The sequence below is a fragment of the Notothenia rossii genome (genome assembly GCF_949606895.1).
Source record: "Notothenia rossii genome assembly, chromosome: 10".
Classification (NCBI taxonomy): Eukaryota; Metazoa; Chordata; class Actinopteri; order Perciformes; family Nototheniidae; genus Notothenia; species Notothenia rossii.
This window is the reverse complement of record NC_136908.1, coordinates 29,397,169-29,469,257: the sequence shown is the minus strand read 5'-3', so window position 1 is coordinate 29,469,257 and position 72,089 is coordinate 29,397,169. Positions and strand designations below refer to the sequence as shown.

General features: G+C 41.3%; 4 protein-coding genes across 6 annotated transcripts; 2 read left to right on the top strand and 2 right to left on the bottom strand.

Moving 5' to 3' along the window:
• Nucleotides 1–28,778: 28,778 nt before the first annotated feature.
• Nucleotides 28,779–34,654, bottom strand: LOC307022741 (putative nuclease HARBI1; the record flags this gene model as incomplete). The annotated part of the gene is made up of 5 exons (XM_079655633.1): nucleotides 28,779–28,994; nucleotides 29,087–29,292; nucleotides 30,807–31,345; nucleotides 31,432–31,574; nucleotides 34,635–34,654. The coding sequence occupies 4 exons, from the start codon at nucleotides 34,652–34,654 to the stop codon at nucleotides 29,089–29,091; spliced, it is 906 nt and encodes a 301-aa protein (XP_079511759.1). The 3' UTR covers nucleotides 28,779–28,994; nucleotides 29,087–29,088.
• On the bottom strand, nucleotides 34,470–36,729 carry LOC307022348 (zinc finger BED domain-containing protein 5-like). The gene is made up of 2 exons (XM_079655110.1): nucleotides 35,395–36,729; nucleotides 34,470–35,156 (listed from the first exon to the last, which is right to left on the bottom strand). The coding sequence occupies exons 1-2, from the start codon at nucleotides 36,685–36,687 to the stop codon at nucleotides 34,680–34,682; spliced, it is 1,770 nt and encodes a 589-aa protein (XP_079511236.1). The 5' UTR covers nucleotides 36,688–36,729; the 3' UTR covers nucleotides 34,470–34,679.
• Nucleotides 36,730–41,730: 5,001 nt separating this feature from the next.
• On the top strand, nucleotides 41,731–45,122 carry LOC307022347 (zinc finger MYM-type protein 1). Its single transcript, XM_079655109.1, has 4 exons — nucleotides 41,731–41,852; nucleotides 41,952–42,018; nucleotides 42,158–42,241; nucleotides 42,380–45,122. Exons 1-4 carry the CDS (start codon nucleotides 41,792–41,794, stop codon nucleotides 44,682–44,684), a joined length of 2,517 nt encoding a protein of 838 aa, XP_079511235.1. The 5' UTR covers nucleotides 41,731–41,791; the 3' UTR covers nucleotides 44,685–45,122.
• A 10,748-nt stretch (nucleotides 45,123–55,870) lies between these two features.
• On the top strand, nucleotides 55,871–69,007 carry LOC307022536 (H-2 class I histocompatibility antigen, Q10 alpha chain-like). 3 transcript variants are annotated; one of them, XM_079655358.1, is made up of 12 exons: nucleotides 55,871–56,064; nucleotides 57,036–57,308; nucleotides 57,999–58,283; nucleotides 62,199–62,483; nucleotides 62,942–63,079; nucleotides 64,233–64,259; nucleotides 64,340–64,369; nucleotides 64,636–64,674; nucleotides 65,495–65,542; nucleotides 65,828–65,866; nucleotides 66,664–66,711; nucleotides 66,808–69,007. In XM_079655358.1, exons 1-12 carry the CDS (start codon nucleotides 56,010–56,012, stop codon nucleotides 66,864–66,866), a joined length of 1,326 nt encoding a protein of 441 aa, XP_079511484.1. In that variant the 5' UTR covers nucleotides 55,871–56,009; the 3' UTR covers nucleotides 66,867–69,007. The 3 variants fall into 3 exon arrangements, with proteins under 3 accessions (XP_079511484.1, XP_079511485.1, XP_079511486.1); XM_079655359.1 differs by lacking the exons at nucleotides 64,636–64,674; nucleotides 65,495–65,542; XM_079655360.1 differs by lacking the exons at nucleotides 65,495–65,542; nucleotides 65,828–65,866.
• Nucleotides 69,008–72,089: the final 3,082 nt, after the last annotated feature.

Below are 72,089 nucleotides of genomic sequence, written 5' to 3'. Positions count from 1 at the left end.
TTTTAGCACATTACTTCCTGCAGTGATTCAGAAAGTATTGTGTTTGGGCTTTTTATTGTGAAAGGGAGACCACTACTCAGAACCAGACATAATTTCATAGAGAAAGCAAGTCTTATAGGGAGCCAATTTAAATGCTAATGTCGTCTTTATTTTACATCCATTACAAATTTGTGCAATCAACTACTTCATTATGATAAGTTGTCTACAGCCACTTTAAATGCAATCAAATGTATACTTCTAAGTGCTTACAACTTAAAAAATCTTTACGTACAAATGACTGTATATTGAATATATTTCTGTACCCAGTGTTGAACAGGACCCAAACCTTTGAGAGATGAAAAAGGACACATCTGCTTTAATCAACTGCCAAGTAGTCAAGTCTGCATTTGTGTCTGTTCATTTGTAAAACGTGGAATTCGGTTTCTTTTTAATGACCTAGGCGGATTTTGGCTTTTTTTCTCTTGCCAAGATACTTTTAGACACACTTTGAGGTATGCAAAACCTTAAAACTAGAACACTGATGGCTGGCTTACGCTGCAAACTTCATCACCTTTTAACAAGAGAGTAAGTATATAAAACGTTATTTTGTATATTTTACACATTAGCAGAAACAGAGAGAGATGGCATTGAAAATATGTACATACACATTACAAACATGTAGATAGTAGACAAAAACGATAGCAGACAAAAACTAAAAATAATTCCCCAGCCTTTCTGTGTTTTGATCAGCTCTGAATCCGCATATTTTGGTCTGGATATATTGACACCCCCGAGTCTCCTCTCAACCCCCTCCTACCTGCTTTTTCTATACTTTTACAGCCTCAGCCGACTGCAGGACCTTGGGTGTTAAGAGACAGGAGTCTTCATCTCCATGTGAAGACATCCGTGACTGATTCACACACACACACACACACACACACACACACACACACACACACACACACACACACACACACACACACACACACACACACACACACACACACATCAATCTGGTGCACTTTGAGAGCAAAATGAAGAGATCAATGGATACATCTCTCAACACCCATATGAAACAGAACTGTAAGCAGCTTTTTCTATGGATATTTTTCAGATCACTCCCCTTTTAAACGTTATTCTTGTTTTACTGTCATTTAGGCTAGTATTTCATTTTTAGTGAGTGAGTTACTCCGATGAGTACCAGGAGACAGCGGTTGGTACTCTGGTACAGTTGTGGTGAATGCATCTGACGTACTTGAACCGAAATGTCTACATGCATAGCAGAAGATGGCATCTTTTTTACATGAATATTCCAATCTCTGTTTTGAAACCATGAGCTGCATGGCGGTAAGTTGTCACAGTCGTCTCGCTGATTAAACCCATATCGAGGCGTCTCTTGGCCATTTTCTTTTTTGGAAAGATGACTTGATGATTGGAAATGACTGGCTTTTTATCTGCACGGGGTTCTTTTTTTTATCTCACTCCACCCCCTCGGTCTTCTGACATCACATAATTGGGGCGGGCCCTTCTGTCACTTTTATGCATATTAATGTGATGGAAGCGGCATTTTGTTTTAATAGACTTGGGGGCGGGCCCACCTGTCACTTTTTATGCATACTAATGTGATTGAAACATTTTGTATGACACACCATAAGGCGCAACAGTGGGGGCTTTTCACACCTGTGAATACACATCAACCCCCTCCTATCGACGGATCTCACACCTACTTGGGATATCACACCTACTTGAGATCTCACACCTCGATCAAAGGGGAGGCGGGACTTAGCTCATTTGCATAATGGGGGGAGGTGTGACCTATCACTTTTTTATGCATACTAATGAGACAAAAGCGGGATGAATATTACTACTAGCAAGTATAGGTTTTAATCAAATACAGTATTGCCCCACAGTTCCAATCTCATCCATTCCACCCTGGTTATTCCCATTGCCAAGTGTAGATCTCAATATACAAAGGGAGTTAAACGAAAAGAAAGGACTACCAGTATGGCGCATAGTCCAGAATTATTTTGCAGGATATCACTCAGAATCAACAATCATATTTACAGATGGTTCCAAAGATCCAGAGACAGGGCGTGCACGGGCAGCAGTTTATATCCCAGTGAGTAATTCACATATCAAGAAAAGGGTAACAGACCATTTGTCAGTATACACCACAGAGTTGTTGGCATTGGTACTGTCATTGAAATGGATAGAGGAGAAAGAAATACATAATAGTGTAATTGCATCTGACAGCTATTCAGCATTATCGAGTATACGATCAGGTAGATCTTGATCTAGAATGGACATAATAAATGAAATATATCTAATTTTATATAAAATGCAAATCAAAGGCATAGCAACTCGTTTCATCTGGGTTCCTGCTCATGTTGGTGTGGAGGGTAATGAACAGGTGGATATTCTGGCCAAACAAACACTCAGAAGTATGAACATAGACATAGAAGTTCCACTCAGTAAAGCGGAGGTTAAAACATTCATACAGAAATATGCACAAACAACATGGCAAGATCATTGGGACCTTAGTGATACAGGAAGACATCTTTACAAAATTCAAAGGTATGTGGGGGATGGAAGGAAGGTGGGGTTTAAAAGAAGGGAGGAAAATGTCATTTCTCGGATAAGAATAGGTCATACAGGTCTCAATCATACATTAAGTATAATAGGAAAGCATCCAAACGGAAAGTGTATACACTGTAGCCAGCCAGAAACTGTTGAGCATGTTTTACTGCTTTGCAGGAAACATAGTACTCAGAGAAATGTGTTTTTCCAGGCACTGAAGAAAGCAAAATTCCATGACTTGTCGCTATCAGGACTGTTAGGGAAAACATCAGGCAATATATATTGTGAGATTATTAAGTTTCTAAGAGAAATTGATCAATTTAAAATAATCTAGAGTTTTGGTTCTTTGTTTTGTTTCTTTTGTTTATTGTTTACTGCTTATTCTCTTGTCCACACTCCAGTCCAGTTGGTGGCGGTAATGCACCTACAAGTTGGTTTGCCAACCGCCAATAAACACGAAAGAAGAAGAAGAAGACGCAACAGATATACCGATAGCAGCATCGTTTGTCCAGCGGCTTAACGGTATACCGATACCGTCCAATCAGGTACCGGTATTGACTTAGTACCGGTTCTCGGTACCCATCCCTACTCATGGCAAACGTAAGGTTAAGTTAACGTAGCGTTGTAAGAAAGCAAAACGAACCTTTGTTGGGGCAGAATCTCTGCTCCGCGCCGTTCCTATATGAGCGGGTTCTCAAAAAAAGGAAAAATTCAAAGCAGCCAGGATAAGGGTTAAACAATAATCTGCTTTAATGGTAAAACATACAAATACATCACCGAATCACGAAGCACTCTGCAGAGTAGTCCGGGCTCAGGTTCTACCACCGTGTGAGACATGTCTCAGGAACGGCCAGTCAGAAACAAGAGCCCCGATCTTCAAAATGATCACAACATTTATACACAGAGTTCACTTCTGAGCGAGCTAGACAGTGAGTTGGCAGTGTTCCATTGGTCGGTTTCCCTTCTGGGCGGGATCCCAGGTAGTAAGTCAGTTTGTTGATTCCATCGTTTGCTTCACAGTGTATGTGTGTGTGTGTGTGTTTCTGTCCCTCTGCCCTCAGGCAGATCCCCCAATCAATGATTTGGAGTCATGACAGAGGACTCTTTGACAGGACACATACTCATTCCCCCTAAACATCTTCAACACACACAAACATCGTATCATGTATCTTTAACAGAAGTTAATTGTTCTTGTGGCTTAATGGCTTCCCTGAACTTCCCTTCACCCCAAAGTCAGCTTACTAGGAATGAATACATTTTATTGATAAGCTCAAAAGGACCTTTATCTCATTTACTGCTGGGTGACCCAAGTCTCAAGGCCTGCAGGATGTGTAGGAGATAAACATGAATTCTACAAGACTTTAACTGTCCTGTATCTGAGGCACATCTCCCTTTGGGCTAATCAATACAGGTTTTAGCAATTAGCAGAGGAAGCTAGAGACTCAGGGCCCCAGTCCTTGCTGGGAACTGCAAAGCAGATGTCAAAGGTCATAAAACCACCCTTTTGACTACACATGAAAAGTGGAAGAAAAGACTATTGCTTTAATTTATTATTACTAAGTAGTGGGACATTGTTTCAGGAATATATGAAAAGCCTCTCTATTATTTAAACAGTAAAAATTTACTTTCAAATGTAACACCCACGAATATATAAGGTGACATTAAAATGAATATACCAGATTGAACTTTCCTGCCATAACACGTTACTTTACTACTTCAAATAATTCAAATAATACTTCAATTCCCCCTTTTGGTCTCACCCCACGAGACCAACTCACATAAGACATTTGAAACACAGCTACTGTCATTCCTTGCCACTGTGTCTGCTCCCCAACAGTATACCTTTGTGAACAGAAAACAACTTTCGATGTCAGTGAAGGAACTATCAGAGTGCGAAACTGAGTGCCAGAAAGCAGCATCCTTGCGTGTTGTTGAATCCTCAGGCCCCCCCCCCCCCCCCCCCCCCCCCCCTCAGCGGAAAACGCCAACAAGGGCAGCTGATAGGGAGGGGGAGATGCGGCCTTTCCTTCAAAGGTGGAACTGATGAATCTGATCAGAGAGAAGTAGACTCCTCTGCTGACTCGAGAAGTCCCCCAGCTTCCGAGTCGTCTGCTGTCGGGATGTCCGCGAGGTCCTTCTCCTCCAGTCCGCTGATGCCAGCTTCCGAGTCGTCTGCTGTAGGGATGTCCTCGTTGACGATAGCCAGGTCCGTCCTGATGTCCTCCATGGTCCTAGCCGGTGATTTCCTCGCCGCACACTGGCTCCAGTAGTACCAGATGTCCCCCTTTGCTCCTCGGCGGACGGCATGAGATGTCCTCTGGGTCACTCTGTAGAGCCCGGAGAACCTGGGGTTGAGCCACATAGACCTGATGACCTTCAGCCAGACGAACTCCGCTGTGTCGGTCTCCTGCTCCTCGGGTCCCCCTTTTGGCGTCAGGAACCTGTGTGGAGAAATCTGATACCCACCCCTCTAGTCTACGCTCAGGGCTTCTGGGCCCTCAGGTGTTTGACCCACCACTGGTAGGCCGCTTCAGAATTCTAATACTTGGCCTGTGTCAACAAAATAAACCCCAACATCTTCAGGTGAACTAAATAACATTTCTCAATAGCTCTGAATTTCTGATAAGCATCTGTGTTATTATAAATGAAATCCTTGAGATCCTATTTAAAATCTAAATATAATATGAACTGCTAATATCTCTGGTAAAGAAACACACTAATGTTATGGATTAAAAACAACTAAAATCACGATACTGACAAAGTGAATAATTTCCTGGTGATACTGCTTCTACCCGTCAGTGCTTAGATATTATCAAGCTGAAAAATGAATACAGAAATCCAACATACTGTCATCAAATGTCTTTCTATTATGAATTTAAATTAAATGTACATCCCCATAATGATCTAAACAGTCTATGGCTTTTACTTCTTTACCAGGCTAGTTACAAGATGTTGTCTAAATTAAATTCTATCTCAATACATTACTATGTTTTAACTTAGCTGTAATATGTTCTTTCTACATTTCAAACCTCAGTTACTTTAATACCTGTTGAAATATTACAAAATTGTTTCATTATCACAGGTCACCTTCTCTGGTATTCTCATTCTGGAATTACCTCTCTCAGTAGCCCCTTGGCCACTGATTCTGCATCTGTGTTACCTGTTATAACTCAATCAATATTAGAAACATGTCAAAAATGTTTAGGAAACCTCTCGTTTCCCTTGGAGCTCCAGAATAATGTGTTAGTCTAAAAACATGCTTGGTTAGTTATTGTTTTAGAATCATGCAGTTACACTGATCACATGCCGGCATTCCATTCACACTCACTCTGTCAGGTTGTAAAGTCAAGTTTGGTCAGCCCCAGAGTCTGTCATTGATAGTGCTTTTCTCAAGTCACACTGTCAGTCAGGGTCAAAGGTCATTTGGTCTCAGTCTTTTTGGCCATGTGTCGTGCTCTGCAGAGACTTTAATATTCTACTAGCTGGAGTTGTACTAGTGACATCATTGTGTTGATGTCAACCAATGCAACAAAGTTTTTCTCGTGTTTGCAGCACCATTTTCTTCAGATGTTTAACAAACAAATGATCAATACACTTTATTAATATACCGCCCCTAGGAAACACAATACCTGACAAATGTTCATGCAAGGCATTCTTAAGTGAACCTGCAGAAAACGGCCTTTTGAATTAATATTCCAAATTAATCAATAATTATAACAATAATCAATTTTATCCATTTGTTTACCCTTAGAAGTGAACATACCTCATAATGTTACATCAGGATGTTAAACTAAGCTTTGGCCAAATCAATCATTATTACTGTTTCAGATTTAACTGGAGGTTGAACAAACAAAACCTTTTTTTTTTTTTGTTTACCTCATGCAAACCACTAACATATTTTCCAATTTCAGCATCAGCCTTGTTACTCTAAAATTACGTCTTAAATAGGAATATTAGAAATGAAACAAATATTTAATCTTCAGAAATGTTCTTAACAAATGGAGAGTAATGCCATCTCTCTATCTAGTGAATAGCCAACATATTTAAAAATGTCAGATATACAAAAATAAGCCTAAATACTCTATTACTATCAAAGTCTAAAGCTAGACCTAAGCAGAACAGTTTTTTAATGGACAATTTAATCCAAAAACAAAACAAAACTGGACTTGTGTTTTTGTGATGTGTTCTTCAAAATACATTAGTAAATACCTTGTGAAGTATTCACAATATAACTAATCCTCTCTAGAATATGAAATCCATTCATCTTTAACCAGATACTATTTCCCTATTTATTTTTAGTTCATGATAATAATGGTATAACGTCCACACGTTTACCCATAGCTAGTCACTATGTCAAGATTATCATGTGTGACATAATAATCAGATGTCTTGTTTGCCAAACAAGGATATTAAACTTTAACCTTTTCAGTATTCCAGACCATCATTAAACAATCAGCCTCCCTTCCTAAACGCTTAAGCATATCGTTCTACACCACCTTCTGATAAACTCTTGCACAGTTATGCTGTAAAATCATTGCATGATTTCTTCAGAGTCTGAACAGACTAAGACCAGCCTGTCTCTTGATCTTGTCGTATTGAGAACAGTCAATGATTCATTGTCCTCTTCAGCTGTAGTCAGTGGCAGGGCCCCCAAAAAGCTAGAACCGGCCCTGGTCAGTGGGCTCCAAGGAAACTCTCTCTGGCATTGGGATGTTCTGAGGGGGAAGGGACCTCTGGATCAATGTGATACAATCAGCAGACACACGTTGTCCTCTGTACAGCAGAAATCCCCAAAAACTGCAGTACCTCTTCACACCACTGTTGCCTTGACAACGAGGCACAAGCAAACTGTCAAAACCTCCTCAGAGATGTGTTCTTTGCACAGTTCTTCTGTTTCTGTAATGAGCAACTTTTCACCAACACACTGATTCAGAGTACAACCTAAAGGTGGCGCACAACTATCCAATGCTGCTGTAATCACAGCAAATCAGCTACTGAGAAAAACTCAATGTAAATCTCTCCCCCAGCGGGTTACAAAATAAAACAGTTGAGTGTCTATATGGTCAGGAATGCTGAAACATGTGAATGTTAAACCCATTAATGGTAACAGTCTTCCTATTCTTCATTACTTCAGTTCTCAGTTAATAGGCAAAACAAAAAACTTTTCTTAACCACTATATATTCATCTTTAATCTTCTTGCTTATTCTATTATTTTCAAATTGTTTATCTAAGTTGTGTGTTACAAGCATGGTTAGATTTGTAACAGAATACAAAACTAACTGTATTCAGCGCTATATATTTAAAACAAGTAATCTGACTACAGTTAATGAATATATTTTTGGAACACTTAAAGGAATTATTACAAAATGTAATCTTCATGATTACTAAAGCTGAAACCTAAATAAATCATCACGGAACATTTTTCTGTCCTTATTACTTAATTGTTTCAATAAAAACTAAAAACATTGTGAAAACTCCCATTTTTGAGAACATCTCTCAACACTTTTATTCCATCTAAGCACGAACGTTTATGACAAACTCGTCCTATTAATCCCAAACGGTCTTTAATGGTATCAATTGTGAACTTTCTTAATATTAATTGTAAATGCAACGTATGTTCTCCCCAGAACAAAGATAGGATAGTTGCAGCCAGGCCTGGAATTTCGTCATTTTAGGGGCAAGGCCACTTGGCCTTTTGAGTTGTCAATTTGTTAAGGGCACAAAGGCCAAAAGCCAGGGCACCAAGGCCATAAATTAAAACAATGATTTAACATACGATATGAAGTGACTACGATTGTATATGCATTTACAATACTTTTATATATATTTATTAAGCATTCAATGGACACCAAATTGCAATTAAACAAATTCTTTATTAAAACTACCAAGGATTCTTATAGCACAGACATGTTTGGCTCACTGTGAGACTGTGGTAGTGGGCCTACGTCAAGGTGCGTCCTTATTCTGAGTCACTTGAAGATGGAGATGATGACGAGTCAGGGAGATTTGGACTTTTGGGGTTCCTTTGACCATAGGGATGAATATTGGGACTCCTTTTGTTGATGCCAGCTGCCCACCATCTTGCCACAGCTTCATCACTTTGATATTCAGCAGGAGCACAACCCTGGGATTTGATGAGGAGTAGATCTTCAATTGTTGAAGTGTGCAGGCTTAAACGCCAATCGCCCTGCATTCTCTTCATTACTGAGAACTGCCGTTCAACTTGAGAGGTAGAGACAGGAAAAACTAGGACTATTTGTATTAGGTGCAGCAGATTGGGGTACATTCTTCCCTTCTCCAACAAGAATCTGGACCATAATGGGAGGAAAGTTTCCCTACTATGGTGACGCACAATGTCGTATGTAGACAGTTCAGGCATGCCACAAGACATGTGAATGGGTATTTTGATCGCGTTTTGAAAATTGGGCGATATAAACGAGCAGCAAACTTTGAACTTCCGTCTGCGATCGCCGGTAGTCAAATAAGTCTGCACAGAGGTCTTTGACAGCTAACAACACAGCGCTAACTGCCTAGCACTAGATAATAATAAAAAAAGAACACAACTGCAACATAACTCAGGGTTCTTACACCTTTTCCAAAGTCAAATTCAAGCACTTTTCAAGCATTTTCAAGGTGCATTTTCAAGCTTTTCAAGCAGCGTACAGCTGTTGTAAATTACATATTTATATGCACATATTTATACTCAAATGATTATTTCCCTACCTCACATTAAATCCGATGTTCTTTATGCTATAAACAACCAAATGTGTGTTTCGTAATAGCCTTCTACATAAGGATGACAAATTAAAGATAAGAAAACAAAGTTTAATATTGTAAAATGAGTGACCCATATCATATATAGTAGACTGGGCATCCCATATAAACTGGCTGAGCCAATATAAAACAATCAGCCAACTAACTTTTCAATAAATTCTTCATTAACATTTTTAACATTTTTGAGGTCCTTTTAGGGTGGCAGTAAACATACGGCTCTCCAAGGTTAGGACAAAACCATTGAAACACAAAGCTGATATAAAAAAAAGCGTGTGCAGAGATCCTCTTTCTGTGTAAGGGTTTTGGAGGTTTCCAGGGAATTTTTTGCAGAATATGAAACTTTTATTGCCAAAATCTCCCGATAAATACATGTTTGAAGCTTGTAAAGGGAAGATGACAGCTCTCCCTCGCACTAATGCTTTTACGTAGCGATGCTCCCCCCTCCCTCCCGCTGACATTATGAATGTATGGCGTATAGCAGGGGTCGGCAACCTTTTTGATATGAAGTGCCATTTTAAAAATGTTATCAGCGTGCCAACGATCGATAATTATCAGCGGGGGGGGGGGTTGAGGAGCTTGACGCTCGTCAACTATCAGCTGGAGGACGGGGGAGCCTGGCTGGTGGGAAGCAGTGTGTGGACCTGTCAGCGCAACTTACATGATGCCGAATTTAACAAACACATTTAAATAGTTGGTTTAAACGGCATAATAATAAGGACGATTGTCCGTTCTGTGATTCTCCAGAGCACAAATGTTATGATATTAGGGTCATGCAGAGTGAGATGAGATCGCTGTCCCTTTAAGAGAGAGAGAGAGGGGTGCGGCTTGTGCATGTGTGTTTGTGAATGGTAGAGCGACAGTGAGGGAACGTGTATATGTTTCTGGAAGTGAAACGCGAAAGCAGAAAAACAGAGGTCTGTGATGTATTTTGTGAAACAGAAGAACAGCTAAATAAATGCAACGTCCTCCCAAGAAGAGCTCGCCTCTCTCCAGTCATTTAAGCTAAATTGGGTTATTGAACCTGAAGCTTGTTGCTTCTGCCCTCCTCGACTACGGTCTGGGAGCCGACAGGAAATTTCAACACACAGATGGCCAGTCCGCCCCTTTGTAGCATATTATTTCGATGAGAGATGAGCAGATCGCCACTGGGCTTTCAACTAAATACACAGCCACGCAAAAACTGCGGCATTTGTACAGCTCCTTATGGTTACTGCATTTAGTGAAATGCTTTCCTCCGTGGTAAAACGATCAGCACTGCACCACAGAGGAAAGCGGCAGAAAGTCAACTGGAGATAAAGAGAGCGGGGCTGCGTTGCGTGCATGGCTTCCTTCTGCAGGTAACGGGGAGACGAGCTCTGCCGGCGGTCTCGCGTTCAGGATCCGAAAATTAATTTAAATATTTTGCACACTTATTCCACTTATTCCTAGTGTGCCACTGGTTATGCCAATGCTGGCACGCGTGCCAGGGGTTGCCGACCCCTGGCGTATAGTAATCATAGATAACACGGCAGGGTCCGTTACAGTTTGTTTTCATCTGATTTCAAATAAACAAAGTCTTGGCTTTCAGAATATTAAACTTGTTTCGGCAAATTCAGATGATAAATACAACTTTGAAGCTTGTAACGGCATAATTACAAGCGGAGAACGGAGTAACTTTACGTCAAAGCAGGCATAACAGCCGGTGTTTCTCGTGAGTGTTTTCCCCGGGAAACTAACACAATACACACAAACGCAAAAATACACAAACACACACTCGCGAGCTTCCCCCAGACCATTAATACAAACTAAAATATGTTTCCTCCATTAGAAAGCTAGGAATATCCTCTTTCCAACAGTGTATAACTCAAAATGTGTCTTCGGGTCAATGTGACTGATTTCGATGGAGCAAGTTTAGGCACGAAAAATACTACCAGTAGAAATACATTGCTTTTATGTGCTTCATCCTCTGAAAACCACAGGATGGCGACTGTCGCACATACTGACATAGGTAGCCTACGCTCCTTTTTATTATTGTCACCTGCATAAGCAATAATCCACATCGAGTTCGCTAACGTTACTAGCTTAAACAAACGTAACATGCAACGTTAGCCTAATCCAAAATGCTCTACTACGGCTTACCTTTCATATTGCTCGTCAGCGTAGACTCTCTCATCACGAATAATTGAAATTCTTTGTGGCAAACTGTGCAGAAGGCGAATCGTTGGGTTGATCCTCGTTTTAGCCACAGCTTGTATTTCTTTTCGGATAGCCAACGCTCGTTAAAACAGCAACCTCCTGGCATACTGTCATTCTCTCATTAGAATGCCCAGGTCACACAAATAAAACACTTGCAGGTCGCGCGCATAGCGCGGGAAGGCCGGAGCGGAGCTGTTTTATGTAGAAGCGAAGCAACTAAGCTCGCTCCGACTTCTTTATTTTCTTTTAATCTAAAAAGCGAACTATTCAGTCAGACAGCAATTTATTGTAAAAGTAAAGCATTTACAATTTCAAGCACTTTATCTCAAATCCAAGCACCATTCCCAAAATTCAAGCACTTTTCAAGTCATGAAAACACCTCGTAAAAATTCAAGCATTTTCAAGGATTTCAAGCACCCGTACGAGCCCTGATAACTTATCCAAGTAGTAACAAAAACACTTCAAAATATTATAATTATGCATTACCATACGAGCAAGAAATAGTAATGTTATCCATAAAATTACACTTAAAGCTGGACAAATGAAAAACTTAACGGCAAACAGGATCATCACAAAACCTTACCTCACCTCAGCCTTTTCTTGAGCGGAGAATCAGCTAGCTTGGTCCTAGACCGTCCTACGCACACGGACGCGTGAGGGGGTGGGCGGAGATAGGTCCTAGACTGATGTCAACTGTCATCATAGACCGTTCGAGTGGTGCATTCCAGGCTCAAATCAAGCGCACCGCTGATTTTTTTTTCCTCCTTCAAAATATGCTGCTGTTGAAGCCGTGTCAGAAAAGAGGCAGACTGCTAAACCACAAAACTTAGTCAGAGAGGGCATCAAGGCCACTGTGGCCTTATGGCAGATATCATTTTTAAGGGCACAAGGCCAAAGTGGGAGGGCCATGGCCCTCGTGGCCCTCGTGAAATTCCTGCCCTGCTGAAACTGGTTAATAGCAATTTTCTGTTAACCTAGATAAGCCTGTTGTTCTCATATCTAGTAAATATATTCGTATCTTATGTTACTCATAAAACAATATGACATTTTCCAGAATAGTAGTAACTCTATATAACCTGTACTCTCTCTATACTTCTTCAAACCATCTGACTTTTCTCTCTCTCTTCCTCTCTGCGCCCTGCAGCTGCCGGCCCAAGCTTCTCTCATCAAAACCTCTTTTGTTCTCCAACTGTGTGAGATGGCTTTTAGCCTCGTGCAGCACCTCTGTCATTCTTAAACATTAACAGATTCCCTCTGACTGAACATTTTACAAAAACCTTCTTTTTACTGTCTACTCCTTCATCATAAACTTAAAAACACCATTGTGGTGAATCGTTTACGTTTTCCGTTTCCTATCTACTTTAAACAACCATCAACTGAGAGTAACTGTATATGATAACAACTCCTAAATAACCTCACAATATATATTTCTTCCAGTGAGTTCGTTATTTCATGTCTAACAAATTCTCCTCTTTCCATGTCGTATTCTAGATGGAAAAATCCACCTATCATATTTAATTTGAATAAAACCTTAAATTTAATGTACTTCATATACTCAGTAAATCTCTTTTTACTTTCCCCTAAGGCTACTGTATGTAATATAATTTTCCTTGAAGTATAATTAAGTACAATCCTTAGTTAACGACAAATACCTTGAAATTCACAACGCAATGCAACGGTATCAATCAGTTCTCAAAGACTATGTTTAAATAGCAGCAAATCATTGTTTCTTATTTATTTCAATATATCTACCACTTCAAATCACACATTGATCTGTTAATTTTCAATGTATTTCACTCCAACTTCAGATCACTAGAGAAAAAAGTAAGCAGACTGGCTGCTGCTGCTCTCGAGAGGAAAAAAAGGGGGGGAACTCTCACAGACAAATACTGACATCCCCTTCTCTCTCCCCCGCTGTAGCTCTCAGCCTCTTTAGGAAAAGGGGGGCTTCCTTCAACAATTAACACTTCTGCTATCCTTTTATTCAATTTTTCTGCTTGAACCCACTGTTCTCGTAAGCTCTTAACTCACGCTCCTCTCGTTCAAATTCTCCCTTCATTATGACTTCGTATCTATTCATCTGACTTAGGCTGTTTCATGTTCAATAATATATTCTATTTATTCACAAGAAATATATCCTCCTTACTGTCTGTCCAGCTTTTAAGATTCGATATTTCTTTCAACAGAATGGGAGTTTAAACCCAACAGACTTATAACGCACCTTTTGGTTCCTATGAACCTCAGATTTGTTATTCACTTTAGCCATGGATAGAGACTCGATACTCAACTTGGCTTCCCTAGCAAGTATAGCCTGTGAGGACTCCCATACCTCCACTAGGCCAGGGACTCTATACCCTTCCAGCCGTTAGAGACTCAATACCCTACGCTGAAATACTTGCTGATTCACTTTTATATGTATAACAAATTCCCCGTACAGTCTATTCAGCTTTTATTGTCCGATATTTATTCCAACAAGTTTAGCGAGCCTCTCAGCGCGCTTCAACACCGTCTTTCAACGATGTGACGCTGACATGGAGTCGTAACCCAGGCTTACAGAACTCTTTATCGTGACGTTTGGCTTTATAGATTCAACCCCCACACAACAAAGGATATAGTGAGGCCCGGTCACTTCAGAATGACTTTCTGAAGTTTGCGTTACTCTCCTTTGGATCATTTATAACATGAATAACTCATCTCCAGCTCCGTCGAGCTTTGGATTTGTTATTTTGAGTCAGTCCTATATGGAGAATCAATACTACCATTTAACTACTCCAGACAGTATAACTGTGGGGACTCTGTACCTCCACTTTTTAAGCCAGGGACTTCAATACCCTTCCGGCTGCAGGAACTCAATATCCTACTTTACAACTAAAACACGTATTTGTATATTCCACCGCAACAACTATGACACCGGAATATGTCTCTGACAACTCTAAAATTTAGTCTAGCCAATTACAGATGTAAGGTGGCAAGCTATGTGGCTTTTATCCTGGATAAAGTGTTTGAGTCATGGATGTTTAAAGTTTAACGTCTTCATATTTGTCTAATAAAAAGTTGACTTTTGATTCAGGAAGTATGACGCGCTGCACTGTCAGTACGCTTCTCCATGTTTGTGATTGGTCGAATGCTCCAAATACCACCCCTTTCATGTGAACGCGCACCTAACTAGATAGGGCACGGCTGGCTTGAGCGATCCACTTGATAACCCGTGTCGTAGTACCGTTTAGCGAGAGCGCGTATGTTTTGGATTAGGCCAACCGGCTAACTCAAACATATCCAGGTTAGGTTGAACGAACCAGCTTCGTAGTACAGGCCCCTGGTCCAGTAAAAGTCCGCCTTGTACGACGCACTTGTTTTGTCCATATACGCAACATTTGATAATTTTTGGGCAACAAAAACATCCCATAACCAGATGTTGAGACGGCCCCATATCCCCATACAACATATCGCTTGCCAATTATTCTTGCCGTCTTATTGCTTATTTGGCCCTTCAATGCATTCAAACGGGACTGAGCTCCGCTGTGTTCTACTCATGACGTCACCGCCGGAAATGGCCGAAGTTGTTTCCGGCGCAACGAACGATTGTTACTAACTGACAACTTTTGTATGCTGTTATAATCATGATTTATTAAAAATAGATCAATAATAAAAAAATCATATGGCACATTTCACAATACAAATGCAACCTCTATCATATACTAAGCCCACTAACAGGTGCTAATAGCATTTCGTAAGCTCTTTAAGGAGGCTGCTGTTAAATTACAGGCTGTTTTTAACATTATTCAGACTCAGCTTGCTGAGCTTAAGCTTCTTTTAAATGTTGCTAAAACCAAGGTAATGCTATTTTCAAAAGCTAAAAAGACACCAGAGCCTGTTTTAGATATTGTTACTATGCAAGGACAAGTACTAGAAGTGGTTACCTGTTACAAATACCTTGGTATCTGGCTTGATGATTGTCTTACTTGTAAACTTCATGTCAATAACCTGCTTAAAAAGCTGAGGGTTAGACTAGGTTTCTTTTTCAGAAACAAGTCCTGTTTCTCGCTTGAGGCCAGGAAAAGGCTAGTCACTGTGACCTTTTTACCTGTGCTGGACTATGGTGATTTGTTGTATATGAATGCACCTGCCCATTGCCTGAACAAGTTAGATGCCGCCTATCACAGCGCACTGAGATTTGTCACAAATTGTAAAGCACTTACTCATCAATGTACCCTGTATGCCAAGGCAGGTTTGCCATCACTCACTGTAAAGAGGCTCAGTCATTGGTACACGTTTATTTATAAAGCTTTGTTGGGTAAACTCCCGTATTATATCTGCTCTCTGATAACACAGAGAGTGGCTGTGTCCCAATTCAGCGGCCGCATCCTCCTGAGGATGCATTCGGAGACCGCATACGTCGCTATTCCGCCAAACGAAGGCTGTCCCAATTTTTAAAAAAGACAAAACTCCTCCGAATGCGGCCCGCAAATGCAGCCTTCTTTCCCCAGATTTAGAGGATACATCTGATGTACACTCCGCGGCAGGGGCAGACTGGGACTACAAATCAGCCCGGGACTCTCGACCGGCCCACTTCGGTACCGCCGGCCCACCGCGATGCCGCAAGTAAATACCGCTAGTAAATTGTCGACGGGTCCGGTGGAATTGTATTTTCACTGGCCCCACCATTGTAACCACTGGCCCGGAGCATTCGTCCAAAAACAAATAGACTAATAATGAATCAAATTAACACATTTGTTGCAATAGTAATGTATGCACTAACTACATTACTACAACATTTGAATCATCAGTTCTTCCTCATTTTCCTCAATTGTTCATATTTGGTTTATTAAAATAATGATATTGTGGTCATTGTTTAAAAATACGTCTGCTATTATTATGAGTATTATTTGTATAAAGCACTTTCTGCCTTCCTGTCATTAGGAGTTAGACATGTCATGGCTATGTAATTGATTTGATTAGAACCTTCATTATCCTAAACTGCTGGCACATTTCACCAATACCTTTATATTGTCTACTCTTCACTTACTTGTCAGCATGGTCGGCATTGATGTACAGAGCCGACAAAAGACCTTGTTTATATTGGCATCATATTGAGAGGTGCAGCCAGTGATGCGTCCTAAAACCAGGAAGTAAGCTGCTGGTTCCCTCGACAAAAAGCAATGGGATTTCTCCTCACGGTTTTGGAAAATAGCTGGAAATAAGGTCTGTGGAAAACAAACCTGTTTGATAAATGCACGTTTTGTTCAGCCGGATAATCTCCACATGTCTACCCTACTTTTATAATTTTCTAATCATAAATCTAATCGATAGATTATAAAAAGGGTTTTAGGACGCGTCACTGCACCACTAGAAGCCAACTCCATCGATCAAGCTGGCTGACACTTTCTCTCCCTCTTCTTCTCATGCTCCCTTTCACTCTCCTTTAACTCCTCCAGTAACTTTCTTTTATTTGAAGATAGTTTTTTGCCCGGTGCTTGGCCGGTTAACGCTGGTATTAAAAAAAAGTTGTTTCTACACGGACCACTATTGCGGTAAGCATGTTGTAACTTCCGGTTGTTGTTGTCATCTCCGGGTATCCCGTGTGCCTGTTGTGTTGCTGATAGCTTATTATCTTAACTTAATCGATCTTTTTAAAACTCTTGATCACGGCAACTGCCTGACATTGTAATCACACGTTACTACAGCTTAAGCACTCACAACTCTCCTTCTCTTAGCGACTGTAACTCCACAGTTGCCCACACTCTTTTCGGGTTTGCTAACGGTAGCTACTTTAGCTTGATAGCTAGCCATGGCTCTTTCCCCACCCTCGGGTGCTATATCCTGCTCTAACTGTCTCATGTTTGGTTACTTCCCTACCTCCTTTACTGGTACCGATATATGTGTTAAATGTAGTATAGTTGTTAGGTTGGAGGCGGAAATCATAGCCATAGAAGCCCGGCTCCGCATCTTAGAAAATAACTTAGCTACAGTAAAGACCATGTTAGCCGGTGCGGACCGGCAAAAGGTAGCTCCTCTTAGCCGTCCCCCGGCAACTCCCGAGCAGCAGGGAGACTGGGTGACTGTTCAGAAGGGGCATAACGCGAAACCCGCAAGTCCCCACCAACCCGTTCACGTATCTAACAGATATTCCCCACTCAGCGAGACACCCGCTGAGAAGCCAACTCTGGTTATTGGTAGCTCTATTATGAGACACGTGAATTTAGAGACCGAAGCCTCCACAGTCACATGCATTCCGGCGGCCAGAGCGGGCGACGTTGAGGCGCATCTTAGACTGCTGGCTAAAAATAAACGTAAATACAGTAGGATTGTTATTCACGTCGGTGGTAATGATGTTCGTTTACGCCAATCAGAATGCACCAAACTTAATGTGGCGTCGGTGTGTAGTTATGCTAAAACAATGTCGGACACCGTAATCTTCTCTGGTCCCCTCCCCAATCTGATCAATGATGACATGTATAGCCGCATTTGTCATCATTTCAGCGCTGGTTGTCTTGGTGGTGCCCAGCAAACAATGTGGGCTTCGTAAATAATTGGACAGCCTTCTGGGGAAAACCTGGTCTGATTAAGAGAGACGGCATTCATCCTACTTTGGAAGGTGCAAATCTCATTTCGGCAAACATTTCAGGGCTTTGTGGACTTAATCCATGACAAACTGGAGTTGAGACCAGGAGGCAGAGTCGCAGTCTTACACGCTTCTCTGCGCTCTCTCCTGGGCAGTCATCCATAGGAATCCCGAACCCAATAAAATACCCAATATTAACGGTGTGTGTGTCTGCCCAAGGACAATTTAAGGTAAAACCTAATAGAGGTGTCATACATAATAACCTAATAAAAGTAAATGTAACAACTACTACAGTGCAACAAAACAGGAAGATTAAATGTGGTCTCTTAAACATAAGATCTCTAGCATCTAAAGCAATATTGGTAAATGATTTAATATCAGATTATAATATTGATATATGCTGTCTCACTGAAACTTGGTTGAGACATGAAGAATATGTCAGCATAAATGAGGCCATTCCACCCAGCCATATCAATAGTCATATTGCCCAAGGCACGGGCCGAGGAGGTGGAGTTGCAGCAATCTTTGACTCAAGTTTACTTATCAATACTAAACAAAAATTAAATTATACCTCCTTTGAAAGCCTCGTTTTTATTCCTACGCATCCGACCTGGAAAACTTTGCAGCCAATCTTATTTGTTACAGTGTACCGTGCACCAGGTCCTTATTCAGAATTCTTATCAGAATTCTCTGAGTTTTTATCAACTTTGGTACTTAAAACAGATAAAGTAATTATTGTAGGTGACTTTAATATTCATGTTGACGATGATAAAAATAGCCTTATTGTTGCATTTAACTCTATATTAGATTCTGTTGGTTTCTGTCAGAGTGTAAATAAACCAACCCACTGCTATAATCACACTCTCGACCTTGTTCTCACTTATGGTATTGAAATTGAGAAACTATTAGTCGAACCGCATAATCCTGCTTTATCCGACCATTTCTTAGTAACTTTTGAAGTACTGTTACTAGACTACAAAGCATTAGTCAAAAGCTCCTGCAGCAGAAACCTATCTGTTAGTGCTATAGCCAAATTTAAGGAATAGATTCCACCAATACTTAACTCGATAGCATGTCTGCATGTAAGGGAGGAAACTTATACAAAATGTACACCACCCCAAATTGATCATGTTGTTGATAGTGCTACAGATGCGCTGCGAATAAAATTAGACTCTGTTGCTCCTTTGAAAAAGAAGAAAATAAAACAACATAGATTAGCTCCATGGCATAATGCCGAAACCCGCAAAATAAAGCAAAAGTCGAGACAACTTGAAAGGATATGGCGTTCCACTAAACTTGAAGAATCTCGTTTAATTTGGCATATTACTCTCAATGAATATAAGAAAGCACTGCGTAAAGCGAGAGCAGCCTACTACTCTTCATTAATAGATGAGAATAAGAATAATGCAAGATTTCTTTTCAGCACTGTAGCCAGGCTGACAGAGAGCCACAGCTCGACTGAGCCTTCTATTCCCATAGCACTCAGTAGTAATGATTTTATGTGCTTTTTTAACGATAAAATTGTTACTCTTAGAAACAAAATTAATGACCTCTTGCCTTTGACCAGTATAGTGTTATCAACAGCTCCCGGAAACGTAAGTTCTAATATTACACTAGATAGTAAACTAGAATGCTTTTCAGCCATAAACCTTGAACAATTAAATTCAATGATTCTCTCTTCTAAACCATCAACGTGTATCTTAGACCCGATTCCAACTAAGCTGTTAAAAGAAGTTTTTCCATTAATTAGCACTTCTTTAGTAAATATTATGAATATGTCTTTATTATCAGGCTATGTTCCACAATCATTCAAAGTAGCAGTGATAAAACCGCTTCTTAAAAAGCACAACCTCGATCCAGAGGTTTTAGCCAACTATAGACCTATTTCTAATCTTCCGTTCCTCTCAAAGATTCTTGAGAAAGCAGTCGCAAAACAGCTGTGTGATTACTTAAAAAACTATGATTTATTTGAAGATTTTCAGTCTGGATTTAGAACACAACATAGCACAGAGACAGCTCTGGTTAAAGTCACAAATGACATTCTAATAGCCTCAGACAAGGGACTTGTCTCTATTCTTGTCTTGCTCGATCTTAGTGCTGCATTTGATACTATCGACCATGATATCCTATTGCAAAGACTAGAGCACTTAGTTGGCATACAGGGAACTGCTTTAGGCTGGTTTAGGTCCTATCTATCTGAACGCTCTCAGTTTGTACGTGTCAACGATGAATCTTCCATGCAAACCAAAGTTAGCCATGGAGTGCCACAGGGCTCAGTGCTTGGACCTATTTTGTTCACACTATATATGCTTCCGTTAGGCAATATTATAAGGAATCATTCTGTAAACTTTCATTGTTATGCGGATGATACTCAACTATATTTATCAATCAAGCCTGATGAAATCTAAATAAAATTCAAGACTGCCTCAAGGACTTAAAAACGTGGATGACCTTACATTTTTCGATGTTAAACACGACCAAAACTGAAGTTATTGTACTTGGCCTGAAGAATCTACGAAACAAATCATCTAAAGATATACTAACTATGGATGGCATTAATTTGGCCTCCAGTGAGACTGTAAGGAATCTTGGTGTTATATTTGATCAGGATTTATCCTTTAACACCCACATAAAATCAAGGACCGCCTACTTCCATCTACCTAACATTGCAAAAATCAGGCATATCTTGCCTCAAAACGATGCAGAGAAACTAGTCCATGCATTTGTTACTTCAAGGCTGGATTATTGTAACTCCTTATTATCAGGGTGTACAAAGAAGTCAGTCAAGTCTCTTCAGTTGATTCAAAATGCTGCAGCTCGTGTACTAACCAGAGTTAGGAAAAGGGACCACATTACTCCTGTTCTGGCTGCCTTACACTGGCTCCCTATAGAACACAGGATAGAATTTAAAATTCTTCTTCTCGCCTACAAAGCCCTTAATGGGCAGGCGCCATCTTACCTTAAAGAACCTATATACCGTACTGTCCTACTAGGGCATTGCGTTCCAAGAATGCAGGGTTGTTGGTTGTTCCTCGAGTCTCTAAAAGTACAATGGGAGCCAGAGTCTTTTCTTATCAAGCTCCACTTTTGTGGAATCAGCTTCCAGTTTGTGTTCAGGCGGCAGACACCCTATCCTTTTTTAAGAGTGCGCTTAAGACCTTCCTTTTTGATAAAGCTTATAGTTAGGGCTGATTAGATTCAGCCCCTAGTTTTGCTGATATAGGCTTAGTTTGTCGGGGGACATCTTACTTCTTCCTTCTCTCTGTCTATACCTGTGTACTCTCATGTTCCGATTAACCCAGCTTCCCTAAATTTCTTTCTTTTTGGTGTCAATATACGCCGGGATCCGGAGTCATGGATGATCCTGCGGTCCTGTGTCATGGATCGCGAGTCCTGGATCTTGAGTCGTGGCTGTGGTCCTGGATCATAAGTCCTGGATGGATATCCTCGTGGCTTCATCTTTCTATTATACACACATGCATTTCCAAACATTTGGACTACCTATGTTGCAAATGTATTATCTTTTCAATTTACACACGGCATCTATTGCACGTCTGTCCGTCCCGGGAGAGGGATCCCTCCTCTGTTGCTCTCCCTAAGGTTTCTCCCATTTTTCCCTTTAAACTGTGGGTTTTCTCTGGAAGTTTTTCCTTGTACGATGTGAGGGTCTAAGGACAGAGGGTGTCGTATTGTCATACTGATATTCTGTACAAACTGTGAAGTCCACTGAGACAAATGTAACATTTGTGATATTGGGCTATATAAATAAACATTGATTGATTGATTGATTGAATGGTTAGGTGGCGCGATAGTCTGTAGTGAAGGAGCGCGGTCCTTTTCCCGGGAGCCTGCTCGCGTTGCGCTCCCCTGCAAACAGCTGTTTGCTTTTCACCCAACAACGACAACCGACTTACGGAACGCTATGTTCTAGCGTTAATAAACAAAACAATTTAACAAAATTGTTAGTCAAAATACCAATACCACAGGACCATCTTTTTTTTTTAAAGCAATATTGTTAGTGGCCCGAGCGGGCCGGAAAGTACGTTATGCTGGCCCGGGGTGTCTAAGTAGTGCTTCCGGGCCAGCGGGCCATTTATAATGTCGAGCCCTTACCGGCCGGCCCACATCGTCCGACCGGCCCACTTCAGTACCGGCCCATCGGAATTCGTCCCGAATGTCCCGATGGCCAGTCCGCCCCTGCTCCGCGGTGTACCATATCCCAGGATGCAACGGGTGACGGTGACGAATGAGTTTTAAAAAAAATATATGGCTTGTAACGTCCCATCAACGGCTACAACGGTTTCAGCTGGATTCGTTTTTAAATGTAAGTATGGGGTTTCAACTCACCCAAATAGTAAACGACATGAAAGAAAAGTAAACCTATTTAATTTGTGTATTTAAATATACGGGCAATTGGAAATGTCTTCTTTATATTACATACATAAAATAATATTTCTAAACCCTGTTTGGTTTTCATATTGTTGGGATTCATTATAAAGCTAATTTATTTATTTAACTGCTTTTGTTATACAAATCTTACTGCAACAATTTTGTTTTGATAGGGAGCAAGGAGCAGACTGCGCAATTTATCCACATGCGCGGGGAGAATGAAGCCCTCTTCACGGAGGCCAAATTCTCCGCGAGCATCGCTTGGAGGTAAGGCACAATATCCACTTTGTATGGTTCTTATTTTATGAATCATCCCTCATTTCATACAGTCCATTCTAATAACACAACTAGTATATGGGACAATGCCTTATTTATTTGTTGTATTTGTGTAGGGATGGCTCCATGCCACCATTAAAAACAGAAAGAAGATTTCTTCCTAAGTGTGCGTATCCTTGTGACATTGTTATTGTTTTATTCATAATACTAGATTTTTGACTGCTCTCTCTGTAATTAGGACGGTTTTGGAAGATATGGCCCTGCAGGGAAGTGTTACTCCTCTGCAGGCTAAGAAGAAGTGGGAAAACTTTAAAAAAATATATAAAGTATGTGAGTTTTACAAGTTAACAAACACATTTGCTAACATTTGTTTATCTGCTGGTGTTTTTTTTTGTACTGCCATGATTGTTTTACTCTGCCTTTAGGATTGCAAATACCCAGGGTCAGGAGAGGGAGTCAGTGGGAAACCCACTGCTGCAACTTGGCCAAGGTTTATCCAAATGGACGAGATATTAGGACAGAGGCCAAGACGAGGACGAGGACGAGGAGGAGGATCGAGTTGAGGCAGGGCCATCACGGCCTAAGAAAAAAAAACAGGTTGGGCTAATCAATCAATCAATCAATCAATGTTTATTTATATAGCCCAATATCACAAATGTTACATTTGTCTCAGTGGACTTCACAGTTTGTACAGAATATCAGTATGACAATACGACACCCTCTGTCCTTAGACCCTCACATCGTACAAGGAAAAACTTCCAGAGAAAACCCACAGTTTAAAGGGAAAAATGGGAGAAACCTTAGGGAGAGCAACAGAGGAGGGATCCCTCTCCCAGGACGGACAGACGTGCAATAGATGCCGTGTGTAAATTGAAAAGATAATACATTTGCAACATAGGTAGTCCAAATGTTTGGAAATGCATGTGTGTATAATAGGAAGATGAATCCATGAGTATATCCATCCAGGACTTGTGATCCAGGACCACAGCCACGACTCAAGATCCAGGACTCGCAATCCATGACACAGGACCGCAGGATCATCCATGACTCCGGATCCCGGCGTATATAGACACCAAAAAGAAAGACATTTGGGGAAGCTGGGTTAATCGGAACATGAGAGTACACAGGTATAGACAGAGAGAAGGAAGAAGTAAGATGTCCCCCGACAAACTAAGCCTATATCAGCAAAACTAGGGGCTGAATCTAATCAGCCCTAACTATAAGCTTTATCAAAAAGGAAGGTCTTAAGCGCACTCTTAAAAACGGATAGGGTGTCTGCCGTCCGAACACAAACTGGAAGCTGATTCCACAAAAGTGGAGCTTGATAAGAAAAGGCTCTGGCTCCCATTGTACTTTTAGAGACTCTAGGAACAACCAACAACCCTGCATTCTTGGAACGCAATGCCCTAGTAGGACAATAGGGTATAATGAGTTCTTTAAGGTAAGATGGCGCCTGCCCATTAAGGGCTTTGTAGGCGAGAAGAAGAATTTTAAATTCTATCCTGTGTTCTATAGGGAGCCAGTGTAAGGCAGCCAGAACAGGAGTAATGTGGTCCCTTTTCCTAACTCTGGTTAGTACACGAGCTGCAGCATTTTGAATCAGCTGAAGCGATTTGACTGACTTCTTGGTACACCCTGATAATAAGGAGTTACAATAATCCAGCCTTGAAGTAACAAATGCATGGACTAGTTTCTCTGCATCGTTTTGAGGCAAGATATGCCTGATTTTTGCAATGTTACGTAGATGGAAGTAGGCGGTCCTTGAAATTGATTTTATGTGGGCGTTAAAGGATAAATCCTGATCAAATATAACACCAAGATTCCTTACAGTCTCACTGGAGGCCAAATTAATGCCATCCATAGTTAATATATCTTTAGATAATTTGTTTCGTAGATTCTTCGGGCCAAGTACAATAACTTCAGTTTTGGTCGTGTTTAACATCAAAAAATGTAAGGTCATCCACGTTTTTAAGTCCTTGAGGCAGTCTTGAATTTTATTTAGATGATTAATTTCATCAGGGTTGATTGATAAATATAGTTGAGTATCATCCGCATAACAATGAAAGTTTACAGAATGATTCCTTATAATATTGCCTAACGGAAGCATATATAGGGTGAACAAAATAGGTCCAAGCACTGAGCCCTGTGGCACTCCATGGCTAACTTTGGTTTGCATGGAAGATTCATCGTTGACACGTACAAACTGAGAGCGTTCAGATAGATAGGACCTAAACCAGCCTAAAGCAGTTCCCTGTATGCCAACTAAGTGCTCTAGTCTTTGCAATAGGATATCATGGTCGATAGTATCAAATGCAGCACTAAGATCGAGCAAGACAAGAATAGAGACAAGTCCCTTGTCAGAGGCTATTAGAATGTCATTTGTGACTTTAACCAGAGCTGTCTCTGTGCTATGTTGTGTTCTAAAGCCAGACTGAAAATCTTCAAATAAATCATAGTTTTTTAAGTAATCACACAGCTGTTTTGCGACTGCTTTCTCAAGAATCTTTGAGAGGAACGGAAGATTAGAAATAGGTCTATAGTTGGCTAAAACCTCTGGATCGAGGTTGTGCTTTTTAAGAAGCGGTTTTATCACTGCTACTTTGAATGATTGTGGAACATAGCCTGATAATAAAGACATATTCATAATATTTAATAAAGAAGTGCTAATTAATGGAAAAACTTCTTTTAACAGCTTAGTTGGAATCGGGTCTAAGATACACGTTGATGGTTTAGAAGAGAGAATCATTGAATTTAATTGTTCAAGGTTTATGGCTGAAAAGCATTCTAGTTTACTATCTAGTGTAATATTAGAACTTACGTTTCCGGGAGCTGTTGATAACACTATACTGGTTAAAGGCAAGAGGTCATTGATTTTGTTTCTAAGAGTAACAATTTTATCGTTAAAAAAGCACATAAAATCATTACTACTGAGTGCTATGGGAATAGAAGGCTCAGTCGAGCTGTGGCTCTCTGTCAGCCTGGCTACAGTGCTGAAAAGAAATCTTGCATTATTCTTATTCTCATCTATTAATGAAGAGTAGTATGCTGCTCTCGCTTTACGCAGTGCTTTCTTATATTCATTGAGTGTAATTTGCCAAATTAAACGAGATTCTTCAAGTTTAGTGGAACGCCATATCCTTTCAAGTTGTCTCGACTTTTGCTTTATTTTGCGGGTTTCGGCATTATGCCATGGAGCTAATCTATGTTGTTTTATTTTCTTCTTTTTCAAAGGAGCAACAGAGTCTAATTTTATTAGCAGCGCATCTGTAGCACTATCAACAACATGGTCAATTTGGGGTGGTGTACATTTTGTATCAGTTTCCTCCCCTACATGCAGACATGCTATCGAGTTAAGTATTGGTGGAATCTCTTCCTTAAATTTGGCTATAGCACTAACAGATAGGTTTCTGCTGCAGGAGCTTTTGGCTAATGCTTTGTAGTCTAGTAACAGTACTTCAAAAGTTACTAAGAAATGGTCGGATAAAGCAGGATTATGCGGTTCGACTAATAGTTGCTCAATTTCAATACCATAAGTCAGAACAAGGTCAAGAGTGTGATTATAGCAGTGGGTTGGTTTATTTACACTCTGACAGAAACCAACAGAATCTAATATAGAGTTAAATGCAACAGTAAGGCTATTTTTAGCAGGTCAAGAGTGTGATTATAGCAGTGGGTTGGTTTATTTACACTCTGACAGAAACCAACAGAATCTAATATAGAGTTAAATGCAACAGTAAGGCTATTTTTATCATCGTCAACATGAATATTAAAGTCACCTACGATAATTACTTTATCTGTTTTAAGTACCAAAGCTGATAAAAACTCAGAGAATTCTGATAAGAATTCTGAATAAGGACCTGGTGCACGGTACACTGTAACAAATAAGATTGGCTGCAAAGTTTTCCAGGTCGGATGCGTAAGACTGAAAATGAGGCTTTCAAAGGAGGTATAATTTAATTTTTGTTTAGTATTGATAAGTAAACTTGAGTCAAAGATTGCTGCAACTCCACCTCCTCGGCCCGTGCCTCGGGCAATATGAGTATTGATATGGCTGGGTGGAGTGGCCTCATTTATGCTGACATATTCTTCATGTCTCAACCAAGTTTCAGTGAGACAGCATATATCAATATTATAATCTGATATTAAATCATTTACCAGTATTGCTTTAGATGCTAGAGATCTTATGTTTAAGAGACCACATTTAATCTTCCTGTTTTGTTGCACTGTAGTAGTTGTTACATTTACTTTTATTAGGTTATTATGTATGACACCTCTATTAGGTTTTACCTTAAATTGTCCTTGGGCAGACACACACACCGTTAATATTGGGTATTTTATTGGGTTCGGGATTCCTATGGATGACTGCCTAGGAGAGAGCGCAGAGAAGCGTGTAAGACTGCGACTCTGCCTCCTGGTCTCAACTCCAGTTTGTCATGGATTAAGTCCACAGAGCCCTGAAATGTTTGCCGAAATGAGATTTGCACCTTCCAAAGTAGGATGAATGCCGTCTCTCTTAATCAGACCAGGTTTTCCCCAGAAGGCTGTCCAATTATTCACGAAGCCCACATTGTTTGCTGGGCACCACCAAGACAACCAGCGCTGAAATGATGACATGCGGCTATACATGTCATCATTGATCAGATTGGGGAGGGGACCAGAGAAGATTACGGTGTCCGACATTGTTTTAGCATAACTACACACCGACGCCACATTAAGTTTGGTGCATTCTGATTGGCGTAAACGAACATCATTACCACCGACGTGAATAACAATCCTACTGTATTTACGTTTATTTTTAGCCAGCAGTCTAAGATGCGCCTCAACGTCGCCCGCTCTGGCCCCCGGAATGCATGTGACTGTGGACGCTTCGGTCTCTAAATTCACGTGTCTCATAATAGAGCTACCAATAACCAGAGTTGGCTTCTTAGCGGGTGTCTCGCTGAGTGGGGAATATCTGTTAGATACGTGAACGGGTTGGTGGGGACCTGCGGGTTTCGCGTTATGCCCCTTCTGAACAGTCACCCATTCTCCCTGCTGCTCGGGAGTTGACGGGGGACGGCTAAGAGGAGCTACCTTTTGCCGGTCTGCACCGGCTAACATGGGCTTTAATGTAGCTGAGTTATTTTCTAAGATGCGGAGCCGGGCTTCTATGGCTATGATTCCCGCCTCCAACCTAACAACTATACTACATTTAACACATGTATCGGTACCAGTAAAGGAGGTAGGGGAGTAACCAAACATGAGACAGTTAGAGCAGGAAATAGCACCCGAGGGTGGGGAAAGAGCCATGGCTAGCTATCAAGCTAAAGTAGCTACCGTTAGCAAACCCGAAAAGAGTGTAGGCAACTGTGGAGTTACAGTCGCTAAGAGAAGGAGAGTTTGTGAGTGCTTAAGCTGTAGTAACGTGTGATTACAACGTCAGGCAGTTGCCGTGATCAAGAGTTTTAAAACGATCGATTAAGTTAAGATAATAAGCTATCAGCAACAGAACAGGCACACGGGATACCCGGAGATGACAACAACAACCGGAAGTTACAACATGCTTACCGCAATAGTGGTCCGTGTAGAAACCAAAATGGACCTCATCCGAGAAGACATGCAGCTGCAGAGGGAGTGCGGTCGTCTTTCAACCAGAAGGTTGTGGGTTCGATCCCAGCCCATGCAGTCAACATGTCGATGTATCCTTGGGCAAGATACTTAACCCTGAGTTGCTCCCGATGGCATGGCCAACGGTGTGTGAATGTGTGTGAATGTTAGGTCCTAGAGTAAGGTACACTGCTCTGTATGAATGGGTGTGAACGGGTGAATGACATGTAGTATGTAAAGCGCTTTGAGGGGTCTTAAAGACTGGATAAAGCGCTATATAAGTACAGTCCATTTACCATTTACCCAGGAAAGCAGGGAGAACATCAACAGGCTTTTTACTCTGCTAGAAAGATTAGTGGACAAATAATGTAATAAATAATTAAATGTAATGAGCAATATGAAACTTATGATTTATTTAATTGAACAACATAACATACAAATAAAACATACAAATAAAACAACATTTAAACTATATACATATTCAGGCTGAGCAGGGAGTCCCAGGTGGTGCTGCTGGACCTGGCTGCCACAATTAAGACCCTGGTGTCCTCTGACGGTGGGTGGGGCTTCATTTTGGGGTGGTCTCCAGAGCTGTTGGGGATGCTTCTCTCCACGGTACATCGGACTGTTGGGCTAGGGTTCGCAGGGCGGACGCAATCGACGGCTGCCATGTCACTAAGATGTTTTCAGCAGCAGATAGGAACAAAAGATGTATATAAATATTGCACAAGGTTATTTTATCACAGCTCGTCAATTGTTCTGCATACCTTTACACATAATCGTGGTCACCAGGAACCTCCTCCAGGGCAAACACCTCTGCAGACAGTTGGTCCCGCCAAGGAGCACCACTGACTGCCTCCAACACATTCTCCCCCTCATCCTCCGCTACATCCTCCACAATGTCCTCTTCTGGGGCCATGATGTCGCCGGCCCCAATGCAGATGTTGTGGAGGACGGCACATGCTGTTATGATCTGAAATGTTTAAATTGGAAGAAATATATAAATATTAGGGCCGGGACTCGATTAAAAAAATTAATCTAATTAATTAGAGGTTTTGTAATTAATTAATCAAAATTAATCGCATTTTTAATCGCATATAAATATTTGACCTGAGAACAATGAGAAGATGTCAATAAAGTGTGCCGTCACACAGAGGTAATTTGAATTGCTTACCGAGGTCCAATGATCCCCAGTCAGGGCAACACATTCGGCTTTCTCCAATAAATTCTCTTTATCTTCCTTTTCATTGTCATAAAGCTGCTGGATTCTTTTTGTCATTGTCTTTCTGCATGGCAGCTCATATGTTGTGTCAGACGATGCAATCTGTAGTACCTTTTGCAGCCCCTTCTCTTCTACCACTCCAAGTGGTCTACAGTCGAGTGCAATCCAGTGAGCTGGTTATTTTTTCAGACGTGGACTTAGTTATCCTGGCCCTGAAACCAGTCATCTGGTTGAGTGTGTGTTGGGTGTGGGTCATACTTGTCAACCCTCCCGATTTTCGCGGGAGACTCCCGATTTCACTGCCCTCTCCCGGTTTCCTCCCGGGGTCATATTTCTCCCGCATCTCTCCCGATTTCTGACAAAATCAGATTTACACACGACTGTTTCCACTCGGACTTTAATACAGCTACACCATTGTTTGGTTTCCATGGTAACACGTCTCTTTAGCAGCGCGCGCAACTCAAAGTCTGAGAGGGTGAGGCAGATATTCACAGAAAACAGAACAAGAATCGACAACTACTCTACTCTCTGCTCACTCCTTTCCTGTAAAATGCAGGTCCAGTCCACACCTATGCTCCATCAAGGACGGTGCTACAGGCCGCAAGGCAGTGCACTTACAACTACAATAAGCATGTTAATGTTAATCTAACAGCTCCGGCGATCCACTAGCACCCCCCCCCCCCCCCCCCAATTTTGCATTTTGAAATGCTCCCGATTTCTGAGGGCAACTTTGGTGTGGGTCCTTGTACTCGGAGTCGGGCTAGCGTCCACGCTAGCTTCCACGCTAGCTGCTATATGTTTTGCATTGAGGTGATACTTGAGGCTTGATGTACTGCGGTGATATGCAAATTCCTTTTTGCATAATTTGCATACAACCGTGCTCTTATCGACGCTTCCATCCGTCCGTTTTTAAAACAAAATTTCCCATCCACGGGGCCAACCAAAGCGGTCTCATCAGCTTCTTCGTTCATGTTTGATTATTGTTCACTTTAGTTTGTTGTTGTCTGAAGTCATGAACGTTAGTTGGTGCTCTAGTATAATCGGTACGCCTGAAACTCATCCAGTGAGAAACGTTCCGCAGGGCAAAAATAAGTGCGATTAAAATGCGCTAATTTTTTTAACGCGTTAATGTTTGTGTAATTAATTAATCTTAATTAACGCGTTAAAGTCCCGGCCCTAATAAATATATATATATATATATGTTATACCTCATGTCAGATCTACTCTTCAGTATTATCAGAATGTCCTAATGAGTGATTACTTACTTGAGGAACAAAGGTGTGGTGCACCTCCAGCGCTTGCAGGAAAATACTCCTGAATCTTGTTTTCATCATCCCGAAGGCACGCTCGATGATGCAGCGTGCCTGGGAGTGATGGATGTTGAAGCGCTGGGGTCCCACACCTTGCAGCGGCCGTTTGTAGGGAGTGATGAGGGGAAGTGGATGTTGGAGGCAGGGGTACCCCCCGTCTGCGAGGATATAGTGCCCTGGAGGAGGGTAGAGTGCCTGCCGATAGAGTGGGCTGTGGCGGAGCACTCTAGAGTCGTGGACTGACCCAGGCCAGCCCACGTATGTGTCAATGAAGCGGCCCTGATCGTCACAAACAGCCTGCGGCAAAATTGAGCTGAACAGTTTCCTGTTTCTGTAACAGTGACCATCAGGGCCGCTTGGTGGCACGATGCGGACATGGCAGCCGTCGATTGCTCCAGCAGCTTTCCTGAAGAATCTGTGTCTGGCCAGCCCTGCGAACCCAGGTCTTTTGCTGTCCTGGGGAGGTGGATGACCTGGTGGCGAATGGCCACCACCTCCTCAGTCACTCTGGGGACAATCCGATGTACCGTGGATCTAGGCATCCCAAAAACTCTGGAGACCACCCTGTATGATGCCCCACTTGCCAGCCAGAACAGGAACACCAGGGTCTCAATTGTGGCCCCCCAGCCGTGTCTCCTGTCCTGACCCAGGAGGTCCAGCAACACCTTTAGGGACTCCCTGCTCAGCCTGAAATCAGGGCGTGTATCCTGGTCATTGAAAAACCTGTCCAGGACAGGCACGCACGCTTAAATTGATCCTGCAATACAGGGCCTTGGCTGGTAGAGGGAAAGGTTGAGAAAAAAGGGTTAAATAAGTGAAGAGCATTTTTTTTCTGTGTTTATGTGTATAAATATATCGATTGACATGTTTATATATATATGTTTATTGATATATACACACATAAATATATATACTATATACAGTGGGGCAAAAAAGTATTTAGTCAGCCATCAATTGTGCAAGTTCTCCCACTTAAAAAGATGAGAGAGGCCTGTAATTTCCATCCTAAGTATACCTCAACTATGAGAGACAAAATGAGGACAAAAAATCCAGAAAATCACATTTTCTGATTTTTAAAGAATTTATTTGCAAATTATGGTGGAAAATAAGTATTTGGTCACCTACAAACAAACAAGATTTCTGGCTCTCACAGACCTGTAACTTCTTCTTTAAGAGCCTCCTCTGTCCTCCACTTGTTAACTTTATTAATGGCACCTGTTTGAACTCGTTATCAGTATAAAAGACACCTGTTCACAACCTCAAACAGTCACACTCCAAACTCCACTATGGCCAAGACCAAAGACCTGTCAAAGGACACCAGAAACAAAATTGTAGACCTGCACCACGCTGGGAAGACTGAATATGCAATAGGTAAGCAGCTTGGTGTGAAGAAATCAACTGTGGGAGCAATTATTAGAAAATGGAAGACATACAAGACCACTGATAATCTCCCTCGATCTGGAGCTCCACGCAAGATCTCACCCCGTGGGGTCAAAATGATCACAAGAACGGTGAGCAAAAATCCCAGAACCACACGGGGGGACCTAGTCAATGACCTGCAGAGAGCTGGGACCAAAGTAACAAAGGCTACCATCAATAACACACTACGCCGCCAGGGACTCAAATCCTGCAGTGCCAGACGTGTCCCCCTGCTTAAGCCAGTACATGTCCAGGCCCGTCTGAAGTTTGCTAGAGAGCATTTAGATGATCCAGAAGAGGATTGGGAGAATGTCATATGGTCAGATGAAACCAAAATACAACTTTTTGGTAAACTCAACTAGACGTGTTTGGAGGAGAAAGACTACTGAGTTGCATCCAAAGAACACCATACCTACTGTGAAACATGGGGGTGGAAACATCATGCTTTGGGGCGGTTTTCCTGCAAAGGGACCAGGACGACTGATCCATGTAAAGCAGGGGTTCTCAACCTTTTTTTGGCCAGCGCCCCCCTGTCCATTATCCAGGTCTCTTACAGCCCCCCATCAAAAAAAGTAGACTTATTTTCTTCCCTGAATATTAATGTTGACTAATATTCTGTGTTATATCATTTAAAAAGCATGTCACTGAATGCCAAATAATAGATTTGATTTAACTGGGCAGTTGGAATATCATTATCATCAGTGTTGGGTGTAACGCGTTACAAAAGTAACGCAGTTACAGTAATATATTACTTTTTGCTGTAACGAAGTAATGTAACGCATTACTAATGAAATGTGGGAAATATATTACCCGTTACAATGCTCAGTAACGCAGTTACAACACATTTTAACCCGAAATTAAATGGTGTTTTGTTTTTTAAGAATGTACTAACAAAGCGAGACATTCCGACACCGGACAAATTGTGCGGGTAGATTAGTAAACCTGGTGTTTACCCCTCAGGCTTCGCGTCGAGATCTTCGGGGAAGTTGAACGTTATGCAACCATTCAAAAAAGAGAACGTAGCGAAAAATACAAACAACAAATTGTGTCAGGTGCGCGTGACCTGCTCCGCTGCGCGTGCATCATTTCCAAAGTGCTTCCACAGCAGTGACACACATCTGATCTGTGGATAATCATTTATACGAAAATGGTTAAAGCAACCATCACTAAACGCCAGCAACACTGCATCTACTGCAGACAGTAGCAACAGGTCAGATGCGGACATCACGTTACCCTCCGTTGTGGACACTAGCTTACTCCCGCCTGACTCGCCGGCCCCGGAGCAGCAGTCTTCGTCGCCCGAAACTACGCCGCCCCTCTGCGGCCCGCAGGTGCCAGGTATATCTAAACAACTACCCGCCTGGACAGTGGGGTAAGGCGGTCATTTTGCAGCTTGTGGTATAAAAATAGACAATGGCTAGAATATTCATGTGAAAATAGTACCATATTCTGACATGCCTGCAGAAATGTTGGGTCAAAAATAATGCATACAATAGCACAGATGCCTTCACCACGAATGGCTACAAAAATATCTCATATCCCAAGCTTATTATCAACGAGCTGATGTTGCAGCTGAAATGTTCTCCAGGTCACAAAGTCAACCTCATATGATGATGTGATACCAGTTTTCAAGCACAGTAAATATTCTCTTCCCAGCATATATGATGGGACCAAGGTGATGATGTAGTAGGCTACATGGTTTTAATAATACTTTTTCCTTTCAATGTTTGCCATTTCAAACCATGAGCATGGTTTAAATAATATTTGCCTTGATTTACAATATGTTAACCTTCATTATAGTCCTTGACAGCAGTCTGTACTGCTGTATTAACAACGTGTCACATGTTAAGAATTTACAATCAGAATCGAGTATTCAACTAAGCCCTGTAATACAAGTTGTTAGTAGCCTTAAGGCCTACACAGTTGTTATGCTATACCACATTGCCCTTCACTGGATGCATAATGAGCTGCACTAAACTACATTTTAGCATTTAAAATACCTAGCTATTCTTTTGCGGTTATTTTGGTGAAAGTAACTAAAAAGTAACTAAAGTAGTGTAACTCATTACATTTCAGAAACAGTAATATTGTAATGTAAGTTATTACTTTCAAAAGAGAGTAATAAGTAATATGTAATATATTACATTTTGGAAGTAACTTGCCCAACACTGATTATCATTAGTTTACCAGAGAGCAGAAAAGCCATGTGAATGTGAATTAAAATGATAGTTATGAGTGTTAAACAAACTCAGACAAGAGCAGAGAATACAAACAGACTGCTACGGAACAGCAGCAATTTCACACATGTCCAGTGCAGAACAAACAGAAGGCTACAAAACTGTACATTAGACCTACAGAACTAACAGGTTGGAAAGGTGTTGCATTTCGCCAAATTGCGGGGGGGGAAGGTTATTGTGAGCCCTGCGCTTGGTGGTTCTCCGCCAGTTTCTTCACTGCGGGTTGCAGAGAACTTAGTTTCAGTCGCAGTGCACCTGAGGCCGTCAAGTTCAAGCGATTGCAGTACTTGGACTGCATGTGGAGGACCTGGCTGAATCCCTGCTCCACGAGGTATGTGGTTGGGAAAGCCTGAAGAAGCAGCCTCGCTTTCTCCCAGAGAGCCGGGTAACGCTGAGAGTATTTGACCCACATGTTGCCCCAGCCAGAGGTGCGGAAAATAGCCTGGGCCTCATCGTCACTCTGAATGTCGATGAGATGCTCCTGTATTGCTGGCTCGCATTCCGCCACGTCCGCCTGAAAGGGCTGCACCACCCAGGTGGGAACATCGAGGTCCAAAAGATCTCTGAAGCGGATCTTCAAGTCGGCATTCACCATCCTCAGGTGGTCTGTGTAAATGAGGAGGCGCTCATCGGTAAGAGCCTCAGACACCTGCAATGAGTATAACCAGGAAATTGTTATCGGTGCAGAATTTTACCATCCGATTTTAAACTGGTTATTTTATTGCTAATTAGTTTACTAATTGATGTTTCTTTATTCTCATAATACATTCAGAACATAAGTTATTTATACTAACCAGGAACACAAATATAGTGTTGCATAGAGTAGCCTACATTTATTACATGTATTATTTATTATTATCATTATTTAGTAGCCTAGGCTAGATCACCTTGGTCAACAGCGGGAAATGAGCAAACTGCCTCCTGCCTATGCTCTGCTGGTATAGATCCAGCCTGGAGGTGAGGCTGTGGATGACCGCCTTGCTCTGGATCAGAGTAACTCCTTTTCCTTGGAGCTTCAGCGTGACTTCATTCATTTTGCCAAAGAAGTCTGCGAGGTACATGATGTCGCAGCGGCTGGATGACACCTGTTCCCCGAGAGCTGCATCCACCTCCTCCAGGAACTCCACGATGCTGTCAAACAGCTCACAAAAACGAGCAAGGCAGTTTCCTTTTGAGAGCCAGCGGACATCAGTGTGGAGAAGAAGACGCTCAAAGGTCTCATCATTTTCCTGACACAGCTGTCGGAACAATCTGTTATTCAGGGCGTGGGCTTTTATTTTGTTTATTGCCTTTACTGCAACATTGAGAGACTCGTGGAGAGGTGGACTTTTAGATTTGGCCACAAGGTTGTGGTGGTGCAAGACACAGTGGACTGTGAGGACATGCGGGACCTTCAGCAGAGTGGTGAAGCCACGGTACCTGCCAACCATGGGAGGGGCACCGTCAGTAGCACATGCGAGGATGTTGTTGATCGGGATTGACTTCTCCTGTAGATAAGCATCCAGTGCATTAAAAATGGTCTGGCCCTTGGTGTCTGTGACCAGATATTTGGAAAATAAAAATTCCTCAGCCATCTCCTGACTGTTGGAGGTGCTATAGCGGACATAGGCCATCAACAGAACATTGTTGTCAGAAGTGGTTGTCTCATCCAGCTGAAGGCTGAATGGAGTTTCCCGCAGGATGGCACACAGCTGCTCCTCTGTATCAGCGCCCATTTCATCAATCCTGCGTGCTACGGTGTCATTACTGAGTGGGATGGATTTCAGCACCTGTGTGGGATCACGCTCCATCACAGTAGATATGACCTCTTTGATGGCAGGGAGTACCAACTTCTCTCCGATTGTGAACGGCTGCCCACATTTGGCTATCAGCAAGGAGATGTTATATGACGCTATTAGCCCGCTGTCAGTTTGGGTGGTCTTCCTATCGAAGAGACTGCTGATGGTGCTCCTACCATGTTTCTCTTTGAGGGCCTGGAAGAACGGACGCTCCTTATCTGCCTTATCCGGGTGGATCTTGGTAAGGTGCTCCTTTAAACGTGAGGGTTTCATTCCCTCATTGGAAAATACATGTTCGCAAAGTAAACACATTGGGAGTTGTGCATTGGTAGGAGACGGTATGAAGCCATAGCTAAGATATTCAATAGAGTACTGTCTGCATTTTATCTTTTTCGCGGCCATTTTGCTGATGTGATATGATTTTTGTTGTTTTATGATGCTAATATTTAGGGGGGGGGGGGGGGGGGTAGTGTCACGATATGGCGGCAAACGCTAGAGGGCTAGCTGGTGACATGACAAGACATCATGCCGGGAGCGGACCGGAAGTCGTTGTAATCTTGAACAAACAGAGCTCTGTGTGGAGCAGCCTGGCTAGCCAGCTCTTCCATGTCGTAGTAGACATAGAAACGGGTATTATTTTCATAAACTGACCACTTAGTGGAATTTGTCATAACAAAACATATACAAATTTAACAAAGTGACACAGATTATTAACAGTCGCGATCCCAAAATTACAACGACTTCCGGTCCGCTCCCGGCTGCTTTTTGTAGGGTACGTTCGTAAATGCGCTCAGAGCGCTCCGAGCGTCCCCGTTCCACAGTCCAGAGCGCTGCGCTCTGAGCGCTCACAGCTGGGTGCTCTGGCTGAACAGACGGGTTGTCCGAGCGGACTGACCGTTTGTGCATTTACGAACGTACCCGTAATAACACTGCTGACAGCTGACCAATCGCAAGCAGAGTTGTGGTTTCCTATAGCAACAAAAGATGCTGACAGCTGCTTTTTGTACAGAAAAAGACGCTGTGGCCAGCGTTTTTCATGACAAAAAGACATTATGCGTGAACGCCCCCCAAGAACACCTCAACGCCCCCCTTTCAAAAATATTGCTTCCAGCGCCCCCCGATGTTCTCTGAACGCCCCCTGGGGGGCGGTACCGCCCCCGTTGAGAACCAGTGATGTAAAGGAAAGAATGAATGGGGCCATGTATCGTGAGATTTTGAGTGACAACCTCCTTCCATCAGCAAGGGCATTGAAGATGAAACGTGGCTGGGTCTTTCAGCATGACAAGGATCCCAAACACACCGCCCGGGCAACGAAGGAGTGGCTTCGTAAGAAGCATTTCAAGTTCCTGGAGTGGCCTAGTCAGTCTCAAGATCTCAACCCCATAAAAGATCTTTGGAGGGAGTTGAAAGTCCGTGTTGCCCAGCGACAGCCCCAAAACATCACTGCTCTAGAGGAGATCTGCATGGAGGAATGGGCCAAAATACCAGCAACAGTGTTTGAAAACCTTGTGAAGACTTACAGAAAACGTTTGACCTCTGTCATTGCCAACAAAGGGTATATAACAAAGTATTGAGATGAACTTTTGTTATTGACCAAATACTTATTTTCCACCATAATTTGCAAATAAATTCTTTAAAAATCAGACAATGTGATTTTCTGGATTTCTTTTTCTCATTTTTTCTCTCATAGTTGAGGAATACCTAGGATGAAAATTACAGGCCTCTCTCATCTTTTTAAGTGGGAGAACTTGCACAATTGTTGGCTTACTAAATACTTTTTTGCCCCACTGTATATATATTTATATATATATATATACTGATATATATATACACTCAAGCTATACTCAACCTGAAATTAAATTTGTATCAGTATTATATATATATATATTATATGCTAATAACATTACTGTTTGCTAAAAATACAGATACATATATTCTGTGTTTGTGTATAAATATATCTCTATAGACATGTTTATATATATAAATGACTGAAATGTTGTGTTTGTGTATAAATATATCTCTATAGACATGTTTATATATATATATACATGTTTATATATTATTGGTTGTGAACACATACTGTACTTACCATGGTTCTTGGCTTGTGCCATCGCTGCTCTGTTTCAGTGCAGCTGAGGATAGGGGGTACAGCAGCCAGGTTGCGTGTGGAGTAGTGTGCGGTCTGGAACAGCAGTGCAACATTGTGGTTGCAGAGTGCTGTTCTAGCTACACAGGAACACTTTGCCACTGCAATCTCCTCAGGTGAGCAGTTCTTAAAACAAAATGTCATTTTACATTTAGGACACTGCTTCAATACAACACAGACACATGAGAAAGCTGAGAGCAAGCTGATCAGGCAAGTAATAGGTGTGGGAAAAGGCTAAACCATGTCAGGTTGTCAGTCACATCACATACACAGAAGTTCTGCTGTTTGGAATACTGTAATTTAAGGACATTCAAACAGATATGCTTGTATAGCCTGTCTCAGCTCTCTCAATGTATTATCTTATATTAAAACTACATAAAATAGTGTTAGTAGAACGTTGAACAGCTTAACATATAGATGTAGGGCAGGGGTTCTCAAACTTTTTTTTTTTTGCGGACCACTATTTATTATCAAGGATTTTTGCGGACCACCTCATATGCAAAGCGTAAAAATAAGTACATATATAAACTTAGTGTTAAAAACGGCGACGTTTTTTTTTATAGTTAATTATAGACAATCAAAAGAAAATTGAAGCCTATCTGATACTTTTGTGACCGGTGTCTGTCTGCGTTGTGTATGTTTCTCAAAGAGGACGTCGGACGTCTACAAAACCTACCGCTATGCTTAGTCCTACTTTAGTTACTGTACTGCAAAAAGTAGACGGTGCTGCGCTCAACACACACAGACTCAAAACCATGGACACACAGGCATATAAGTAACATAAACAATGTATAGGCCTAAGTTGCATAAAGGCTTGAGCAACAGTATTGCAACCAAGCAGACAGTGCTGTTTCTCTCTCTCTCTCTCTATCTCCACTTTCAAAATCTATTTAAATCTAAAAAATTCCCAAAGTTGTCCTGAAATTCACTTATTAAATAAACGAAACGAAAAATATAGCCTACTCAGGGGTGGATCTAGAAAGATATTCATGGGGTGGCAAGAGGGTGGCAGGAGATTTTGAGGGGTGGCATCCCCTGGCAGAAGTATATGCTGATGTAATCGCAGTCATATCAATCAATGTTAACTTGGAAAGCCAAAATATTGACATTTTAACTCAATAACATAGGTGACATTATTGTGTCACATCAGTAAAGCCTTAAATAGAAATATATAAGATGGCAGACATAGGCCTAATTGAATGCATTTTAACTGAACAATAACTGAATTAGTTTGTTTCACTCTTGGACCAGGGGTACAAAATCTATGCAGACTGCTATAAGTACATTAATTAACTGTCTCATCGATGTTTGTCTGAATTAATATGATAATATTAACAATCATATTATTCCTATCAGCTGTCAATCACTGTTATGATGCAGCGATTACCATCTGTTCAGCAAAACGCCTCACAAACTGATCAAGATCCAAAGCTTTAGTGCATTTTGATTCAATGCTGACTACAGCCAAACTTCACCGTCTCTTCTCTGTCATTGTAGACTTCAAATACCTCGTTCCTTCCGTGTACAGTACTTGGGTCCGGATGCTTCTCGTTTTGCGCCGTCAAGTTCAAATGAAATCGCCGCCAATCATATTTCCACGCTTGCGCCAGGGCCGGGGGAGGGGTTACAAGGCTCGTGTCTTGTGGTGCATTCACTTGCACTCGGACACATCGGCGTCGCGAGACCCTTTTCACGGGGGCACGTGCCCCCCTGTAGATCTGAGGTGCCCCGGTATGCCTGGGTCACTGATTTTTTTATTAATTTATTAATTTATTCAGGGTTCGAAATGGCGACACGCCCGCACGCCCGGGTCTAGTAACTTTCCTATCGGACTAGTAACTCTATGCACTTGCCTGCCCGTGTGTCTGGTAACTTTATAACCCCTTTGCACGGAGCGTCTTTTACAAGCATTGTGGCCGTCAATGCTGTTAAATATGTTCTTTATTCTCGCGTCCAGGAGAGAAGCTTTAAAATGAGACTAAATGGAGTCTCTGAAAAGATTCAAATGGGATACTTTAATTAAAAAAGGCGCGGTAGTGTTACAGACAGAATATTGTTCCGGCAGAAAACAGCTGTGATCTGGTTCTCCTGAGCAAGAAGAAGACAGCGGATCTCTCCTCCGGCGCTGCTATATATATCCTCTGCTGGCTCCTCCCCGCCAGCCGGCTCACCTCGTCTCCAATGTCCGTTATTGCATTTAAATAGAGGATAGGTTCTTTTCACATTCAATATATGCTTAACACGCCGTTTCTCCTCATATTCTCTTTCATCACTTTTCATTTAACACATTCTAAACGCTGTAATCAATACTCTAAACAATACTTCTCGGCTCGTTTGGTTTCCGGTCATTCCGGATGTTGCCACATGCTACTCTCGTCTGTAAACAATAATGTATTCAAATAAACTGTACTTTCATTTGATATTCAACATGGTAGTATCTCGACATCTATCGTTGTAGTGTTAAATCAGTAGGTTTCGGTTTTCACCACACCAAGTCATTTCGCTTCTCAATTCATCTCTAGGAAATCGTATATTAGCCACATGCTACATGCTAACCGTAGATGAAGGATTTTCAGAATAAAAGCTTAACTGCTTGTGCACAAGAATTTCTGGTTTTTCAGTATAAAAGAGCGTTTAAACTGACGGTATGTTTAAGCTACATTATACCATCAAAACATTGATTTTAATTTCTAACAATGCGAACTCAATTTTGCTACTGTAAACCTCTCTTGCACAGCATAAGACTAGTCCTATTCAGCACACGCTGCTTTCATTTGTTTATTCGAATGTTTTTTGTCCCTTCTGATAACCCGTAGTGTTGATGCGTGTTTTGCCTTGGTAGTTCAGGATACCATGAAATAAAGCTTGCGGTCAATCTGGTAAGCAACGTAATTTTACGATGAACATAATCTTAGTTTTAGAAGTGAAGGTCACACAGGAGTAGGCTATATATTTTAATGAGTTTGCCTGGAAGCTAATCGTATAGGCTACACTGTTAAATGTTATGTGATTTGTATAAATAGCACTTTTTAATAATTTATAAAACATAATAGACTAGGCTAAATGGATGGAGATGTGAATAGCAGTGACATGCGCTGAGGTTCGTGGCTGGTGAGGCACTGACAGTTTCAGTGTCAGATTTAGAAATATATAAACCCAAGTATCTTAAATCACGAAATCTATTATTGAGGTGAAACATTTTCAAAGAAATGTGGCTTTGAACGTGAGTAGTCGATGGAGTTATCCTAACCGTCTTTTGAAACATACCTTTTAGCTCCGGCGTTGGTTTCCCATTATTTATCACTTCACGATTTGATTGATTTGATAGTATTCTGTATTTTAGTATTTAGTATCTTGTAAATGGACATCAGAAAGTTATTCGCTCGGAGCAGGGATAAAGCAGCAAGGAGAAATGAGAGAGGTAAGCTAGGTAACAAGGCAACCCAAACCACTTTTAGGTAACAACCCACAAGTTGAGTTCACCACTGGTCACTAGCCTAACAGTTACATATCTGTCCAGACAAAGAGGAGCAGCAGAGTGTCGGAGGAGGTGAAGGAGAGAGGGATGTTGATGAGCACGAGCAGAGGTGATATGGCTATTAATTTAATATTAATTAGGAATAACTGCAAACAGGTTATACACAAGTAACCTTACATCTGCATATGTAAAAATGTAGATAATGAAAATGCAGACATTAGACTGTAATATGTTCATGTTGTTTCAAGACTCAGTGCAGCAGAGTGCAGAGGAGGAGAGGAGGAGATTGAAGGGACACAGGAAGGGATGACACTGAGAGATGACACTGACAGGTGAGAGTGAGACTCAGCTGACAATGTAGTTAGCTACTGTAAATGTCCCTACTTATAGATGTGATGAATGTTATTTGAACTTTTAATGGTTATCTGAGGTAACTATTGAGCATATGATTTTTTTGTACGTTGCACCAGACAGGAGAGTCAGAGGGCAGAAGAGATTGAGCTGGTTGAGGCAGGGGAAAGGCAGAGAGAGAAGGAAGGACAACAAGAGACAGACAGGCCGGAGAGATCACACCCCAGAGATGAGACTGAGAAAACAGTTGCCACAGTGGCAGAGAACATTAGACTGGGGGCAAGAGAAAAAAGCAGTGTCCACAATCTTGAGGGACATACAAGTGATCTTGGGGGAAAGGAGTCTGGCCCAAACCAAGTTAAGTTGTCAAAATATCCCCAGCACAACTTTGGTGCAAAGAATCGATCATTTAACGCCAACTGGTTTGAAAGCTTTACATGGCTGGAATATTCCAAGGCTAAAGATGCAGCGCTTTGTTTTCCCTGTAGAATATTTGGGAAACATTTGAAGAATGACACCTTTGTAAACACTGGCTTTCAAAATTGGAAAAAAGCTCTGGATGTCTATAGAGAGCATGAGAAATCACCAGCACATAAGGCAAGCATGCAGTCTTGGTGTAGTTATAAAGCCAGTGAGGCTCATGGCAGTGTTGTCGACCATTTGGATTCTGCCAGTGAGCATGAAATAAAAGAGAGACGGGAGTACCTCAGCCGGGTTGTGGCTGTTACCAAGTTTTTGGGAAAACAAAATATCCCATTCCGTGGCCATGATGAGGGCATGTCCAGCGACAACCAGGGGAACTTTCTGGAATGCATGAACCTCTTGAAAGAGTTCGACCCTTTCCTTCAGACATATTCAGCACCATCACACACTACATACTTGTCACCTTCATCACAAAATGAAGTAATTCAGTGCTGTGCCCAGGAGATAACAAAAGCTATCAGTAAAGACATTAAGGAGGCTGGAATGTTTTCAGTGATGGCTGACGAAGCAAGAGATGGCAGCACTGAGCAGCTAGCTGTGTGTGTCCGATATGTTGCTGGGGGGAGTGTGCAAGAACATTTACTAGCTATGGTAGATTTGAAGGGTTTTGACGCGGAGTCCATTACAACTGCCATTGAACAACAGCTAAGGTTGAATGGCATAGACCATGTGAAGGTGGTTGCACAGGCTTATGATGGCGCCTCAGTCATGAGTGGGGCTGTTGGAGGGGTCCAAGCAAAGTTCCGAGAGAACCATCCCATGGCCATTTATGTGCACTGCTATGCACATCAATTGAATTTAGTGCTCTGTTCCACATGTCTGGCCATACCAGAGGCCAGGAAGTTATTTGACCTCCTGCAGAATGTCTATACATTCTTTTCTGGCTCCCTTGTGAACCATGACAAGTTTAAGGAGACTCAGAAACAGCTTGGCTTACAAGCTTCTGAGCTTGTACAGCTGTCCAAGACCCGATGGTCTTGCCAGCTGAGGTCTATCAACGCTATGATAGAGAATTTCCCAGCAGTTCTCACGTGCCTGTCCAATATCAGCAACCCTACGGCTGTGGGTCTGCATGCCAACCTTGCAAGGTTCTCCACAGTTTATCTATTGATGATGTTCAAGACTTTTTTGTCTGTGACAGAAAGTCTACACAAATACCTACAAAGTGAAACTGTGGACCTGGCAAAAGCTGAGGAGTTCAAATGCGCTGTGTGCGCCACTCTACAAGAAATGCGCACTGATGACAAAGCAGCTGAGGTTTATGACCGCGCAAAGGCCTTGTGCGAAACACACCAAATCCCTGAGTCATGTGCTGTACCAAGACAAAGGCAGAAGCAGAGACGCATGGAGGAGTATGTAGTCGAGTCTAGTTGTGGGGCAGCGAGTGACCTAGGGAATGCCGAGAAGTTGAGAACCGCAGTGTATCTACCTTGCCTTGACAGGATGGTTGCTGAGATGGAGCAGCGTTTTTCATCTCTCAACAGCACAGTTCTAAAAGGTGTTCAGGCCTGTAATCCAGGATCTAGCAACTTTCTCTGTGAGGAGGACCTCAGAGGTCTGGCAGATCATTATAATGTGGATCTAAAGCAAGAGGAAGTGCTGGTGGCTAAAAACTATCTGGCCAGAAAGCAGGAAAGCCTTCCAATCACTGACATGCAATGTCTTTTCAGTTTGCTGGATCATTTCATGTTCCCAACATTGACACAGGTCATTCAGATATCTCTGACCATTCCAGTGTCCAGCTGCACTTGTGAACGTACATTCAGCGTGCTGAGACGCCTCCACACGTGGTTAAGAAGCACAATGGGGCAAGACAGACTCCACCATCTTGCCATCATGTCTATTGAGAGAGGAGCACTCTCCAAGTTAAGCCACTGTCAATTGATTGATAGCTTTGCAAAACTGAAACCGAGACGTTACAGTTTACTTTTAAAAAAATGAACATAGACCTCTCCCATCTCTCTGACCATGTACACACCTCATAGGATAGTCACCATCACACCATCATAGGATGGGGGGTTCTCTTTCAGTTTTCAGTTTTCAAGTCCATGTTTGCTGACAGATATTTCATGAAGATTCATTGTGCCTCTTTTGCCTTCATCAGTTAGTGATTTAGAGATACTGTATACAGTTAAGTTCACAAGTAGGCCAATTCAATTCAGTTTGGTTCAGGTAGGCTAGATATTTAATGATGCAGAAAATAACAATCTGATTGTACTATTTATTTATGACACTTTATTATAATAAATAAGTGCAAAAAAATGTTTGCTCGCGTGCTTGCATTAATTATCTGTGCCCATGCTTTTTTCAAAGAAATAACTGCAAAACATTTTTTTTTTCTGTGCCCCTGTTGTGCCCCTGTATAGTATTGGGTCAGCTGACGCCCCTGCTCGGACATTCGAGATTTTCTCTCATAAATGTCCGATGAGCCCAACGACCACTACCCCAGTGCCTGATATCATTAGAAAGCTAGGAATCTCCTCTTTCCAACAGTGTATACAACTCAAAATGTGTCTTCGGGTCAATGCGACTGATTTCGATAGAGAAAGTCACATATGAGGTGATCCCCGAAAATCCTTGATAGTAAAAAGTGGATTTTATTTAGCTTTTTTCCACGGACCACCCGCAGTACCCTCGCGGATCACCAGTGGTCCGCGGACCACAGTTTGAGAACCGCTGATGTAGGGTACAAAACCTGCATTTACCTAACACTGGCCAATACAAATAATTGGACCCTACATGGATTATACTAACCATTCAGTAAAGAACAGCAGCCGTCACAACCAGTTTCTGGGGTTTCCATGAAAGCAGAGACGGTTTTCAACCTCTAATTAAGAATCTTTGATGAAAGCTAAGTTTGGGTTTTGCTAATGTATTTATTATTTTACACGAGAGGGTTACAAAACGAAAATAAATCTGTAGCCCCTTCATGCTACACACACATAGCTAGCTACCAGTTGATGTGAGCAAATGTATTGTCGCTATGTAATCTGTTGCAACATGTCAGCTAGCTGGGCTTATTTGAATCCTAAATCACAGGTTACCTACTCTAGCCACATCAAAACCCCAGAACATGAACCTGATTGAGGCTTTGAACCGATAAACACTTTTTATTTTCCTCCCTACTCTGAGATCGTGAGGCTTTTCATGCTTTCTCATGGACCTGTAACAGCTAGCCCTGATGCTCGCGCTCCCTGAAGATAGATCTTTGTTTGAAACTGTGGGGAATTGGATATCATTCATGTTATCCAAAAAAACGTAATAGTACATCATTAAAACGCTTTACACTGTATCAAGACTGTCAATTTGTCAAAGTTAGCCAGTAACTACAGCTTTGTTTGTCACTTACCTTCATAATTGTCGACGTAGCTGGATATGTAGCTACATCTTGAACCCCTTTTCTCTTTTGCTCCTCGGGGCTGAGCCTGCCGCTTGTACCAGCCGATGTACATCACTGATGTTAACCTTCGGTAGGTCTTGGAGACATCGAGTGTAAAATAGTGCCTATATAATATCTATACGCTATCTCTCTCGCTATCTATTGCTATCTATACGCTATCTATCGCTCTTCCCTCTACCGTGGACCGGAAGTTTACAACCGCACACTCAATTAACCGGAAGTTGATAGGCGCCATCTTGTGCAACTAGCCTATTTAAAAACTCCTCGGAATCCAAAGCTCTTCGGAATCTTTCACTGAAGTCCTTCAGCCTTTGGTGCGCTTCCTCACTCATGTTCTTGGTGAGGTCATGAGAACAAAGTTCCATCTCACTGATAAGACAAGATGGTATAAAGAAGTCATATATGTAATATTATAAATTCACATGCATCAGGGGTTGTACACTTGAATGTGTCCATTCACTAACCGACTCTTTAGGAAGGAAGCTGTAAGGCCTCCTGTTATATGAGTGGTCCTCGTCAGTGTCCAGGGGCATCTGTAGACAGTCAACCATTATTTTGACAGTGCTTTACATGCACGGTTTAACTCCTCCAAAAAGAACATCTCCTTTCTCCCAATGATTGTTGGGCAAAAGCCACAGTGATAATGGCTGCTGGCCGAGCATTTGAGATGGCATTTATAAACATTATAACCTAAAAAAGAGACAGAAAGTGGTTTAGAGGATTCTAGAAACAAACCAAAATGAATTTCTTGTAGATATGCTATTTGAAACAAGGTGTTTGTGCGAGAGCAATAAATAATCATGTCACCAACAATAATATTTTTGCCTATAAACTGAATTTTTGAGATTTAATGTGTGATTATGCTCATATTGTGCCTACCCCAAATAAGGATACTATTCGAGCATTATTAACAATTCATAACCTGAATATAAATCTAATTTGTAATGTTTTTTAATTTCTAATTCAAAATTAATTTACACCAAGGATGTCCTGGGGCAAAGAAATAACACATGTATCCATAATGAGTGAGGCATTAAACACATCTAACAAGTAACATGTAATGTGATGAAGTATACAAGGATCATATAGAATTATAGATTTACTTACCTCCATATTTCACAAGTGACCTCTGGTGGCTCTGCAAATGAGCCATCAGACCAGGGTGTGACCCGGTCCTTTCACAAAATGGACACTGGAAGGTGTCCGAGTCCAATTTGTTGAACTCTGGGCGTGCTCCATCACGGAGTGTTGTGTTGTTTGTCTATACTTGAATAAAATAGAATACAATTTAAATGACTTTAATATTGGAAATAGTTAACTCCTTAAACAAGCAGCAATGGACTGGCCTGTATAATCATATGGGAAAAAGCTGTTCATACTTCCTCCCTTTCAGAAGGTAACCCTTTAACTGCCAGTGCCGCCATTTGGTAGAGCACATATTGTGTCTTGATATCTTGTTGAAAAATAAATAAAAAAGTTTAACTTCATCTGATTCAGCCAGCTCTACTCTTTGGTTGATATGTTATGCACAAAACAACCTCTAGATGTCACTGTGGTTCGAACAGAAAGCCCTTCAGCTAGTTTAAATGTCAGGCCTAAAGCATGGCCACAAACCCCATCTAAAAACAGAGGCTCTGTCCTAATTACCTGATTGCATCCACCTGGGTTACTTGGCCCTACCCAATAACTATCATTTAACTTTAAACCACACTTAAAATAATAATATAATTATACATATGTACATGTCTACAGTATAGCAGCTAATACATGTTTCAAATAAAAAAAACATTAAAATGTGAAAGACACCTTCAATTAATATTTAAAACTTACACAAAATCAGATTCTTGTAAAAATTAGAGTACATGCATTGTTCCATCTGTCAAGCTAAGATATATACATATATCTTAGCTTGACATGCTAACTGAACGAGCATGTTCAGTTAGCATATTTGCTAACTGAACGTCGAGCATGTCAAGCTAAGAGCTAAGATATATATATATATATATGTATTCCATTCCTTTACATTTAATATTTAAAATACAAATCAGCAAAATAAACACAATTACACTGCGCTAAACAGCCAAATCGACAAACAAACGAGAACCTAAATAGTATGTAATTATATCTAAAACCACAATACGTTAATTACCTGTACTCGGTGCGCAATATTGTTTGTTGTCTGTAAACCTCCATGGCCCTTTCTCATTTCATCAAATCCCCCTCCTCGACTCCTCGGTCCTCCGGTAGTGACCCGGAAATGAATTTCAGCGCGCCATGTTGATGGACATCTCATTTCTCTAAATGCACTTCGAGGACCGAGGATCGAGCGTCGAGGAGGCTCTCTGGAGGAGCTATAACCGAGGATACACTGATGGGTCCTCCACGGTCCTGCTCGGCTCCTTCGTGGATGCATTTCCGGGAACAGAGATGTTTCAAAGAGTCGGGACGCACGGCCGGACTTATCTCAGCCAATGACAGCTACATGCATCCCCTGGATATTATTTTGTTAACTACTTTCATCGCGACGCAATGTTTCCAGTGAGAACAGCTGTGAGGTCTGTGCAGAAAGCAGAGCAGTGTATATCACTCAGTATAACAGGCCTACTCTCTTTATTTGCTTTAGTTTAGTAGATATCTACAAACACAGAGTCAATATTTTTCTAAGACCATTTAGTGCTTCACATAATAAAATACACAACGGCTGTTAGGCTGTTAGGCTGTTAGGCTGTTAGCTGTAGGTGCGTGCGTGTGTGTTGTACAGTGTGTAGGTGTGTGTGTGGTACAGTGTGTACGTAGATGCAGCGGACAGACAGGTCTCAGTTGGTTTGTTGTCCTCTGCTTACTTTTAATAACTGTAGGGGGGGTGGTATCCAGTCTCTGATAGTGTTACGTTATTATGAGAGTGCTCTGTTTGATTCTGAAATTGTATATATTTATATATATGTGAGTGTGTGTGTGTGTGTGTGTGTGTGTGTGTGTGTGTGTGTGTGTGTATGCCACAGATGTGGTATCTGTGGCAAGTATATGCCACAACCATGCCACAACTTGCCGTGGCAAGTATATGCAACAACTTATATATGCCACAACTTGCCGTGGCAAGTATATGCCACAACTTGCCGTGGCAAGTAAATGCCACAAGTTAAGTGTTAAGAGAAGGTTTACGGTAGCTGCCACTCGCCTTCCGTGGCAAATGCTGATATTTAAACCTGTATTTATCGCGTAAAATGTCGCTGTTTTGGCATGACTTTATCGGACTGATCTGTACACAAGACTGATGATCTGTTACTGATGGTCCGATCATATTTTTCAAAAAGATTAAACATTATATGTTCTATAGATTTGACTTGGAGAACGTGGTTTGTTAAAATAAATAAACGTGCTATTTTTATGATAATACTCAAGATATATTATTAGTAAGTTGACATAAAGATCTAACATTGTTGACCAGAGGTGGGAAATAGGCCAACTTGTGTACTCAAGCACTGTACTTGTGATTTAGAAATAGCCTACTTGTACTTTAGTTGAGTATGTAAATGGTATATTACGTAGTAGGTTACTTACCCCACTACAATTCAGAGGTAAATTGTGTAATTGTAGCCTACTCCCCTACATTTATTTAATACGCTACCTTTAGTTACTTACTACAGATTCTGATTAATGATGATACATATAATCAAGTCTTAAATCAGACTTTATAGTTTCTCCTGGAGTAAATTCACAAGATACCCTACTACAGTATACAAAGTCATTAAAACTAGCTGCACCCTTACCAGATTTGAGAACACTTTCATGATCAATCATTATAATGAAAACATGTAATATGCACTTTAAGTATATTGTTATGCTAATCATTTTGCGCTTTTACTTGAGTAACATTTTAATGCATGACTTTTACTTGTAACAGAGTATTCCAACATTTAGGTTGGCTACTTCTACTTTTACTTCACACTAGAACCGCCAGGGGTCGCTGTATAGCCTACCCTAAAACCACCAACGTGTCAAATGAACGAATGCATTGGTTTTCAAGGTACAATATTATTTTATTTATCATACTAGAACACAATGAGTGTTGCCACTACTCGCCGTGGCATGTGCCTTGGCATTTGTGGCATCTCCCACAGAGGCCACTACTCTGTGGCATCTGTGGCAAGTATATGCCACAGATGCCACAACTTGCCGTGGCAAGTATATGCCACAACTTGCCGTGGCAAGTAAATGCCACAGATGCCACAACTTGCCGTGGCAAGCATATGCCACAACTTGCCGTGGCAAGTATATGCCACAACTTGCCGTGGCATTTGCGCATGCTGAATGGGAGTTGCCACAAGATGCCAGAGTTAAGAGAAGTTTTACGGTAGCTGCCACTCGCCTTCCGTGGCAAATGCTGATATTTAAACTCGTATTTATCGTGTAAAATGTCGCTGGACTATCACAGGACTGATGTGCGATCTCTATTTTTTTCAAAAAGATAATAAATTATCATTTATATTCAATTTTACTTGGAATAGCCTACTTGGTTTGCTAAAATAAACAAACGTGCTATATCTATGATAGTAGGCTAAACATAGGCCTATATTGTAATAAAAAAAGAAATATTGGCAAGTGAGCGTTGCAACGCAAGCCCTTGGCAATTGTCGCTTCTTGAGGGGAGTTTCCACTGCTTGCTACGATAACCAGGTGTATTGTTACTAGTAAAGACAAATAATTAAAAAATAAATATCTGTATTGACACAGCAACGTGTACAATGGTGTTATTAGACTTGGCTACAGACTTAGGGCAGCTGTAACTGATTGCATTTGCCACTGCTAGTGAGATGCTAAGATTTATATTTTATAAATGAGGCAAAGGACAGTTATATTTGATTGTACACATGTATAAATGTGTTATTTTAAATCCAGGCATATGTACTTAATTTGTATTATTTTCGTTGTTAATAAACAGATTAATGTCATTGTATCTGTTTTGTTGTTTAATATTTTAATTCTGGTTGAACATTTTTATTTAAATGCTTCAGATTATTCTTATTAGATATTGATATCAGTGAATCTAAACAAACCATGTTATTCCGTTAAGACAATCATGACAGTATATTAAAAATCGAGACACAATGCATGCTTTTTTATCCACCCTTTTATTGCATTTTGAAACTGGCGAACAATTTATATTGTTCGAGTTCTTGACAGAACGCTGAGTCATGCTCATCCGTCTCCCCTTGCCAGCTTTTCAGTGCTTGTAGGCTTTGCGCTTGGTTGTCCTTATCCTTATAGCACAAGTAGGCTATTTCTAAATCACAAGTACAGTAGGCTACTTGAGTATACAAGTTAGCCTATTTCCCACCTCTGGTCAACAATGTTAGATCTTTATGTCAACTTACTAATAATATATCTTGAGTATTATCATAAAAATAGCACGTTTATTTATTTTAACAAACCACGTTCTCCAAGTAAAATCTATAGAACATATAATGTTTAATCTTTTTGAAAAATAGAGATCGGACCATCAGTAACAGATCATCAGTCTTGTGTACAGATCAGTCCGATAAAGTCATGCCAAAACAGCGACATTTTACGCGATAAATACGGGTTTAAATATCAGCATTTGCCACGGAAGGCGAGTGGCAGCTACCATAAACCTTCTCTTAACTTGTGGCATTTACTTGCCACGGCAAGTTGTGGCATATACTTGCCACGGCAAGTTGTGGCATGGTTGTGGCATATAGTTGCCATGGCAAGTTGTGGCATATACTTGCCACAGATACCACATCTGTGGCATATACTTGCCACAGATACCACGGAGTAGCGGCCTCTGTGGCAGATGCCGGAAGTACTTGCCACTGCCTGCAGATGCCACGAAATGAGCCAGGCCCTACTGCCAAAACATAGGAAGCGCAGTATTTACGTGTAACAAGAACGCGGATATCTTCAAAATCTTTAGCAAAAGAGTCTTTCAAGACATCCGCGGTTATTTAGTTAAAGAGTAAAGCAGAATTAAGTGTTGAACAGTGTTGTGTAAAGTAAAAATTCTCCGTCAGCTACATAAAAGTAAGAACACCTGCCGACAGTGAAACGCCCCTCCTTACTGCAGAACGTCTCTCATGGATAATGTGCAGCGGCGCGGTCATTATGGGGAAAAGAACACCGACAGGCTGATCAGGAGCCCAACGCGAAGCGGAGGGATCTAGATCGGCATTGCTTTTCAGCCAAACTGTATACAGTTAAATTGAACTGACTTCTTTGTGCAGATGTGAGCGTCCTTAACAACGGTCAATAAATCCTTGACAGCGGTCTGTCTGTTCCAGTCTGTTCTGGATTAACAACGTGTCACGTGTTCTGAATTGAGTATTCAACAAAGCCATGTAATAATGTTTTTTTAACGGACGTTGTCTGATTATATAATTATATGCGCGGGCCGCTAGTGTCTGTTGATCTCCAGATTAACAGCAGCATGAGAATAACCTGCCGAAAGTGCAGATGCTCCATGGCGAAGGCTCCGCTAGAAATTGCTGGGATTTGCGTTTTTACCCCCTTAATGTCTGACCAATGGTTGAAAAGCATTTCCGAGCACATGACTTGTGTTTAAAGTTTATAGTCCGTTTGAGTTTTGCCTGTGTGAACGCAAAGCGAACCTTCTGAAAAATGAAACAATGTAACAAACTGTGCTCTGGTGCGCACCAGAGAGCGGATTATTAGGTGTGAATGCACCCTCGACTGAAAACACTGACCCATATTTATTTCTGTATTTATTCATTTATTTATTCATGTTTTATTCCTACATTTATTTATGCTTGTATCCATTTATACTTATGACATGTTCCGACCTCTATATAAGTGAGGATGAGCTCTTTTGATTCCATCGTGTCACCGGGCCTGGGTACAGGAGGGGTAATATGGTTCTTATTATACATCCATGGGTATTATGAGCGTTGTGGTTCAACGGTTCAACCGATCTGAATCGCTTCCTGAAGCAGTCACGTGGTATCGACAGTTAGCGAGGCTTCGTTTGTCATCGATGACGTCACTGGCCCAAAACGATACAAGCCTCGATACATGCTTCACAAAAAGCTTGGGGGATTACTCGAAACATGCTCTGAAGCCTCGGCGCAATGCGTAACATCACTAATAGTAACGTTACTGGCAGGACTGTTGATATTGATCCATAACAGAAACGAATGCGCAAGTATCAGCGAACCCCCGTTCGCTCCTCTCTCCCTCCACCCCGGTACCCAGCACCGTAAGACGTAGTGTTGAGTTGCATTAGGTAACGCGAGATACGGCTGATACTTGCGCATTAGTTTCTGTTATGGATCAGTATCAACAGTGATGTGATGTGACTGACGTAGCTAACATTAACTTTAGCTAACGCCGGTCACTCACCAAGACAGCTGCCCTGTTCTCCACTGATTCTCCTCACACCATAGCTCCCTCAGGGAGAGAGAGGAACGAAGGGGGAGAGAGAGATGTAATACGGTTTCCTGATAAACGTTTTGTTTGATAGGCTTCAGCTGTGGAGAGTATGTGCTGCAGGGAGGTGGATGCACAAAGCACCCAGGAACGAAAGCTAGCTCCGGTCCTTTTCCTGTTAGGGAAACTGTGGACTCATTGTCCTGACAGGCTGGAGTTGCACAAACACAAGCTCACCATGATTTAAAAATGGTGAAATGCAATGTAAAATTACCGAAAAAATACCAGCCCACAAAATCACAACCGCTCAAACCAACTACAAACTACTACCGCGGATTGGGCAGAGAAGGATTCCGAGAAAGTTGCTCCCCCATGTGACGTAATATTACGCGTTTGACATATGACGTTAAAAAAAGCAGTTTTTAGTAGCAGAGCTCAAAACTGCTCCTTTCCCTCTAAATTCCTGCCCTTATGTCTCGTAAAACATATCAAATCCGGCATTAACTTTTTTAATTGTAATTTTCATGCAAGGTTAAGCATAAATCTAGTAAAAAAAAAAAACCTGCAAGTTGCTCTTTAAGATATTCATTGCTATCGGGATGTTAAGAGCATTCAATAACAAAAAGTGTATCTCGAGACGGTTTCTCAAACTTACCTACCCCACCATCCAGTAGCCAACTTTAGTAAATGTTCTAAGACCACATTTGCTTGAAGTAATGAATTAAAACTATTTGACTTAATGACATTTAGGTCTATCATTTTTAAACGAAAAAATTATATTTCACAGTGAGGTATTAGTAGGCCTAATAGGAAGCGTACGTTTGGTTACTGTCTGACAAACCTCACAACCTTATTTAATATAATCTGCCTAGTAACTTGTTTCGAATTATTTCATTGGATGATTTGCGCAGAACACCACAGCACAGCAGTTCATGCGCAGCAGTTGTTATCCGCCTTTTGTTTTTGCCATTTATGTGGCTCAGTTTACAGCCAGCTGGAGGTGGTAAATTCACTGTAGACGGTTGTATTTGTGAAATGAAGGTTAAAGATATGCCTTAACGTTTGTTACAAGACTGTACATACAGATACATATACCATATACGCAGACGTTATAGTCAATGGTTACAGCAGTTAGCTTTTTCTGGTTTAGCTTAGTACATTCATTAGTAGCCTTATCTTTAACAATGTATATTAGAAGACAGAAAGTAACTCCCTGATCTATTTTACAATGGTGACTTCACTAATGTCCCATTGTTTTTACTGTTGTAGTAGGCTATACAGAAACATGACATACTACATAAGTATTTGAAACAGCATATACTTCAAGTATAAAATATAAAAGTACTCATTTGTAATACTGGCTACTTTACTATACAGTCTATTGTATTAACAGCAAATGTGTTGTTGTAATTATAACTACTTCATAGTACAGTACAATGCACTTATGGTTAAAATCAAGTTGCATAACTTGAGCTACGTTTTTATTATAATTACTGTGAAATGTATTATGTTTTCGTCATTATTACAACAAATACACACTTGCAGCTGATAACACTGGCAATGTTTGTTTTTTTGTTAAGACTATTTAAAAAAGATCATGCTTCAAAAAAGTGGTGGCTCCAAATAAGTGGGGGGACGGCGATCCCCCGCGTCCAACGACCACTACACCACTGCTTATAGTTTACTCTGTGAAAATCACGTTTGTTTATAAAATCTTATAAGACTAACAAACTAAATAATGAATACGCTCTTAAATGAATGTAGTGCAGTAAAAGGTAAAGAACAAGTAGAATACTTCCATTTGACTAAAGTAGCCCTTCAGTAAATATACTTTCTTACTTTGATGCATTAAAGTGTTATCATCAGAACATGGTAAAGGAGCAGCTAGTTTTAATGACTTTGTGCAGGGCAGCTTGTGAATTTACTCCAGGTGTCTGTCTTGTGTATATTATATTTCACATCATTAATCAAAATCTGCAAAGTAACTAAAGGTATTAAATAAATGTAGTGGAGTCAAAGTACACCATTTACCTCTGAATTGTAGTGGAGTAGAATTACACAGTAGCATCAAATGGAATTACTCAAATACAAGTCCCTCAAAATTGTACCAAAGTACTTGAGTAAATCGACTTCGTTAATTTACACCACTGCTTATTAGTAGCTATCAAAATGCTGTACTCCCGATTTTATATAAAAGATAGGCGATTTATGGTTTCTATATTAGGAATATGGAACTACAAGAACTATGAATGTCTGTAAATGTAGCGATACGTCATTTAACCGTGTAGCCTATCCCAATAAAGTGTTTACGGACAGCCCATGAATGCACCATGAGCAGAGTGCGACAGAAGAAGCAGGAAGCAGCAGCAGGGAGCGGGCAGTGAGCAGCAGTCTGCCTACGGGTCGTTTTACATTCGGATACAACTTGACTTTTAGAAACGAAGAGTGCCTAGTTCGACGCGAACATGTATTTCCTCGCAGTATTTGTGCTTTTGGGGACAGGACTGGTGGCAAACTGCGGTGAGTTAAGAGTTTTTTGAGACCTTTATGTAAGTCAGGTTGAAAGTGAAAGCAAAAAGAAACGAGGTTGTGACGTCGTTTGAAATTCGTTTTTTCTGTTCATTTCTTTCGTTTAATTTGTTAGAATAGAAGTTTAGTGTCTTCATTGGTGGTAATACAAAAATATTCTGTAGCTCTAGTACATAAATCTAACAAGAATTGGATTGAGTTTTTCATGATTGACAGCTGTTGCTTATTGAAGCTGTGGGTACAACATGGCGTTGGTATCCTGTTAATCAAGATAAGCCTTACGTTTCTGTGAATAAAATTCTTTAAACCTTAAAACATAACGATTTTTTTTCCAATGTTTTTAAGTTGTTTTTAAAAGAGTGAACATTTTTAGGACGTCCCGAGTAAAACATGTAAACAGTCTTAAACAACATAACATGTATCTTTGGCATTTCTGTAATGCAATTCTTATTAAAAGACATGTATGGCAACACTGCCAAAAGCTTTTTCTCAGATTTTTAATGTGGTCGTTTGTTTCCCGGAAGTATCACAGGAAACCATACAACTCAGTTATATTTACTGCACTTGCCTTCACATTAAACAACACACATTTCACAATTTATAAAAAATAGTTGATACGTTTATGAACAGAATTGATTAATTGTGGAGGTCATTTTTCTCAAACCAAAACACGTCAACCTCCTCATTTACAAGGAGTTGCTGTTTGTCTAACTACACTGTTTGCACAATTGTAAGGAACGTATAATATGAATTCTCATATCCTGAAAGCCATTATCCATTCAAGTTTATTCCACTTGTAGTAGAAAAATATACATACAAATGATGATATGGTCAAAATACTCACTTGTAACAGTGTAATTGGATGGATGAAGCCCATTCGAAACCTAAGAGTCAAATCTACATACCTATATCGGCATTGTCTAATACACATATGTCTGTCTTTCCCCCTGTGTGACCCTCAGAGATGCATTCCCTCACCTACATCTACACAGCCTTCTCCAAACCTGTGGAACTCCCGGGCCTCCATGAGTTCACCGCCATGGGGCTGCTGGACAACAAGATGATCGACTACTTTGACAGCGATAATCAGAAGAAAGTTCCCAAACAGGACTTTATGAAGGAGCAAATGCCAGTAGAATACTGGGAGAAAGGCACACAGTCCCGCCAGAGCAAGCAGCAGTGGTTCAAAGTCAACATCGACATCCTGATGAAACGAATGAGACAGAATGACTCGGGTTAGATCCACGCAGGAGCCAAAATGCTTATTTATAATAACATCATCCATGCAACTTTCGGATTCCCCTGTACCATGGCACACATGTTTTACCATTTCCATCAAAGTGCACCTCCTTACTAAACAGTGCTAGATTTTTTAGCAATTGTTGCTTGGGCGATTAGCAAGTGAGACATTTGAAAAGAACATTTGTAGAATCCAAACAATTACTTCTAGCCATTGAAACACTTTTTTTTATTATCAAAGTGATTGCCAGTGTCTTGCTTGTCTCTCTCTTCCTGCTTTAAGTGAAGAGTTAGCAACAACAACATGCTAACTTAAGGTGGGTTGCCTATTTAAGGGGGACCAGTTGTTCTTATTTTAGTGACACGCTGCTTTGACTAGCAACTTGTCCTCCAACAACAGGAGGTGTATTTTAATTATAAAGAACATGTTTTTTTTAGAGCACAGTTCAGTTTTTAATTATTCCATTGTTAGTTGACATAGATTGCCATATGACATTGTCTCGTATTGATAGCAGGAGCATGAATTGAATCAAATTTTAAAATAGTTTACTGGCAGACTTTTTGATCTTAGTAAATGCGTAAAAGGAAATAGAGTTTTGTAGTAGACAGACTGATGTCTATATATTAAACCATATTCTTGTTATTAGGCTCTTGTCTCACTGTCCCGCCCCTCGCTCTCGTTACAGACGTCCACATTCTGCAGTGGAGGCATGGCTGTGAGGGCGAAACGCAGCCTGACGGTAAGCTTCAGTACCGCCATGGGACGGACATGTACAGCTACGACGGGACCGACTTCCTGTCCTTCGACGACTCCCACTCCACCTGGGTGGCCCCAACCGCCGCGTCAGAGCCGACTAAGAGGAAGTGGGATGAAGTCCAGGTTCTGAAAGAATACACCAAAGGCTACCTGGAGACTGAGTGCATGGACTGGTTGAGCAAGTTTGTGGAGTTTGGAAAAAAAATTGACGCCAGTATGTATGACCTCAAATTATTTATATTTCTGTTCTAGATATTAGAAATAGCTTTTGTAACATAAGGATCTCTTTGCAAATTGTTAAACTGACTAGCCTTAAAAACAATGGGGTTTCCACAAATTCAGCGGAGGGTTGTCTAATCCCAGAATAATACATATGCCTACTTTAAGCAACATTTGGCTGCCACTACACTATCATCAAATTGCCATCATTGTATATGAAAGCAAACCATCTATATTTTAAACACCTATTTAGGTCAAAACATTCGCCATAATTTGACTGGTGGTAAAAATATATTCTGAAGTTTTCGCCTATCACAACACATTTAAGAATACTAGCCTTTTTTTTAAGACAAAGATTTTTGCCAGATCCCATTTTCTTTACATTACATTGCATTTAGCTGATGCTTTTATCCAAAGCGACTTACAATAAGTGCATTTGACCAGGAAGATAAAACCTTGAAGAAAACAGAATCATATAAGTACATCAGGTTTCATAGAGCCAAACATTTCAAGTGCTACTCAACTGGCTTTAGATAAGCCAGTCCTTTATTAGTATATAAGTGCTTTGTTAGTAATTCAATCGCTCGAAGTGGAGTCTAAAGAGATGAGTTTTCAGTCTGCGCCGGAAGATGTGTAAGCTTTCTGCTGTCCTGATTTCAATGGGGAGCTCATTCCACCATTTTGGAGCCAGGATAGCAAACCCACGAGTTTTTGCTGATGGGAACTTGGGTCCCCCTCGCAGTGCGGGTGCAGCGGGCTGTTTAGCTGATGCAGAGCGGAGTGCACGTGCTGGGGTGTACGGTTTAACCATGTCCTGGATGTAGGAAGGGCCAGATCCATTCGCAGTATGGTACGCAAGTACCAGTGTCTTGAAGTGGATTCTAGCAGTTACTGGAAGCCAGTGAAGGGAGCGGCGTGGTGTCGAGAATTTTGGAAGGTTGAAGACCAGACGAGCCGCTGCATTCTGGATGAGCTGCAGAGGTCGGATGGCACATGCAGGTAGACTAGCCAGGAGGGAGTTGCAGTAGTCTAGGCGTGAGATGACGAGAGCCTGGACCAGAACCTGCGCTGATTTCTGGGTCAGCTGGGGACGTATCCTCCTGATGTTGTAAAGCGTGTATCTGCAGCAGCGGGTTGTAGCGGCAATGTTTGCAGTGAAGGACAGTTTGTTATCTAGGATCACACCCAGATTCCTTGCAGTCTGAGTCGGGGAAACAACAGAGGTGCCGATGTTGATTGTTAGGTCAAGAGTGGGACAATCTTTTCCCGGAAGGAAAAGCAGTTCAGTCTTGTCAAGGTTGAGCTTGAGGCGATGAGCAGACATCCACTGAGAGATGTCTGCTAGGCAAGCAGAGATGCGTGCGACGACCTGGGTCTCTGAGCGGGGAAAGGACAGAATTAGTTGGGTGTCGTCAGCGTAGCAGTGGTATGAAAAACCATGCAGGCTAATGACAGACCCGAGCGAGTTTGTGTACAAGGAGAAGAGGAGGGGACCAAGAACAGAGCCCTGATGGACCCCTGTAGTTAATTGACAAGGGTCGGACTCGGACCCTCTCCAAGTAACCCTGTAGGTGCGGTCTTTGAGGTATGAGGTGAGGAGGGAAAGTGCAGTGCCTGAAACTCCAAGTTCTTGGAGAGTGCGAAGGAGGATCTGATGGTTCACCGTGTCGAATGCAGCAGACAGGTCCAGAAGGATGATGCTTTAGCAGTGTGCAGTTCCTCAGAGACAGCAAGGAGAGCAGTTTCTGTTGAGTGACCTGCCTTGAAACCAGACTGGTGCGGATCCAGAAGGTTGTTCTGATGGAGATAACAGGAGAGTTGTTTAAAGACAGCGCGTTCAAGTGTTTTAGACAGGAACGGGAGGAGAGAGACAGGCCTGTAGTTTATAACATCAGACGGGTTGAGAGTGGGTTTCTTTAGGAGAGGGTTTACTCGTGCCTCCTTGAGACTGTTTGGAAAGTGACCAGAAGTTAGAGAAGTGTTGATGAAATGGGTGAGAAACGGTAGAATATCAGGAGCGATAGTCTGAAGGAGGTTTGAGGGGATAGGGTCCAGAGGACAGGTGGTAGGACGGGCAGAGGTAATGAGGGTAAGAACCTCACTTGGAGAGAAAGGGGAGAAGGAGGTCAGTGTGTGGGTGAAAGGTGGGTCTGGTGACCCAGCGGTGAGTAAAGGTGAGTCAAAAAAAGAAGAGCGAATATCAACCTTTTTTTCAAAGTGGTTAACAAAGTCGCTTGACAGAAGGGAGGAGGGGGGAGGGGCTTTGGGGGGGTCCAAGAGAGTGGAGAAGATAGAAAATAGTTTGTTGTGATTGGACTAGGGAGATTGGATCTTATCTTGAAAGAAAGTGCTTTTTGCCTGAGAGATAGAAGCAGAGAAAGAGGAGAGGAAAGCCTGATAGGTTAGGAGGTCGTCATGGTGTTTGGATTTCCACCATTTCCGCTCTGCTGCCCGAAGGAAGGTTCTATTAGCACGCAGTGCGTCATTTAGCCAGGGAGCAGGAGGGTACTGACGAGCCGGCCGAGATGTGAGAGGACAGAGAGAGTCCAGAGAGGATGAGAGAGTAGAGAGGAGAGTTTCTGCAGCAGAGTTTGGAGGCAGGAGTTGGAACGAATCAGAGGAAGGGAGGGCTGAGAGCACCGATGAGGCAAAGGTAGAGGGGGAGAGGGAACGAAGGTTGCAGCGGACAGGTGCAGAATTAGAAGAGATTAGGTTGTTATGTTTGGAAAGGGGTAGAGAGAATGAAATGAAGAAGTGATCGGATGTGTGAAGCGGGTTTACAGAGAGGTTAGAAGTAGTGCAGTTCCTTGAGAATATGAGATCAAGGACATCGCCAGCGTTATGAGTTGGTGGGGATGGAGACAGTGAGAAAGCAAAGGTGGTTAACAGAGATGTTAGTTCAGATATCTTCCCTGTCTGGAGGTTGAAGTCTCCGAGAAGTACAACGGGAGGGCCAGTTTCAGGGATGTGTGAGAGGAGATTGTCTAACTCCTCCAAGAAGTCCCCCAAGGCGCCTGGTGGACGGTAGAGAACAACAATGGTTAATTGTATAGGATAGGTTACTGTGACGGCATGGAATTCAAAGGTGGAAGGAGTGAAGTTAGGTAGCTTGAAGAGGGAAAAGCTCCAGTTGGGAGAGAGCAGGAGACCAGTGCCACCTCCTCTGCCAGAGGGTCTGGGTGTATGGGAGAAGGAATATGCTGTGGAGAGAGCTGCTGGGGTGGATGTGTTGGATGGAGTGATCCAGGTCTCCGTGAGAGCAAGGAAATCCAGAGACTGCAGGGAAGCGTAGCCAGAGATGAAGTCAGCCTTAGGAACAGCTGACTGGCAGTTCCACAGGCCCCCTGAAACGAGATGTTGGATCTCAGTGGAGCATGTGGGATAGACGAGAGCAGGCCGGTTAAACCGATTAGGAGATACACGGGGCCAGTGATAATGCGAGAGGACACATGAACAGGAATTGAGAAAATACACATGATTATAGCATGAGGGGCTAGAGAACCAAAGAGAATTGAATAAAACAAAAGAAAACACCAGCGATACTTAGCTCAATCAAAGTAGGATTTGCCTCCTCTTTGCCTCCCTCGTGACTCCAACAGGACTCCAATGTCTTTGTCAGTCTTACTCCAACAGGACTCCAATGTCTTTGTCAGTCTTACTCCAATGTCTTTGTCAGTCTTCGTCTGGCTGAAGTTGATGCTCCAGGAAAGAGCCACCTAAGATGGACACCTGATTGCTGAGTTCTCACAGCTGTGGGGGCACGCCCCTCTAATTAGTTAATTAGAACTAAATACAATAGGCCTGCTATTGGGAAAAAAAATGTTTGGGAAAATACTTTAAATAATTATTTGGACTGGTTCAAAATGAAAAGCCTGCAAATATGATCTGATGTTATGGTTTCTTTTTCCAGTTCCTCCAAAGGTGTACGTGTTTTCAAAGAAGGCCACGTCGGAGAAGAACATCATCCTGTCGTGCATGGCCACCGGTTTCTACCCGAAAGACATCTTGCTGCAGATCAAACGGAACGGCCGTATTCTAACCAAAGAGGACGGAGTGTGTACAACAAAAACTCGTCCAAACGGAGACGAGACCTACCAGAGAACAGACGGAGTGGAGATTCTGAGGACTGACATGTCAACCTACACCTGTGAAGTGAAGCATGTTGCATCAGGAGTGCATGTTGAGAAGCAATGGGGTAGGAAACTTTTTCTTGCCTTTTTTTTTTTTTTGAAGCATTCCTCGCTGATGTTAATTGCAGAGGGTGGCAATGGACAAATGATTGAAATTAGTGAGGCTATTCTCAACTAAAAATACTAATAATTGTTGACTAATTGATTTGATGGATCTGATTATCTCGAGGAAGATCAAATGCAAAAGCACCAAATCTTGTTTTTAATAGAGATGTGCTAAGAAGTTTTTTAGATTAAAGTCATTCAGCAGGACAAAGCATACAAAAATGATTCATTCTTAATCGACTACGACCGGAATAACCTTTGAGTCAAATGAGTGAGGGAGACCTAGAAACACCTTACAAGCCAATGCTACTAACCACACTCGAATTGCCTAATATCAACAGAAAGATTATTACATTTTATATAAGGAATAGGAATGATTTTGAAATTGTAAAACTAGTGTATTCTTTTATTTTTTTAGATCATACACTTCCTAGTGATTCAGGATCCAGCATTGGCGTATGGGTAGGGGTGGTGGTGGTGGTGGTGGTGCTGCTCCTGCTCCTGCTCCTGGTCGTGTTGGCGGTGCGCCGGATTCTCTACAAAAAAAGAATGCTCGGTAAGTGCAATATCTAGCAACTGTCTTCCTTCAACAACAAGATACCTTTCGATGGAATATTTATTTTCTGTAGAAGAAAATACAACATGTAATTTGAGTGAGTGTTTATTGAACAAAAACTTAATTCTAATATTTAGGTTTAAACTTTCTAACATATTACATGTGCTGTTTTGAGGGCATTGCGCGATGAGTGTTCTCATCAGAGTCCAATGCTGGACGATTCTCACTCAACGATTGCCATCTTAGCTGCATCACGGAAGTTACGCAACAACCCAGGATTATGGTTTCTTTAGTAAACAGGGCCTCGTGTTACCGCAAACAATCGTCTGTAGCTATCGTTGCTAGCTATCGTTGCTAGTACGACATGCAGTGTACTAAGGGCAGTATCTAGACTTAGACAAAGCATTGGTTTTACAGTCTTGTCAGCCATGAGCAAGGATGTGTTGTGTGAGATCGTTATAAAGTGCAAAGGTCTGTTATTATTATGATGTTCTTCAAAAGGGGATCAGAGGTCACATTGAATAGCAGTCCTGTCAATCATTATCTGGAATAACTGTAAACCTTAATCCACTCCACAGTCAGTTGACCCTGCTCACAGCCGCTCAGCTCTCATCAGATCTGAAGTTTCTCCCTCACAGGGAGCTTCTGTAGGGCTCTGTTTAAAATATCTATCGTTCTGCTTCATATCAAACTTTATTTGCACGATCCTATGATAATGAAACTTAATATTTCATGCAAGAGAAAGAAAGACATTCTCCGAAAATGCTGCTTTCCGCCTCAAAAATGTACATTTCCTGCTTTTCTTATGCCTTTGAGACACTGAGATGGTCATTTTGTTACTTTTTTCTGACATTTTACTGACCCAACGATGAACTGAAAAAATTATCAAAAGATTCATTGATTTAAAAAAAATGTTTTTAGTTGTAGCCCTTATTTATATTCGGTCAATCAATTAATAAATTAAGTTTATTTATATAGCCCAGCATCACCCATTTGTCTCAGTGATGTTGACTTTATCCATAATCATTACTATGTGTTAACATTGTCTTTATTTGTACACAAGTGGGAAAAAGAGCAAAGGTAACTCATTCATTTTCTGTTTGAATAAAAACATTCAGGTAGCAGCAGATTTTAAAATGTCTTCTCTTTGCAGGGGGAAGCAGCAACAGTGATAGCTCAGGTCAGTGTCTCTGTCCACTCATTCAAATCTGGTTGTGTGTGTCGTCACGTGTGTGTTTTAACTTTATCTTTTGTTAACAGACGAGGCACTTCAGACTGTTACTACCAAAGGTAAGTGCTTATGGATTTTATACGATTGTACTAAAACGTTAAAGATAATTATATAAATGATATTATTGGCTGGATGAGAAGAGAACCCTCTGGTCGCTTTGCAAATACAGTTAAAAGGTTTATTATAGAGTAGTATGGTATTAAAAAGCATAATATGTAGTTAAAAATATAATGTTTATGTTTTTTGTGTTGATAGGCCTGAAAACAGTCATACAAATGTAAAAAAAAAAAAACAATGTAAATAATGTGTGTGTGTGTGTGTGTAGGCGACAATGACATTGAGGCATCTGAAACTCTTATGAAGGGTAAGTTTGTTTTCGTTTTTTTAAAAGATGTGAAAAGACGTGATGTTTGCATTAAACTACATTACATTCAAATATATAGTCATAAGAAGATAATCAAGTGATTCTTTTTAACAGGGAAAGGGGGATCCTACACTTACTCACAGCTCCTGATTTGTAAACAAGGGCGGTTACATAGTAAACATTTTCAACCTGGTTTAATATTAAGCTAAATACTGGACCGGTGTATCAAATTTTGAGTTCGAAAATAACAGCTTTTTAGGGAATATAGACCCTAATGATTTAAATAGGCCCAGTGAAAGGGCAGTTGTAGTTATTATTAAGGCAATAAGTTAGACATAGCTCGGTGAGTCATAACCACTGTGACATTGCAATCAGTGTGATGCCATCAGCACAGGTTGATGATTTGTAGATTGCCACAACATGTCATAATGCTAAATGCGGGTTCATTATAAGCTTCCACCCAGGCGAGACAACCGGAACTCGACTGGACTCTAAGTTTGACCTCACATTCTGTCACATTTTGTTCATTGAATAAATAGATCGCAGTCCAGACAGCACAGTTAGGATTTGATGAGTTGGGGGAAAATGTTGCAGTGGCCAAACGGTGGTACTACAATGTTTCTGTGAGTCTGTGATGTCATTTCGGGCAAAGAAAACTTTGTTGTAAATACATTTCCTTGGAAAACACTTTTATAGCCGTTAGTTCCTCAATGGATGCAGGAGATCCAGGGAAGACCCCGGTATATTCTGCTCTCGAGAGTCAAACCCTGCCTCGAACGCTCCACCCATTCTGCATATAAAGATTTTCTTTTCTCCACAGCCTCATACGAATCTGTCGACAGTGCTGGCACTAAGGACTCTGGCGTCCGTAAGTATCTTCATCCAATGATTTAAAGCTGCATTGAGCTTCTATGTCATACAAATGTAAAAAAAAAAGAGATGATTTAGTGTGTGTGTGTGTGTGTGTGTGTGTGTGTGTGTGTGTGTGTGTGTGTGTGTGTGTGTGTGTGTGTGTGTGTGTGTGTGTGTGTGTGTGTGTGTGTGTGTGTGTGTGTGTGTGTGTGTGTGTGTGTGTGTGTGTGTGTGTGTGTGTGTGTGTGTGTGTGTGTGTGTGTGTGTGTGTGTGTGTGTGTGTGTGTGTGTGTGTGTGTAGGCGACAATGACATTGAGGCATCTGAAACTCTTATGAAGGGTAAGTTTGTTTTTGTTTTCTTAAAAGATGTAAAAAGACGTGATGTTAGCATTAAACTACATTACCTTCAAATATATAGTTAGATATTTTTTGTGTGAGGTAGGGTGATTGTATATAGATGTGTTAAATCAAGCAGGGGGTGACCACCTAAGGTGCTGAAGTATCATAAGAAGATAATCAAATGATTCTTTTTAACAGGGAAAGGGGGATCCTACACTTACTCACAGCTCCTGATTTGTAAACAAGGGCGGTTACATAGTAAACATTTTCAACCTGGTTTAATATTAAGCTAAATACTGGACCAGTGTATCGAATTTTGAGTTTTCCTTAAACCCCGCCTCCGAGCTTTCGTCTGAGTCAAATGAATGGAGAGGGAAAATAACAGCTTTTAGTGAATTTTTTTTTATGCTAAATGCGGGTTCATTATAAGCTTCCACCCAGGCGAGACAACCAGAACTCGAGTGGACTCTAAGTTTGACCTCACATTCTGTCACATTTTGTTCATTGAATAAATAGATCGCAGTCCAGACAGCACAGTTAGGATTTGATGAGTTGGGGGAAAATGTTGCAGGGGTCAAACGGTGGTACTACAACGTTTCTGTGAGTCTGTGATGTCATTTCGGGCAAAGAAAACTTTGTTGTAAATACATTTCCTTGGAAAACACTTTTATAGCCGTTAGTTCCTCAATGGATGCAGGAGATCCAGGGAAGACCCCGGTATATTCTGCTCTCGAGAGTCAAACCCTGCCTCGAACGCTCCACCCATTCTGCATATAAAGATTTTCTTTTCTCCACAGCCTCAGACGAATCTGTCGACAGTGCTGGCACTAAGGACTCTGGCGTCCGTAAGTATCTTCATCCAATGATTTAAAGCTGCATTGAGCTTCTATGTTTGTAGTTGCTTTAGTCGTTTTAAATATGACTTCTGTTCATCCCTGCAGCTGGTGGCACCCCCAGCCCCCAATCCAGCCCCACATCCAGCATACAAGGAGGGAAATAACTCGGATGAATAATGATCAAATATTGTTGTCCAACTCAATCGACTCTTATTAGCACTCGGAAGAAAACCACTTTGACAACAATTGAATTAAGATGATAAATAACTTAAGGCTGTTATAAATTCTCCAGGACTATAAAGATGTTTTTAATTCAGTGTATATATATATTGCGTGTACTCAAAAGCGGCAACTGGTAAATACACTGAATTAACTGAGGCAAACCTAAATTAGCCTCAATGTTTTAGCCTGGATTAAAGAAGTATATAATGCTTTTACCCTGGATAGAAATTAGTACACAATGTTTTTGTTGGTGATTTGCAGGAAATATTTAGAGCCAAAAAAAAAGTTCTCATGTACTGCTTTTATGCTTTTAATACTCTGCTTAGCAAAACATATTATGGTTTTATTGAGTGTGCACATTTTAGAAAAATGTTAATGAAAGCGTTGAATGTGTAGCTTCTAAAGCGGCAAGATGCTTTTCATTGTACTTTGACACAGATTATTTGGTAATTAACATGTAACCAGTTCATAAAAGATTTGTATTCTTGGTGGGATTTGTACATACAATAATTATTAATGAAGTATAATCAGGCAAATGTTATTTTATCTTTACATTTTAATGTGTTTACTCAAGTGGCGAGCCGTGACTTTTATACCTATACCCTCCCCCTTCCCTCTTAAAAAGAAGAGATATTACGTCACAGCGTATACTTCAGCAGAATATCAAAAGAAAACGGCCCGGGTTGCAAAACGCATCAATGACAGCGACCCTCTACCACACAAAACAACACCATTTATATAAACACCTTTCATGACAGGGCACCCACAGCCAAGTAACAATTACAAATGAATTAAGTCGGCACGGCGGCCCACATTGAAAATGACTTAGGCCTAACTTTGATGATCAAATCACTTAAACACAAAGTCCATCCTCCTGTCTTTTTGGATGAAGCACTTGCGGGTCATTCAGCTGATCCTTTGTCCCTCCAGTTTATCATTGTAACTCAATCTTGAAAATGACTCGGTTAATAATTTCGCAACGATGTCATCACTATCACTAAAGTGAGCCATCATGAACGAACTTATGCTAATCATAAATCTATCGATCATAAATCTATAGATTAGATTTTTGATTCGAAAATAATAAAAGTAGGGTAGACATGTGGATATTATCTGGCTGAACAGAACGTGCATTTATCTAACAGGTTCGTTTTCCACAGACCTTATTTCGAGCTATTTTCCAAAATCCTATGGGAATCCGAGCGCGGCTTACTTCCGGGTTTAAGGACGCGTCACTGCACCATTTGCATAGACCTCACAGCGTGCTGAACTTGTCATAAAGTCCGCGAAAATTATGCCCGCCCATTTAGAGGGAAGATATGATTGGTCAATTGTACTGTCATTTGACATTACTCTCTCATTGAGTTACTATAGCTGGCCCTCTGTGAATGTAGAGAGGGACCAACAAGCCCTCCCGTCTTCACATAACTCGCAGAGGCAGCATTTAACCCTTCACATTCCAACAGAAACTGAACCGGCAGATTCGAAGGATTTATGTCTTTGGAAATGTTATTTTAAATACAATTAAATCAAGTTATTTTGGTAAAACTAATGAAAAATGTAAAAACTAAAAATATTTTAAAATATATTTAAAAAATAAATGTTTGTTTTTTTATGTTTTCAAATATTATTTTTTAGAATATCTTAGGCCCTCACAGAGGGCCTAGACGGCCCTGACGGCTCGCCACTGGTTTACTCTTTTGGGTCGTATTCAGGGTTATGATAAACTGTAATACATTTGCATTCACATTTATTGTCTTGAAAAAATCTAACTCCAGACAATTACATTGTTTAATTTTTTAGGAAATTGAAATATTTGTACTTAATGAATATGACTTTCCATATTGAAATCTCCATTATGCCTTTGTGTATTTAAAAGGTTTGTACCCTTAAAGACTCCATTGATTGTTAAGACATTAGTGACACTTATTAGATATTTGAAGCTTCTGTCTAAAAAGTTACATTATGTATGAAACGTTCTTTCTGCTATCTCCTGATGCTGAGTGCTTTTTTTTAAATGTTTAAGCTACAAATACATGTGTCCTTCACATTGTGTACAATTGAAATAAATCCTGTAACCACCTTTGTTGAATTTGAGTGTTTATTTAGCTGTACTACAGTGTGTGTGTGTGTATGTATATATATATATATATATATATATCAACATATATATATATCAACATATATCATATATATCAACAAACTGCTGATGTTAGAGCAGCAGACCTTAAAGCAGTGGTTCCCAAAGTGGGGGGCGCAGAGGCATGACAGGGAGACCAGGAGAAAAAATGGTTATTTAAAAAAAAAAAGATTACAAAAGAAAGAAAATCATAATTGGAAAAATTATTGATTCGAAAAGAATGATACAGTACTATTACATCTGGGCCTCTGTGTTTCATTAAAGCTTGGCTCTGTGTGTGTGTGGAGCGGGCCATTTTGTGTGTGTGCGCGAGCAAGAGAGAGAGCGCACCGGTACCGGAGATCGTAGTTGTCAGCTTCTGGTGCTAGCGACAGTGCTTGAATTGAGCCGGTACTCACCGGTACACAGTACCGGCACTTCAGATTTTTACCTATGTGGTACCGGCACTTCTTACTGAGTACCGGCAAGGTACTCTCTACATCAGGGGTTCCCAACCTTTTTCACCCAGGGCCCCCCCAAATGACTCCTGTTGGAATTTGCGACCCCCCAAAACTTTGAAACTTTAATTATCGCTGTTGCCGATCTGCCCCCTGCCCGATCTGTACTGTGCATGTGCGAGATAGTCTGCCATACTGGACAACTCCGTACGGCAACCCAACTAGGACACTTGACACAGTGGCGTTTGGCAAAGCACAAAAAGAAAATGGATTTAACTTCTGTTTGACAGTTATCATACTGAATAAATATTTACTGTGAATGTATGCAAAAAATGTATGGCATATAGCTGTCTAACAGAAGTTAAATGTATGTCTCACTTATTCTGAGAATGTACTTAACCCCAAATAAAAGAACCCAATAAAAAGAGTTGTTAAATAATAGTGAAGTCACGTTGTCATAACAATAACTCATCTCTCCCGGTTTTTTTGTGTTCTTTTTCTGCTTTGCCAAACGCCACTGTGTGAAGGGTCCTATTACAGTTGCCGTATGTAGTTGTCCAGTATGGCGGACCATCTCGCACATGCGCAGTACAGATCGGGCAGGGGGGCAGATCGGGTAGTGACAGCCGTGCCTGGTAACAGCGGTTACCCCCACACACACACACACACACACGGCAACATCGGTAATTAAAGTTTAAAAGTCTCAAAAATGCTACAACTACTGTCACAAACTGGATGAATGTGAAGTATTTCCTTAAAGGAGGATGAAAGCGTAATTAAGGAGCACTATTGGAGTGACTTTGTTGGTTATTGGACTCAGGATTAATGAATTTGGATGCCCGCTGTATCAAGAAATTAAAGGACGGCGCAAGTGGAAATAATTCACAAAGGGATTCAACTGTTTAAAACACATGCTCAAAGTAAGCCGGATTTTGGCGATGTGTTTATGTGGATTAAAAAATCGTAAATAATCTACAAAATGGAGGAGACCGATCTGATCGGAGCAACTGTGACAAATAATCCAACTGAAACCGACACTTTACGCGCAGAAGAAACATTTATATTAAAGAAAAAATGATAAATTTCTGTCTTTGTATGTTTTTATTAGCTACTAACTTGCAAATGTATGCATCATATTTATTTCAAATGTCGAAGAACAGGACACTTCAAAAGAATATACTATGTCTAATAAATAAATGGTAATATGGTTGCATAGGCCTGTATAAAACAAAAATGAAAAACTGGCATATTAAGCAGGTAAATCAAATGCTTGTCTGCCATGGAACAGGTAGCAGAGAGAAGACGAGGTTCAAGTAGGTTCATTAAAGTGAACCTTGGGCTTGCATGCCCGCAGCCAGGGATGGAATGTCCGGTGTAATGTGAGTGACAGCCAGTCTAAAGTCGTTGTGAACGTCCAGTGTGTTGCGTGCTTTTGTTTTGATGGCAACAAGTGCGCTGAAGGCTGTTTCTGATAGATATGTTTCTGATAGATATGTCGTACTGAATGGGAGTATAATCCTGGTCGTGGCATGCAGTGTGATCTTTGGAGCGAGGCTTGGTCCTTTGAGAATCCAAAACTTTTTTAATCCTTTTTCCTGGAAGTATTTCTTTGACAGCGAGTCAGCTTGGATGTCGGTGAGCTCATCTTCGCAATCCAGGTATTCCACATCCTCAACTTTGGCAATAAAGGGATCTAAAACCCACAATTCCTTGGAGACATACTCGTCTATGTCAGCGAACCGTGATTGCATTTCCGTTTGCAGTGCGTTCATATGGCGGATGAACTCGCGACGTACAGACACAGGCACCGCTTTGGGATTGTTTCAGCAGTAGTGGAAACTGTTGCAGCTCCCCCCTCTCCATTTTCCCGACCCTGTACTCCAGTTTGCGCACAAATGCATCATTGGAGAATGTTGGACTCCACGCCTTGCAGACGCTTGTTTGTTTCATTGTAGAGACTGAAGATGTCGGCCAGGTATGCTGTTTTAATCCAGAATGGCTCAGTCACTTGCTCTGACAGTGCGCGGTTACGAGTTTGTAGAAACTCTTCAATTTTTTCCTTCAGTTCTACAAAGCGTGCCAGAACTCGGCCGCGTGAGAGCCAGCGCACCTCGGTGTGCAGGACGAGGGTTTGGTGCGCTTCATCCTCGCACTCACCCCTGGCCGAAATGTCCTTAAAGTGAAGTCTGAGTACGAAATATATCTCAAATAATGCACTGTCATTTCCCCACGTAAACATAACAGTCTGCAATTAAATGGTTGTGTCCTGTGCGCTTCACTTCCTCCTTGGCGCACCGGTAACTTTCTCCCCCCAAAAAAGTCAGGATAACGGGTTAGTATCTCGTGCGCACGAGATACTAACCCGTTATCCTGACTTTTTTTTTTCTCTCTCTGTTTTTTTTTTTTTTTTTTCATGTCCCTTTAGGGGCTCCGTACATTTTGGATCAAATTTTAGATAAAAAAAAACACATTCTCAAAATGTTTGGCATTTGGCTGCAGTGTTGCAACACAAGTGAAGATGGGCTGAAGGGAATTCTACAAGGACAGGAAAGCCTCATCCCACATGCACAGCTGTGCACATGTCATCA

Coding starts and splice junctions, on each gene's coding strand:
- LOC307022348 (XM_079655110.1), bottom strand. CDS start 36,687: ATGGCCGCGAAAAAGATAAAATGCAGACAGTACTCTATTGAATATCTT. Junction 35,157..35,394: donor ATTTCCCGCTGTTGACCAAG/GTGATCTAGCCT, acceptor TACTCATTGCAG/GTGTCTGAGGCTCTTACCGA.
- LOC307022536 (XM_079655358.1), top strand. CDS start 56,010: ATGTATTTCCTCGCAGTATTTGTGCTTTTGGGGACAGGACTGGTGGCA. Junction 56,065..57,035: donor AGGACTGGTGGCAAACTGCG/GTGAGTTAAGAG, acceptor TGTGACCCTCAG/AGATGCATTCCCTCACCTAC. Junction 65,543..65,827: donor CACTAAGGACTCTGGCGTCC/GTAAGTATCTTC, acceptor GTGTGTGTGTAG/GCGACAATGACATTGAGGCA.
- LOC307022347 (XM_079655109.1), top strand. CDS start 41,792: ATGGACATCAGAAAGTTATTCGCTCGGAGCAGGGATAAAGCAGCAAGG. Junction 42,019..42,157: donor GTTGATGAGCACGAGCAGAG/GTGATATGGCTA, acceptor TGTTGTTTCAAG/ACTCAGTGCAGCAGAGTGCA. Junction 42,242..42,379: donor CTGAGAGATGACACTGACAG/GTGAGAGTGAGA, acceptor ACGTTGCACCAG/ACAGGAGAGTCAGAGGGCAG.